The sequence below is a fragment of the Callionymus lyra genome, chromosome 15 (genome assembly GCF_982586985.1).
Source record: "Callionymus lyra chromosome 15, fCalLyr1.hap1.1, whole genome shotgun sequence".
Taxonomy (NCBI): domain Eukaryota; kingdom Metazoa; phylum Chordata; class Actinopteri; order Syngnathiformes; family Callionymidae; genus Callionymus; species Callionymus lyra.
Window position 1 is genome coordinate 18,806,548 of NC_141832.1, and position 72,089 is coordinate 18,878,636.

General features: G+C 38.1%; 1 protein-coding gene across 1 annotated transcript; it reads left to right on the forward strand.

Moving 5' to 3' along the window:
* The first annotated feature begins 5,375 nt into the window (after positions 1–5,375).
* Positions 5,376–34,559, forward strand: c1ql1l2 (complement component 1, q subcomponent-like 1-like 2). The gene is made up of 2 exons (XM_087809527.1): positions 5,376–6,237; positions 31,875–34,559. Exons 1-2 carry the CDS (start codon positions 5,623–5,625, stop codon positions 32,052–32,054), a joined length of 795 nt encoding a protein of 264 aa, XP_087665653.1. The 5' UTR covers positions 5,376–5,622; the 3' UTR covers positions 32,055–34,559.
* The last annotated feature ends 37,530 nt before the right edge of the window (positions 34,560–72,089 follow it).

A 72,089-nucleotide genomic window follows, 5' to 3' on the forward strand; every position in this document is an offset into this window, starting at 1 on the left:
AAAGAGCAAACGTCTTACTTGAACATGAATTGTACAACAGTTACAGCAGCATACTGAAAAGTTTGAACAAGTTTTTCCCGGCCCCCTCCACTGTTAACACAGTGTAATAGCATTGTTGTGAAAACGGAAGTGTCTCCAGCCGTCCCAGTCAGATCAAGCTCTTGTTTACAAAATAAGAAAAATGCTGACGTTGGGTCAGTTTTTTGATCATCTTTTGATGTTTCAAAAAGTGCACCCTCTACTTTACCTACGTTACCCATGTTATCAAATTAATGCAACTGCCGTGTCCGAGACAAATTGCTAAAAAAAAACCTTGGTGGTCCCTTGTTCATTGGGTGGGTCGTGCAGGTAAAGTTGTGTTGTAAAGAAAATGAAAATCTATTGTTTGTGCTACACCAAATCATCTAAAAAAAAGAATGTTAAAATATTAGATGGCGCATCTTTTGGGAAATAAATCAATGGATAATATGATGTGTTTTGTTATTTTATGAAGGTCCTTGAAAAGTGATATCTATTATATACTGTATATATATATATATATATATATATAAAAAAATGTCTTTTACCACTTCCTTTATTTCATACAAACAGGCCACTGTAAAGACTACATTTAACAACGTTTAAAATCATAAAACTCTAATGTGATTTTGAATTGAATTTGAGCAACAGGGTGGTAAGTAAGTCTGTGGTTGTGTGACCTTGGATAAGCATCAAAGTAATGCAAAGATGGATGATTGACAGGTTTTGAAGTGAAATAATGAACGTGTGTTTTGAGTGTATAGCATCCTTTGTCCGTCTCAAAAACAACTGATATATATTTGGAGCCGTTAGATGTTTGCAAAGGATTGAACTCTGGCAGCTCATTTCTGAAGTTAAATTCACTGCAATTGAATTGAACGTCATGATGAGCTTGATTCGACTTTAATGTATCCGTGTCGTGTCATTGCTCATCTATTGCCGAGTTATACTTCTGGGATTCGGGAACATTAATTTCCCTTGCATCTTCGTGTTACGTAAACTGAAGGGAAATCCCGAGATGCGTCAAAAGTGTCCGGAATGCTTCAGAATATGCAGATTAACGGCGAGTAATTAAACAGTCGATGCTGGAGGTGAGAAGAGAGAAGACGTGTCGCTACAAATCACTCAAACAGCTGTCGGTTTACTTGAAGATGGGAAACAGGATTTTGACAAACACTCCGGCGTCTCTGTCGAACACCAAAATCAAGTCTTTATCTTGTGATTTCCTATTCAACTTGTCACTCATTAACCGATTCAAAGATTCTCTGTGTTCTGGGCGCTTCAAGAAAAACACGGCAGCGCCAGGTTTTTTTTTTCTCTTTTCTTTTGAACGACTCAGCTGTCTCGTGGCGAACCACCGTCTCCTCACCTTGAGTTATATTACTTGTCTCCTCCTCATCTCTCTTTCATTGCAATCACTCAGTGTTTGTCTTGTTCACAGGGAACGCTGTGGATCCCGGATACAGCGATTTGGGAGCGAGCGCTGTGATCTGACTGGCAGGTACAGCCGGCAGGTGCGCAGAGTAAACAGCAACACCCACCGAAAGCAATCCGCGGAAACCAATTTATGGCTTGTGTGCGTTCTTCTATAAGTAAACGTCCGAGGAGAAGAAAAAAAAAACAAGGGTGAATTGCTGGCACACCTGGTGCGTTGTCTATTTGGGAATATCTCGCAGGCTGCTGAGCAATAAATCTGGCGACCAACTGGTGATGCCACAAGTATGCAACTACACTTAAATCAAGACGAGCGACAAATGGAGCAAAAGAGTCGGTCGTATTTCAGGATAGTGGTGACAAATAGTCGGACATCTTGCTCGCCGATGCATCACCCGCAGAGTCGCCTCTCATGCAGGATGGTTGATCGTGACACTTGGTGATGGCTGCAGTTTAGGATCTATCTAAAATGAATAAGCAAACTACATGTTTGTCTTAATATGATTGATTTGATAATAATTCATTGTATAATATTGGATTTTTAATTCAATTAAAATTTTGAATAACAGCTACAAGAATAATCCTGCCAGTCTCACACTGCTAAAGGGGGTTTAGCACCATAAACAAAACATTTTTAAATAATATATATATATATACAACTGGGAGACAGTTTATCTGTAGTTAATTATACTTTTTCACCTCTATCACCCAAAGGAGAGAACACATTACAGTCATAGAGTCTGAACAAACCTCAGAGGAAATTTGTAAATGTTTTAAGTTTATTAAATTTGCTTTTAGCGAACTACTTAAGAGTCATACTTTAACAAAGGATTTAGACTTATATATTATATTTGACTTAAAATAATAAACATGATGTTGATAAGCTTGATGGAGTCTACTGACTCTTTCAAGAAACATCTTAAGATGTTTTTATTTGTTCAGGATTTTCCTTGATTTTCTGGAACTCCTGTTGTGTTCTCAGTTTTATCTTGATCTTTAAAGTATGTACTTTATTGAATATTGTTTTGATTGTTTAAGCGCTTTGTGACCCTGGTCTGGAAAAGTGCTATATAAATACAAATGACTTACTTATATTCAGACGGTAATGTAAATCACAAGTTTAGAACTATATACTGTACTTACAAATATACTCTTAGTTTGGTCAACATTTACATTTTTCCTCCTTCATCAACAAAATGAAATGGTTTGAAACTGTGTTTTGGAGACACAAGCAGTTGAAGCCAGCGTGGCAAGTCAGATTCAGGACCCTGGACAGCTCTTCAGAACAATACTGTTGTAGCGTTCTGTTTAAGTCTTGTGAAACTATGAATGTTTACATAAATAACACTTGTGTTAAGGTTTATTTTGAACCTTCTTAGCACTCCTGGAGCTCAGAACCAGTAGGAGGAATCTACCCTTAACTCTGGACCAATCACGGAAGAGTGAGCATGGATTGGTTTCAGCCGTCACTAAATAAAGAGTTTAAGATTGTCTGTGCTTTTTATTTATTTTTTTATTTTTTTACCATATTTCTTTTAATAGAAGGAGTGTTGTTCAAAAAACAACAAAGGGCAGTTTTTCTATGCATACAATTCAACTCATGTTTCATGAATACATCCCAGTATTCATTTTATGGCCTCAAAAATCTGTATTGATCATCTGTTACCATATTTCATAATCGTGAGCTTTAGAATCTACATTTAACAATGAGAATCTACTTTATTCTCAATCAATGCTTCAAATTAGTAAATTTTGAGTTCTAAACCTCCAAAAATCTCTCGTAGCTTTTGTAGCATTTCCTCATTCAAAGTACTTGACAGTGTTAGGTCTGAGCAGATATTAGTTTTTGTTTTCTAGTGATTGGCTCATGAAGCTTCATCATTTTCCAACTAAGTTGATGATGCCTTTGTCTTAGAAATTATGAAATGATAGGAAGTTTCATTTAAACAGTTGCTCAAACCAAAACCCTTTACAACAAAGTCTGTCATCTAGTTGGATTTGAAAATGAGGCTTCACGAAGCTTCATCAGCCCACCATTAGTGAATGGGAATAATTTAACTGCAGGAAGGGCAAATCATTTTTTCTTGTTAAAGTGATAGTTCACCCTAAATTCAAACACTCATTTTCTACACACCCTCATGTCGACTAAGGAATGGGAATATTTTCAGATTTATCTGTTCCGTTTTGGAGTTACAGACAAAACTGTATGTCAAAAAATGTATTTTAACTTAGTGACTAGTGCTCAGTTTACTTAAGAACATCCAACTACCTCCAAGGTGCTTGTCAGTAACGCCCATCTTGTATTAAAGCCTCGACATGAGGAACTGTTCCGAAAAATCTCAAATAAGTCTGTATTTTAAGATTGTTTAAAGCAGAAGCTACAAGGCTATCAGTGTAAATCTTGTGCACTGACACAGTCACATCATGATTGTTGTTGCCAATATTACTACCATAAACAATCTCAAAAATAAGGCATTAGGACTAAAAGTGAACCAACAGTCTGAACATGGTCTCGAAAAATTGTAAAACATTTTCAAGAACCGTCATGGAGTTGCTGATACAGACAGGAAGCAGAAACATCCAACTGTGGATTGTTAAAGGATGTTGGAGCTGGACTTAAGGAATTAAATTTGACAAATCATGAACAAACTGAACAGAAGTGGATGTTTTAACGGATAATGTGGGAAAATTCATTATAATTATGAAGTAATAAAGAAGGATAAAAAGGTAAAATGGTCTTTAACATGTCTGCCGGTTTCGCCAGAAGATCTTTCATCAACCTGGACTGGATTTTTTACATTCAATAAACCATGGCCTCTGACTTAAGAGAGCTTATTTTCATCTACATCGCACACTCTAAAATATATGACTTAACTTTATTTAACACTTTATATTGTATATACATATATACATTTCATTTCCTACTTCCCCATCCATCACTCAAGCGACGGAAATGTCAAACGTTGACATCGTGCTGCATATGGATTTTTCTCCTTTGGGGGACTTAATTTGATAAAAACACTGGAATCGATAGCTAAAAAAAGAAAGCGGTAAGAAATGGTTTCAGCACATTCCCGGGGTTATCGACACGGAGAGGAACAAGCGAAGAGGGAGAATAAAACAACGGGAGAAGCACAACGTCGATGTGGGTCGTCCCAGCGGAGGTCGGCTGCGGCCGAGGACGGATGATGCTGAAAGTTTTGATGTAAACTTCAGGCTGTTGGAGTCGTTTCCTGGTGTAAGCTTTTCGTAATTAGCACCTTTTTTTTCCTCAAAGCGTGTGATTTTATTGGTGCACATTTGTCTGCAACACACATTGGAACGACTCTCTAGGAAGAAGAAAAAAAAAAGTATTTCCACAGCTCTGTCTTTATTTTTAGAGGGTGGATGAGGGAGACGAGCAGAGGAAGGCGGCGAGAAAACAGGAGGGGATCGCAGGGAGAGGGGGGGGCGCGAAGTGAAGGGTGGAAAAGGGGGTCAAGGGGGGTGAGGTGGGTCTTCGGAGGGAAAAAGTAGAGTCCTTCCTTTGAGTGAGTCGCAGGGAGAGAGAGACGAGGATGTGACCACACCAACCTCTCACTCGATAGGGGAGCGCGAGAGGGAGGGAGGGGGGGAGGAGAAGGAGGGAGGGAGGGAGGGATGGATGGGGGGGGTCCTACTTCCACTGCTGTATAAAAAGCCAAGCCTGGGAAACCAGCAACTCAACACATGCACACGCACACACACGCACATGTAGTGGCTGCTCTCACCCACTCTCACCATCCTCTCTCTCTCTCTCTCCATCCTCTCTCTCTCTCCGTCTCTCACTCTCTCCTCTGGGCTCTGCATCTTTTCTTCACACAAGTCAGATTGTGTTTGTAAGTAGTGCCGGATGTCTCCTCCTCCATGTTTGGACTCTTTGACTCATCCGTGTGAGTGACTGCTCGTCTACTCCAGAGCGGGCGAGGGGAGTTTTCAAGTGTATGTGGGTCTCACCCTCACGCACTCGCCGCCGCCGCCGCTCGCCCTGCAACTTCTCCTCTCGGGATCCCTGGATCCCTTTCCTCGGCGACAGGCTCCCCACACCAACCAGTCACCATTTCCGCCCCCGGGAGACCCACGCTGGCAGCGCAGCCCCTTCCCCGACTCAGCATCGGGAGGAAGACCCTGGTGGCGGCTGCTGTGGGGGTGATGCTGGTCCTGGTGCTGGTGGTCCTCATCCCAGTGCTGGTCAGCTCCGTGGGCTCCGACGCCAGCCACTACGAGATGCTGGGCACCTGTCGTATGGTCTGTGACCCCTACCTGAACAAGGGGACCCCGGCCAGCAGCACCACCTCCACCGGCCTGCTAGCCGAAGCGGAGGCGCTCAGCGACCACAGCAACGTTCTTCCTCCGTCCACTCTTCTTCAAGGCCCGCAGGGGAAACCGGGAAGGCCCGGGAAACCCGGACCGCCGGGGCCGCCCGGAGAGCCGGGGCCACCCGGACCCATGGGGCCTCCCGGCGACAGAGGGGATCAGGGAAGTAGGACTGGGGTTTTGGGACTCGGTAACGGGAACGGAGCTATCAGCACGGCCACCTACAACACGGTGCCGCGGGTCGCCTTCTACGCTGGTCTTAAGAACCCCCACGAGGGCTACGAGATCCTCAAGTTCGACGACGTGGTCACGAACCTGGGGAACAACTACGACGGCATCTCCGGCAAGTTCATCTGCAGCATCCCCGGCACGTATTACTTCATCTACCACGTGCTGATGAGAGGAGGCGACGGCACCAGCATGTGGGCAGACCTTTGTAAAAATGGTCAGGTAGGTGCTCCAAACTTTTTTTCTCCCCCCCCAAGAGTTTTAAAAAAGTACTCCACTTTGTCTAGAACTTTTTTTTTTTTTTTCCGAGAGTATTAGAGATGATGCGTTAGAGGAGCACATCTGCTGCTGCTCCCCGGACCCTCGGGGCGCTCAGCTGCGGCTGCAGACGCGCGACTTGGAGCGATCCAAAATCCAAAACACATTCGAAAACCACCGTGGAAATAATTCATATTGTATATCTCGAGTATTTAAACTGATTTTGAGCAAGAAACGACGCGAGGATTTCCTCACATAATGGTGCGTAAAACGCGCGTTTAAAGTCACGGACGCGTGTTTTTGTTGCGCAACACCTGCGCGTTTATATATATATATATAAAAAAAGTGGGTTTAAACTTGATAAATCGGATCACACTTATGGATCCTGTCGCTTTCGATCCTGCTGTCACACTTGATGCGTCTGAACTTTGTGTGGGATCCGTTCGCCGGGTGTGTGTTTGATGCATCGCTTTAATGGGGCTGAAATGTTATCGTCGATCCCCTCGAGGATCCTCTCAGGTTCGGTAATGTGTTGGTAATGTTGGCCGCGGAGTTTCGCTCCTTCCGATCATCTGTCAGATCGCGTATCTGATAAAAGCGCGTCCGAAAAAAGAAAGAGAAAAACGTGTTCCCCTGTTGAGGAGACACCCTCTTCTGTCTCTCTCTCTTTTTTTTTAAACTTCTAAACATGTTTATAACGGATTTAAACCAGAGAATTGCGCCTGGAATGTATGGTATATTCAGGGCGTGTTTCTCGGGTGTATTTAAAATAATAATAAAAAAACAAAGGTTCAGTTATATATTAAATTAAACCCATATTATTCATCAGCTTAATCTTTTTTTTGTTGTTTAAAGGGGTTCGTGAAATAGAGAAATCTGATATCTGAAATCCAAGATCACTCGCAGAGATGGGCCATAGAATGTTTTATTCAAAGCATAATGGAAGTTTCAGCTCTAGAGACTTGGAATAAAAAAGATATAAATAATAAAAAGATCTGACTCAAACTGACTGAAAATTCCCCCCAAATACATGGAAAATCATTTTAAATTATACTTATTATTAAACAACTGATTTATATGTTGTATTATTGTTGTTTTTGATGATTTAACCACAGGTGGGAAGTGTGTGGAGTATTTGGTTCGGTCACTGGATCAACAGGTTGTTTTACACTTGACCTTAAATGGCGGGATGATCGTACTTCAACTTCAAGATGAGGCAGAAAAGTGAAATGAATGCCTGAAAAGGTCACTTTGCTCTCGGTCAGAGTTCAGAGCGTCCTCCCAGGATTAACCCACAGATGAGCACAATAAGTAAATATAGCCCGAGGAGTTTCAACACAACTTCAAAAAAAATGAAAGAGAAAAAAAAAGAAGCTTATTCGTCATATCTGGCCACTGGAGATAACAGCTGTTGTTTCAGTAACATTGACATCACATTGATACACTTCTCTGGCATCTTGACTTAAGCTCAGGTCCACACTGATAATATCACGGTCTGTAAAGGTTTAAGCCTTTAAGCTGGTTACAAACATTGACTTCACAATGAATTAAACAAATAGTTTGAGGCCAATCAGTTATACTATCAGTAATATACACTTTTAAAATCCAACATGCTAACTTGACTTACAGAACTAGCTAACAAAAGGAAGGTGTCACTTTTTGAATGATATATGGTACCATTTGAGTTCTACTCTGATCAACACTGCTTTGGCCAAACTTTTACCGTAGTTCTAAACATGCAACCATCTTATTTAAGACGCATATCATTTATTGTTTTGTCCAATAGTATTCATAAAATCAGTGTACTTGTACGTTTTAATTACTTACATCACATAATATATATTCCTAATCATTTGAAGTTTTTTTTTTCCTACTAGTTCAGATGTAAAAGAAATATATAAATATATATATAAAGAGTATATATCATCTTCTAATGTATACACAAGCCCTGACTAATAAATGAATGTTTAAATAATAACGATCCTAAAATTAAATACAATCAAATAAGCTTTCCAACATTTGTAGCATTTTGGTGACTTTAAATAAACATTTATTTTATTTTTTCAATATTTATCCATATCTTTGGACAAGTTGTATTGCATGTTAACACAGAGTTTCTACATTTCTCACTGTTGGTATGTCATAATCCACATCATTCAATACTATTAGTTACTTCTTACTGTACTTCCTTCTTAACATTCAAATGTAGGGAATGTTATGTTATGAAAGAAAAAAAACAATAATCTTGATTTAATAAATGGAAAAAAATGAATCCTTTTAGGAATGTAGAACACATGATGGAACCTCTCACTTATTTCTTATTAAAATAAATGAATATCAACATACGATTTCTGGATTCTTCATGCTTTTGAATCACATTCTTGACGCACAAATGGGCGAGGAAAACATATTTGTTCAGACGTCAAGACAAATGATGAAAAAGTTGATTTCAGTGACTAGTTTCTCGTGGAGGCGCAGCTAAAAGGTTCATTTACATCATCCCGTTAATGTCACCGAGAGTTTAATATCTAAATGAGCTGGTAATATGCAGCTATTATACAAGTAATCCGCAGTCGTCTCACTCAGAGGTTAATTCTTTTGCCCTCGTCAAGTTCAGCAAAAAAAAAAGAAAAAAAGACACGACCGTGATTGCTGTCTGTATAGAATGTCTCACTCACCAGTAATGTTTATGGGTGGGCGTGAAAGCGAAGATATATAATAGGGTAAGAGGAACATATGTTTCAATAAAACGCCTTCTGTTCCTGCTTCATTTGGCTCCCCAGAGGAGGCAGCGAGGGTACTTAAGTTAGACGCACACAGCGTTCATCTCCAGAGACCCACACAACGTTAATAAAGCGGTAAGTGTTTCTCTCGGCCCGACACCGTCCTCTACCAGCTTATACACAAGCGGGTGACCGCCCCATGTTAAAAGACCCCCCGAGCTTTCCTTCTGAATGGTTATAAATGTTGGACCAACTTTATGCTACATCATTGATGAAGTGCCCGGAGTCGGACCGACGCCCCCGCGGCCTTGCCGCTGCTCTCCTCAGCTCATTAAGGCTGCATAAAGCTGCGGTGTGAGTTGGGACGGAGGAGGCCGGGGAGCCGCAGACACCACCAGTATTTTATCATCTTTGCCAAGTGTTTCCAGGCCCTGCAGTGATGCTTCACCTCGGCGTGTGCTGCCGCTCCTTCTACCCGGGTGCCCACGAGCAATACCGTGGGAATTAGTGCCAGTGTTGGATTTTAACATCCACGCAAAGAAAGAAAAATAATAAATCCAGGATAGTCTTTGTTCTCTAGTTTAGATCCGTCTCCAACTAGGATGTTTTGTCAATAAAGTTTTGAAGCAATAATCCTTATTATATACATATAATTAATGATCAGATATATAGATATTCAGAAAATATTAAACATTCTATGGCACTGACCAAAAGAAATGCTCTGAGAAAAAGGTATATATATATATATATATAAATTAATATATATAAAATTGAAGAAAAAAAACACTGGAAAAAGATTTCAAGACTTTAGAAATAGTCCAACTTAACTTATTTAAACATATTATTTACTAACAAACAAGTTTCCGTTTCATGTTAAAATCAATTTTCAAAACCAGGACGTTTTTTTTAGGGGGTGTCAAATATCATTAATAATTAATGACAATCCTAATAAGACCCCCCCCCTTTTAATAACATGAATCGAGCCTTTAATCTAGTTACTAATAACTATTTAACTGTCTCTTTGTTTTATTTATTTTTAATTATTTCTGGAAAACAATGCTAAGTCACATTTGATTGATCTTTCGAATCATATTTGTTTTATTTATTTATTTAAAAGTAGTTTTGTTTTTCAATGATTTGGCCAAAAAGTGTCAAACTCAAGGCATTTTCTGTGGCCAGCCAGATGTTTTTTCTCAAAGAAGACCAATGTACAAACTTTTCTGAAAGACTTTTAAGACAAGTTAAGGAAGAGATATTCATGAATACCACAATTCTCCAAGGATGTATCAGTAACAGTAAGACTGAGGTTGTAGGAAAGACATTGTTTGGGAAAGTATTTAAGAAAAATCCAGCCTTCAAAACATTATGAGTCATGCTTCCTTTTTTCAGAAACTTTGGTAAATATTCATTTTGTTCTGCCGGCATCTTTCATTTTTTAAATATTTCGGCAGCTTGTGTGACACATTTAGCAACAACCAGCCCTGCTGGTGGAAAACAAACTTGCAAGGCACTTGAAGAAGAATGTAAGTGACTAGAACTCTCTGATCAAAATAACTTCATCAACCGTTTAATCTGCCACAATCATGAATTAAAAAAGGTTTAATTGGATGAATTAATAAAAGAGAATTAGTAATTAATCTCTTGGATTTTTTTTTTAGTTTATAACACTTGACTTTGTAGCTCAAACTTTGAAAAATATAATTTCATAATTCCTACATTATGATTCCATGGGTTTAAATCCCATTAACCCTATATATATATAACAAATAATTGTGTAAAAACATGAAAATAATGAGTCATTAAAGCAGCTTTGTTGAGTTGCTTTGTATATTTTCTGTGCTGCTAAGAAGTAAAGTGGAGATTAACAATAATCTAATCTGACATTATCTCAGTTCTTCACAGGATTTCCCCGCATGTAGAGTTCCAGATGCAGATGTGCTTTATCATTATTTAGTGATAATGCCGAGTGTGACTCGACTCTGAGGTCAAGCCAACTGCTGTGTATATGAATATAATAAAACAGGGAACAAAGTCAATGTTTTGTAAACATTTTCCCCCATATTTTACAGCGTAACTCCAGAGTAACTTCAGGTTTGTGTTGGACCCTTTCCTGGGTCCAAGATGACCTTGAATCTAGATGCTAGGATGGGCTCCAGAACCATATGACCCTAAAGTACTGGGATCAGCCAATATAAAAGTGGGGGAAAAAAAGCATATTGAACATCTTTTAGTTTCTTCCTGCCTCATTCTTACCACAGATGTTGTAGTTGTGTATTAACAATTCTCTAGTAAGGAAATGCTTAATATTAAGAACATTCTAAAGCATTAACCAACATTTGTTTTAGGCTTTTATCTCATAATATTAGTGCTAAATGATTTAAGGTTAAATGTTTGTAAACTTTTATTTATTTTGAAAGTTATTTTATTCATGTTGAGTTTATTGTAAGGATAACAGTCTTTATTTTCAGAAGAATTGAAGGCCAAACATACGTCTTGATTTATATTAAATAAATAAATATATTCATTATTTATCCAACAGTTGAGATGGAATTATGTTGCTGGTGATGAGATTAATACAATCATTTACAACTGAAATCCAGTATCCAGTTTATGATTCTATAATATTCAGACACATTTTTATTATTTATAATTAAACCCCTTTTATGGAACAGGAAATAAATGAAACAATTAAGTGTCTTGTAAAGAGGAAAGAATGGAGGGAGGAAGGAAATCAGCTTCAATGTGATGGGACAATTTTCAAGGTAAGAAAAAGTAGAAATAAGTGAGAAAGGAAAAAGACTAACCATCTTTTTTTAAATAGAATTTCCTACAAAAATATATATTTATTATTTTAATTATTTAAAAAGAAAGAATATCACAAAAACAACAAAATAAAAGAAAAATTACCAAAAAATACATTTTTTTTTCTTCAGTTGAATGACTAATGAGTCGTAACAAATACAATTGTTAGTTAAAGTCATAGAGCTGCCTGTGGCCCCGGAGTAAAACCTTTATAGAAGCAGTTTTCTGCATCTTAATAATTTATCTATCTGTATTATTACACCTTTTTTCTTAGTGTAAAGAGAAACTGACACCTTCCCTGATGACTCACAATTCTTTAACTCGTCCAACGCTCCTCCAGTTAAAGCAGGATCATACTTCATATTAAAATAAAACTATCGTCAGCGTCGACAGCGACGGGGAGCAGCAAAGAAAAGGACATCATTGTTGCTGTTGTGTCTCCGGGTCTATTTAATTGTAATTAAAAAAAATAGAAAAAAAAGGCTTGAACCGGATCCAGGATGTAACTCCTCTCTTCGCTCCCTTTTTTAATATTGTTATTAATCCACCAAAAGCTTTTCACAGTTAATTAAAAGCAACGAGTTGAGCGTCGGCCCCTCAAGAGGACCATCGTGAATAATCGCTCGGTCTCCTCCTTTAATAAGCTCCGACGTCCTCCGTGCACGTGGCTGCCGCCCAGCAATTACACATGCTGACGCGCACATATGTATACGTGCACGCTCCCACCCTCGCAGCCCACCTCCACCAACCTGCCGCTGAGCGCTGCCCTTCATCTCTCCTCCACTCGCCGTTTTTTCTGCGAGAGCAGAAAAGTTTCACGAACAATCCTCTCATGCTAACACCGCTAGCATAGCATTCGTCGTCTCTCACGTTTAATCAAAAACTTGCACCTGAGGCTCCGAGGAGTTTTTCCCTGACTCGTCTTTCAGGGAGTGAAGGATGGAGGGTCGAGGCGCTCGCCATCTGGACGCCGCGCCGCCGCTGTGTTTATTCAAATCTCCAGTGGAAGAGTGTCAAAGAGGAATTAACACGGTTCAGTGGCGAGGATGTGAAGAAGTCACACCCGCGGTGTCTTTCGCATCCTGTCAAGGAAGAAGGGAGGAGAAATAAATTAAGCGAAAGAAACACCATTTTTAATTGACGTTTGAAAACACAAGAACCCAAGATGTATGTATAAAATGTGGAAAGCTTGACTTAGTCTAATGTTCAAGATATTTTTATCAACCTTTTTGAATTCTACATTATTGATTGAATCAGGAAGTATTTTAGTCATAGTAAGAATACTCCCGCCACTGCCGGCAAAACTTTTTTTTTTTTCTGGTTCTGTAGCCAAGTCTGACACTGACCAGTAAGAGGTACCAGCAGTTGCTTGAATAGTGACTTATTATACATGTATTTAACTTTAAATGGGGGTAAAAAAAAACAGAGAAAAACACAATAATGTTTGAGCAAAAGCTAGTCAAGTACTATAGCTAGCAGCTAGCTATTAAAAAAACATCATATTTTATGTTTGGAACACGTAGAAATGTTTCAAAAATACATTTAAAAGAGTTAATTAAATGAGTTAACCCATCTTTCATTGACATTGTTAAAATAAATTCTAATTTCTTTTTTCACAAAAGATGTGGATTATTTGCAGAATTTCAGTTCCTTTCACAAATTGTAAGAGCAACGATCTGCCTGATCTTATTCTCTTTTACTTCTGACCCATTATTGTGACACTTTCTTTGGATTATTTTGTTCTCCAATTAAATTTTCATTTATTTGAATTAAAATGCATTTTCGCTTAATTTAGTTATTTTTTTAATGTCTTCATTGTGCTGACATATTGAGAAAGACTCATCACTTAACCATGTTATTTCTTCTCAGTTATAAAGTTATAAAGTACGTTATAAAATCTACAGTGTGTAGAGATTACCAAAAATGACCATTCCACAGTACATCTGTGTGTTCATCTCATATTTTGTGAATGTCATTAAAAAAACAGATATTTCTAGATTCCCAGATATTTTAATCAAACATTCTAATCAATAAAAACTGACCTTTGCGACATGTGAGGTTTTGACAAATTAAATAAAAGCTGCCAATTGACTTGACAATGGTTTAAAATCCTTATCTCTACTGGTCAGGTTCAAACTGTCATGAGCGCCACATTAATGTATTTTTTCATACTTACAAATGAAAACAAAAGCCTGAACACAAAAAAAAACAACCTTACAACTCAGATTTACTCCTGAAAGTTCTACACATTAGTTATACTAGCTAGAATATTCATTCACAAATTTTAGAAAACATAAAATATTATCCATCAAACAACATTATCATTATAAACATTGATGTTGTGTATTTATTTAGTTTTGTACATAAAAGCAAATGACACTTGTTACTTAAATGACTTCACCTACTACAGATGACATCACTCAAACTTTGTATCTTTTGGTTTGTTTTTGTCGTTCGATTCAGTCTTTACTTTAAAGTTGGAGAAAGTGAAGCAAAGAATATTGACTCAAAAGGAATGCTATACTAGCTAGCATAGCTAATTGTATGGCGGCCCTATTATGAGGAGAATTTTCATGAGCTAATGGCTACAGAAAAAAATAGAGTGTATTTAAGGTAAGGTAAGGTAAAACTTTATTGATCCCTCAGTAAAGTTTTACCTTACCTTACCTTAAATACACTATTTTTTTCTGTAGCCATTAGCTCATGATACTTAAAGCATAAAAAAAATTCTCCTCATAATAAGCTATATAGAAGATATCATTGGGAGTTTTATCAAACGTTTTTGGGTAGTTTCAGAGTTGATAAGATGCGTGACTGGCTACAGAAGATGTGTAGAAGCGTTTATCTTGTATTTTTTTGTGCGTTTCCTTTTAATCCTCAGATGTTTCATCGCCACAAACAGACTTTGCATCATCAAAAGTCTATACAACTTCGACTTGATCTACTTTTCCTTTTTTTTTTCTCGCTTAGTTTAAAATTCCAAAAACGGTTTATTTCCTAAATGTAAAAAAAACAATGTTTGTTTTTTGAGAAAAGGAAAGAAAAGGGTGAACACAGCATTGACCCCGTCCATCAGCATCAGCGTATGTTAATATTCTGGTAATGTTTGTGCTTTATTGTGCGACGCTTCCAGCACTGAGAGGCCTCTGTATGTACGTGTGCGAGTGTGTGTGTGTGTGTGTGTGTGTGTGTGTGTGTGTCTGCCATCACGGCCGACTCACACAGAGCAGGTCTGTGTGTGAGACGGGCAGTGAAGGATTTAAAGAGCCCCCTCAGACCTCCCTCCGGCGTCAGTCATGTGTACGCTCATCTGCAATCCACGTCTTCTCCTTATTTTTTGACAAACGCATTTCTGCTTCTGGGAGGACCGGTCCTCAATAATCAGCCGGCGGAGGCGGACCACCTTTGGCCTTGATCTGCCGTGTAATTGGACATCGGACTCGACACTCGGCCCCGACTGGAACATTAGAACGAGCCTAATTAGGTGCGAAAAGGCTATTAAATGAAGATTGGCCCGTGTTGTTAGGAAATACCACACAGACTGTAAATGTCAGGATGACATCGAGCCGTCATCTGCGAGAAGACGAGAGGGAGCGAAAGAAGAAGAAGAAGAAAAAATCCATCATTTATTGGTGAAGTTTCAAAACTCGCTGCCCACGGCTCATCTGTAGTACGTCTTAAAAACTGATATGTATCAGATCTTGGCGCTCGCCACTCTCTCCGTCCTGGCGAAGAAGTGATATTCCATGTGTGTCCAGGGACCGAAAAACACACAAGATATTAATAGTTTATGAATCGTCTCCGGTGGACGGCCGAAGTCAAGCGTGCCGTGGTGTTGACTCACGCGGCGGCGCCTTCGTTATAATGAGAACCATACAGGAGCGAGACAAGTGCCCCTCGTCCTCTTACGCAAACAATCTCTCCCCCACGCCCCTGACATTTCGTCGTCGCCGTCCCCCTCGATTCCCACTCCTCAGCGATACCCACAATTATCCACTCGGTCGACAGCGGGGAAGCGATGACTCACCGTCTGAAACAAGTGGCTCCTGACAGTTTAACCGAGAGCACGCTAGCAGCGTGTGCGACTGCGAGGAAAGAAATCACTTAGATTCATTTCAGCCGTTGTGGAATGACTGAAGAAAACTTCAAGCTTCGTGCCGAGCTTCAGGGTTAATAGGAAGCACGCCGTTGAGTTTTTTTTTTTTTCCTCCAGCGAATGTCTTGTTCAGAAGACGCTCCGAGCACTGATTGAGGCTTTTTTTTTTTCTGTCGGGGGGCCGGGAAGCTAGACGGCGGCGGCGTATCTAAGTAATTAAGCGAGCGTGATGAGACAGACCCCCCGGAAGAAAGCAGTGGCTGGATAAAAGGTCAAAGTTGAAGCCTCTTTCTCCCCCCCGCCGACAATAGAAAGAGAAGTCACTTTTTATTTTTTTAACGTTTCATTTCTTCCTACCAAAAAATTAAGTATAATCTCACTTATTAAACGACTTAAAGGAAGAACGTTGAATCACTCGGAGAGATGATGATGAAAGAAAATGGGATGAAAGGAAATGACTATGATTTATAGTGCAAGACATTATGCTTATGAACTTTCATTTTATAATTTTGGAGTAAAATCTTTTTTTTAAACTGATAATGGTACATATCTTATCAGTTACTATTTGATTATTTTTAAAGGGCAACTAATGAAAAAAACCCAACTCTCCTGACTCACTCATATGTTTCAAATGTTGAAGTCTTTCTCTCCAAGATGCAGTAAGTCTCTCATCATAAACATTTTTTGAACTTATTACTTTATAAAGTTCTCCCCCCTCTGAAATTTTGGCGAACGAGAGGTTACAAGAGCGGAGTCCATTTTGACGTAATAATGGCTTCACTGCTCCTCCAGCCAGCTGTAATTACGCCCCGCTTTGTTAATACAATGAGTCCCTTGGAGGTGGAGTGTTTGAGGATTCATGACGCACAGTGACAAGCCTCGGTGTTTGACCAATCACAGCGGAGTGGGTGTGGTTATGGTAAACAAGATGTCAAGAAGAACAAAGAGTTTTCAGTGGGCGGGGCTTAAGCACATTTTCTAATGTAAATATTTTAATGAAAATAGAGTTTGTACAAACAAACATATTGATGAGTACAATAGAGTCTATTGCAGACACATTTAAATCAACACATTAGTTGACATTTAAATGAAAATATGCTGTGATTTTATTTTATTTTTTAATAAGAAGTATATAGCACATTTCAAACAGTTGAAAATAGGGTTGTGTTGACTAAATTGTTATAACGCTACAATTTGGATTCGTTTTCCTTATTTTAATAATAATAACAGACTACTATCTTCATTTTGTGAATGAAATATGTGTTTCCTCTGAGCCTGTAACATAGCAGTAAAACGGCTAGATTAAAAAGAAATATATATAATAATTAGATCAAAATAGTTTACAAACACTTTCCTATTACGCTAGTTTCCACGGCCCTACCCGATTCAACCTGGCACTTTTCTGTTGCGTTTTCACTGGCCCTGATTCCTACTGGCAGTTGGCAGGTTTGACATAACACGGCCCCGAAAAACCTGGAGGCAATATTGTTCTTACCAGAGACAAAAAGGTCAGACCTTGTCCACGGACCCTGGAATTACTCTTAAATACAATACTTCTTCTCATGTTTTTCTTCATGCCAGGTTACTTTATTGTGTTGGGAGTCACTGGGAGTTCAGTGACGTGTCTCTCTTAGCGGTGAAAAAACGCGGGTCAAGTTCGGGTCATCTGCTCTCACTTGTCTATTTGCATCAATTGAGTCATTTACGCTGCCGTCTCCAATGTCTCACTGCCGATTTATTGATGCCATGTTTATCTCCTGTCTATCTCGCTTATGTGCTTCCTGATAGAGCGCCTCCTGGAGGACGATTAGCCACATCGTTGTTACCACTAGAGGGTTCAAAGTGAGTGAAAAGGTTGCAGATAATAATTTGGAAAATGCGACAGAGACACACACACACAAACATTGTATGATGGGAAATCAGAGTGCCAAGATGCATGGTCCATGGTTCTCTCTGCTCTGTAATCTGCTTTGAACAAAAACTATTTTGATCGGTTGCTAATCCTTTTCCTGAGAGACTACAAAACTCAACAAAAAGGTATACGTTTTTTAGTCTTAAATAAATCCAGTACAATCAATTAATTGATAAAGTGGAAAAAAGTAAGCAGTCTATGTCTAGAGTTTGAAAATGACCTTTCAAAAATCCGATCTTTTAGAGAAAAAGTAAGCTGGAGACTTGCTTCAAAATTATCCTACATACAACAAATTCTGAAGAAGTTGACAAACGATCTGAAGGTATAGGCTTACCCAGGAGCAGTCACCTTGTCAATCACGCAAACACAGCAGAGTTGCACAAAGAAATAACCTTGACGTCAATCGTTCCTGGTGTGGGGATGGCAAAGCGTTGCATTCACTGCCTGTGTTCCACCAACAGTACATACTTTCATTTGTGTCGACCTTTAGTCGAAAGAGAAGCAGCGTGTACTGATTATTGACTTTTACACAATAAACCAACTTTCCTCAGATTCTCCATCAACATCGTAAACTTTTAGATACCTTTTGAATGTTGCATTAGAAGTACAATCACTATACTATCTATGACGCATAAGGAAGTAGAGGGACCTGGATGAGCCTGCTGTAATAGTCTGATACATTTTAATTAGTGTCCTAGTATGTAACATTTTAGGAGTTATGGTTGCGTTACTTGGACTAGCGTCTGCAGCTGAAGATTGGATCTTCAAGGTCCCAGTCTTCTGGAGGAGTGTGGGCAGTTCTTTTCAATACAAGATGGACATTACAGACGAGTAGTATGGAGATATTTGGATGTTTTTTCGGAGCGAAAAAAAAAAGTGAGCCCTGTTCGTGACCGTCATATGAACATACATTTCTGCCTGGACCCCATGAAGACTCTGAAAACTTCTTCCAACCCTTTGTCGACTTTGGATTTTGGGTGAAATTTCAATTCCGGTACAATTTTAAATGTATCCTCAGTGTGTGTGGGCGTGGCCATGCTGAAGATACTTGGATGACTCACTGTACTTTCTTGTCAAGAGGAGTTCATTGATACATCTGACTGATGTCTCCTGAAAGCTTCGCTTATGTGGTTTAAACTTTCATGTCTTACGGATAAAGCTGATGCTAGTTTGTATGCAAGATGTATTTGAAAACCTTGGTTTTTAGGGTTTTGTTTGTACAGCTTTGAAAATGACAACATCATAGTCTCGTCCCTCTAGTTTCCGTGAATCCTTCACAGCCTGTAAAGTACACAATTTTGACAAAAAATATTTTGCTAGTTGTTCATTATAATGAGCAACAAACCAGAACGGAGAAGAAAACAGTTTAAACAATTATTTTCTTAGACCAGACTCAAAGTCAGATTGAAAAAGAATCATAAGATGTACGTCTTGGGCGATCTAAAAAGATAAGAAACATCAATTTCTATGTATGTACTTTGTTGTTGTCCTGTGAACAGCTATCAAGCTCCTTTATGTACTTTCTTTCATGTGTACTTCATAATTGTCAGTGAAACATATGGGCCAGATACCCCCGGTATGTTTTCTTTGGAGTTTTTTCAAATATATATATATATTAAAATATTATTTATTATATTATAATAATACAAATATTTTATATACTATATATACTAGCTGAAATACATGGCATTGCCTGAGTAACCCAGGTGTGTATGTTTGCTCTAGTTACAGTCTAAATAAAAGGAGGAATAAAATAGATGGAGATAATTAAATAGATAATAAAAACATATATGACTTATGATGAGATACAATTTTAATTCGAAAACCATATTGTCTGAAGAGAGAGAGGGGAATGATTGATTAAAGTCTTACAAGGAGCTGTCTTGCCTGCAGTTAATACAAAACCCCGACCGGCTCTAGTAGAAGAACTCACATTTCTCTAATCCTTAAAATTCTGCATTGGCTGCCAGTTTCTTTCAGGATCAATTTTAAAATTCTGGTTCTTACTTTCAGAACTATTCATGGTCAGACTCCTCCTTACATCAGTGATCTGATTCAGCATTACACCCCAGCTCGGGCTCTGAGGTCTGTGGATCAGAATCTACTGATGGTTCCTGAACATGTTTCCGGACCAGAGGAGAGAAATCCTTCAAGGCTGTTGCTCTTAAGCTTTGGAACGATCTTCCTCTCCCTCTGTGTTTGATGATCTACTGACTCCTTCAAAAAACATCTTGAGACCTTTTTATTTGTTCAGGCTTTTCCTTGATTTTCTGGGACTCCTGTGTTTGTCTTATGTGTCTTGAACTTTTAAAGTATATAAAGTATTAACTGTGTATTGCTTTTGATTGTTCAAGCGCTTTGTGACCCTGGTCTAGAAAGGCGCTTTAAAAATAACTATTACTAACTTACAAAAAAGACCTTGAAAAATATGGAAACTTTTCTTATTTAATATGTATTAAATATTGTGTGAACTTTATTGGAATACTTGAATGTCAAGGGGGTCCTTTTGCCTTCCTTTCTGCCCACTAACAATTAACAATGATATTTATTTATTATTTCAAAATTCTTTCAAGAATATTTTAAGTTAACAAAAAAAAAAAAGACAAGTATTAATCTAAAATATAAACAAATTGTCATTTTGAACAGTATAACTCAGTGTAACAAAAGTTTTGACCTCAACAGTTAAAAAAGATTTGTCTTCATTTGTCGGTACTTTATCATTCAAGTGTTGACTTATTTTGACCGAGACATGATCGAGAAGGAAACAGATCTGACACTTCCGTGAACAGAGGAAGGTGCTGAACTTCTCTGCTCCTGAACCGACGCCATCAGCATTTACGATGAGCGTCTCTGGCTACAGATGTAAAGCAACGGCGTTACTGTAAGAGGCCTTGAGAGAAACTCAAATAAGTGATTCTGTTTCAGAAGCAGGTATAAAGAAGACAGCTGGGGAAATTAATTCGAGAGGCCTCTCTCTGACAGATGGCAAGTTTTCTTGTTAGCACTACATTCCTCTTATCGTGATTTTACTTGGATTCCTGCGATAAATAAACTTGTAACACATGGGAGAGCGAATGAAATCTGACAAGAGCATTCTCTCCTCTCATAGATCCTTCCATTATCTGAGCTAAATTGCAGTATCTGTGTCGTCGAGTGTGTGTGTGTGTGTGTGTGTGTGTGTGTGTGCGGAGGAATGTTGGACCAGGATCAAGAGCGCGGTGGCAAACCATCTAAGCTGCTATTAAGCATGCAGTTCACGGCTGGGATGTTCAAACACAATTAGACGGCGGTACACTTTGATTTAAGGAGGACCAATAGACTGTTGATCCCAAAATGGAGGCTCAGCGTCGAGTCAACAAATCCCCGTCAGCCGCCGCCGCCACGAGACGTGTCATTGTCACTCCGACCGAGACTCTTGTGAGATTATTGTCCCGCGGAGACATTCCCGGGCGTCTCTTCGAGCACTTGGAGAAAGTTGGAGCTAAAGTTCGACGAGCGAGTCGCTCAAGAGCCTCACGGCGTCGTCTCGCTGTGCGTTTCTATTAGAGGTTCTGACAGTGATGTGAGATTTTTAATTTACACTTTAGATCTCTGCATGTATTGTGTCTTCACAGATGTAGAAAGAAAAATGTGTTTTTCGTATGTGTAAACTGTTCAAATATTCTTTTCATTTTTTGAATTTTACAAGTTTGACTTGTGTTTTGCAATATCCTCACATTTTACACTCGACTATTTTGTATTATTATTATTACTTATTACTTAAATATCATTAATTAAAAAAACTAATTACTGAAAAAAGTGTTCCATGTAAAATATTACTTTATTATTATTATTATTATTATTATTATTATTATGTTTTTTGGATATAATGTAATAAATGTTGCCGTGTTTTCAGATTGTACTTTCTGCTTTAATAATAATAATAAAACACATTAAATTACATACATAAGGTATATAAGGGTAATAGAATGGCCGTGACCAGTTTTTTGGTAAAACAAAAGTGTTTTTTCTAATATTTCAACAGGGATTTATCGTATGTTGTTTCCATTTAATTATGTTTTTAGCCAGAATACTTGAGCAAAATGGTTTAATGTTAGAATATAGAATAATGTCTTCTTGTAGTACGCTGGTCATGTCTCATGTTAAGTGTTTTTTATAGAATTGTTTTCTTGGATTCTGCGATAAATTCGAATTTAAACACCTTTTTATTTAGATTTAAAAGTTATATTGTGAAATGTTTGGAAACTTAACGTATGTCCATTAACACATCCTTATAGATATTTAAGTTTTAGCATTTGGATTTTTAATTAATACCCTACCAATAATTCTGAAAATATTCTTACGTTGCTAAAAAATATATATATTACAACGTAATACAATGTTTTAACTCACACTGATACTGGATCAGTAGTCGCTCAAACTTTACACCAGGTTTAACCAATGCTAGTCCGAAATAATACAAAGTATATAAGGGCCAGCCAACAACTTTTATTTGTTGAGGCACAGGGGCCATTTGTCGTCGGTGAGATAATGTTACACGGTCCTGTATTTGATGGAAGATCACCACTTTAAATGTTATCACTAACATATTTTTGATTATAGAGTTAACATGAAACTAATTCACAAAATAACCAATTAAAAATTATACAAAAAATTCACAAATTTAAAGAGAAAACGAAAAAAAGCAAAAATGATTTAAATTTAGATACTATGGATGGTCTGATGAAGCTTCATGAAGCAGTGGTATTATTTTCAGAGTCCACTAGATGGCGGTCTCCTCGCTATTTTCCTTTGTTTTAAACAACTTTTCTAATGAAACATAACATCATTTTTAAACTGAGGGCGCCACCTACTGACCTCTAAACAACATCACACTGTTTCACGAAGCTTCATCAACACATCACTTAATAAAAACATCCGACCCAGTCAAAAATAGAATGAATCTGTGGTTAAAAAACAAAAGTTACACATGATTTTACTAACTTTGTGATGGATTATGAACTGTATTGCGACACTATTTGGATCAGTGACTCACAGTGATACAAAAAACAAAAACATGGTTGAAGAATGAGAAGCAGCAAACATTTCAAGACGCGCCATGAATGATTCTTTTTGAAGGATTTCTACTCACACAAAACACCGTCATTATTGATCAGCCTCCACTCGACGCTAAAACAACTCCGCGCTCTCTGTATCTATTATCACGACGCGATCCCAGCCTGCTAGTTGACGACATGATGGATGCGGACACGCACGAGCGGCGGCGAGGAAGTCGACGCGGCCTGACGCCTCATTTAACATCGCCCGACGCTCGCGGCCTCGCGCCTTGTTTGTCTTGGCGATGGTTCCTCTACGTTCCCTGTGCCAAGGTCATGTTCTGCCAGTTCGGTCTTGGGTTTCACGTCTGCCACACTTCCATTTGTTGTGGATTTAAAACCCGGTCGGGCGGAAACAGTCGGTTTGTTTACAGAGAAAATAAATGTATTATGTCAGCAAAACAACTACCTCTAATGAGATTTATTGACTCAGAGAAATTCTTTAAATGATTTTTTTTTTTTTTTCTCGCAACATTGTTACTTTTGTGTAGTTGTGTGCGAGTGTGAGAAAATGAATTAGTGTCGAACACAGAAGTCAAATGAGTGAGAGCATGTTACTAAAGGTGTGTGAAGGTTGTTTCTTTATTTTGGCATTCTTTTGATAAAGGAATGTGCCTCACATATAAACACACATTTTTTATTTTTTTAATTTCCAATGTGAAGTTGTTGATGGAAACATGATGCAGTGAATTAAAAATGATACTATTTTGAATTATGAGACATTTTATAGGTGCCTTCTTTCATCTCATCTTGATGAACCCGGTTAAGCAAAATGTTTAAATGCAGTCAGTCATAAAAAAAAAAACTGAGTCAAATATATTTAAACTATTTTTTTTTTAAATAATAATAATAATAATAAGAAGAAGAAAATTGGCCCTTAGCCTTAGTCTGACACAAACTGAACAGGTAGAAAAAAATACTTGAATAAGTGCTTTAACAAAAGAGAGATATTTGATTAAAAAAAATTGGAATATAGTACAAAAAAGATTCAAATTATAATAATTATAACATATTATCAATATTGTTGTTTTATGATTATAGCATCAATGTCCCAATAATTTGAACCAAGCCATTATCTTTGGTGAATAACATTTGTTTACAATTATTGTCATTATTATTATTATTTGTTTTAATTATTTATTTATGTATTATATTTATTTATATATCTTTCTTTTCCATCTTTAAAAAAAAATCTGCATTACAAAAATACAGCTTCAAAGAAGGAATACGAAAATGATATATTTGATAAAAAATTTTTTTTTAGAATAAGTAGAAATAGATTAAAATTATATTAATAACTACATGTTTTATTGTTGTTAATGCTGTTGTTATTTATGTCAATATCATTTGTTGGATTTGAACCAAGCAGTATTGTTAGTGAGTAAAACATTTACAAAACAGAGAGAGAAATGATAGTTCTACAAATACAAGCTATATATATATATATATTTATATTTTCCCCTCAACTGTATTTGAATAACACAAATACTGCTTAAAAAAATAAGAATACAAAAAACAAAAACAAATAAAATAAAAAAGAGGGGTGATTAACTTAAACACTTCAAAAATGTGAAACAGAATAAAGAGGTATTTTAAACATCACTCTTTACAACACCAAAATATCATTTAACGGCTCAAACCGATGCTCACTCATCTCTACCCCGAGGACAACATCTCTCCTCCAGACGAGTCCAAATCATCGCTGCCATCACCATAAAACATTCAGAAAAAAAAGCTGAACCTGAGCGAGGGAAGTGATGGAAGTTTACTTCCACGACTGCTCTCATTACATCTGTGCTGACGCTAATGTGGTGTTTGCATCGGCGGCGTCGCGAATTTATCTTCTTAAAGAGCAAACGAGGGGAGCAATTTAAGAAAGATTACACATCTGTGACATTGCCAGAGGTTGCCAGGTTCTGTGTGAACACCCGCACAGTCAATATTTTCGTCAAATTTCATTAAAATAAAACCCCGGCTGACAAATCCTCCCGAGCTCATCATCACCCTCCCTTCCCCTAGCCCTACCCCCTTCCCCTACCCCTACCCCTCCCCCCTGTCAGCACCACCCACCTGCAGCCGTAACCTTTCTAATAAGAGGGTGTTGACTTTGCATGCTCAGGGCGCATCACATCATATTAATATGCAGTGGACGGCGGCATCATGGCATCTTTGTTTGCTCGTCGATATGAGCTGAGAGCGATTTAATCAAGAGGACAAACATTGATGAACAGAAAGTAAAACATTATAGACTCCGGATTCGTCTCCTTGAAAATATCCTCCTCCGCTGTTTTAGCCTTTAGCAACGAGCGTCGACTCCAACCTACAGACGAGTGACGGCGCCCGGAAGCACACGTGCAGGTTAAATGCCGAGACTAATCCGTCGGCACTTGGCATCTTGACTTGTTCTTTTTCCGATTTGAACACGTGTGTGAAAACAAGGGGAAGAAAAATATGTCTATCAATTGTGGTTTGCTTGTAAAGAAGCTTCAAAATGCAATCCATTTTAAGTTTAATTTCAGTTCATTTCGACGGTTAAATTAAGGTTTTTAACTTCAACTTCAAATGATATTGTTAATATTTTTGCACATAATTGTTGATTCTTTACTTTTAGACCAACTCGCAATTTTCTCGATCAACCCTTAAACAACAACTTATTTCGGCAAAGTTTCATGGAGATTTATTTTTATTTCAGTGGTCAATTTACATTGGAATTTGAAAAAAAATAGATAAATAAGTTTTATCTATTTAATTTTGTCTTCATTAGAACCAGACAGGTTTAATAGCTTCCAGTTCGGGTGTGTATTGGCAAGAGTCTGGCGGTAAGATCCGTATCACGATACAGGATCAATACAATATATTGAGATACTGTAGTAACAAGGTTATATTTGTAATATTGTTGAGTACTTACAGATTTTATAGATGGTATTTATAGACAACATGACTCTTGCCAAAGTTTTAACTGCTTTCATTTGTTTTCAAATCAAAATATGTCCAAACCTCAGCTTTAAAAGTTGACTGTATCCTCTCGTCCTCAGTCACCACTCGTATTTCACAGGATTTTCAATATGAAAAAGTCTTGAGTTTAATTGCAACACAAACATGAATAAATGTGTGAATATTTGCTGTTTTTGTAAATAATAATACACAAATCAAGTCATATTTAAAATATAAATCATGAACTATGATAAAAAAACAAAACAAAATACAATTTGAAAGCAATGATTGAAATAATGATACAGTACCAAGTAAAAACACTGTTCTTAAATTATCGTCTCCTTCATCAAAATTTATTTATAAATGTATCTTAATTTCTTAAGGAAAAGCTCACAAGGACTTTAAAGTCTTGTCTAGTAAAAACTATAATATGTTTATACATCGACAGTGACTCTCTTAAGCTCAAAAATAGTCTCTTGAGACAAAGACACTACTAAGACCCGAGATTCTCAAGACCATACAAGCAACTGAGTCAAGACAACTATTCTGACCTGAGACCTAAACAAGACTATAGAGACCATCAAGACCAAGACCACGGGTAAACGGTCTCAGAAGATGTCTTCAACCCTAGAGGATAATCTTATAGCAATAATACAATTTAGCACAACACTATTGTGAGCATAATCTCTATGATAACGAGAAAGCACTTAAACAGCATAAACCTCCCCCAAGGGCCTTCGTTCACTTGTCTCTGTAAAAACACAGTATACAAGTGAGAATGTGAAAAATGTCCATAAATAAAGAATAAATGAAGCTTCAGTGCAACTCAAACAAGACCCAGTTTTATTTATTACCCGCAGTACTGCATAGAACACATAAAAGTGAAAAGTTTTACTTTTTTTTCGACACAGATAAACAGCAAAATATGAGATCTGTACATATTTTAGGATATGAAGAACGTGATTGCTATTGAAAATGTTTTTAACTTTTGAACTTTTAGGATTGTATAACTAAAAAAAACAACTACATCGCAAAAATGTAAGTTCTCCCTTTATAACAATACTGTACAACATTTCCTGAAAATCTTGCTCCTATTTTCATAGTAGTAGAACTATGATTTAATTTTTCGGAAAATTAAATAGTATACGCTGAGTCATCCGTTTTCGGTTTTGACTAACAGATTCTGATGCAAGACCAAGATAAAAAATATGTTCCTGCGCTCGTGGCAGCACCTGAATGCACCATTCATCCCACCTTCTGGTCCAATCTGATCTGGAACCAGCATCACCGAAACCGTCCATCTGTCATCTAACGTCCTAACAACACAATCCACCTTTAACCCAGTTCCCTGTGACTTCCTTCACTGGTTTAGACAAGAAAAAAAAAATAACACAACCACCTGATTCTAACCTGACCCGACCTCAGTGAACTCATCACAACTAAACTTGAACTTCTAACATCTTCTTAACGAAGCATCTCCGGAGTTCCTGCCCTGAGATCGGTGCTCGTATTGTTAGGCCTGCGTGTGTCTGTCAGCGGCCACATAGCAACATGAAATTACTCGCCTCCCTCACATGTTTTCTTCACTTCATGTTAAATGTTTCTGCTCCTCATACGCCGGCACTTGATGTAGTAAATGTACCGGCGCTCACTTCTTTTCAATCGGCTTTTCAATCACACTGCTTCGTAACGTAAATAAAAACATTCAATTTCTGTAGAGAAAAGCCTTGGTTCTGTTCCCTCCATCAATCTGTGAGAGTTGAGGACGGATGAAAGGAAGGGTTCACATCCCTTTGAAAACAGACCTAAAAAAAACCAAAACAACAAGCGCGAGGACAGGAGACGACCCTCGTCCCTGGAAACACTCGTGTTAGCCGCGAGTAATTAGAATTCAAGAGGCTCCTTGTTATACAATTGCCACCATTGGAGATGATTTAAGAGAAGTGTGTGTAGGAGCTGCAAGAATAATAGACTGTGATCACACTTCTATCATCCAGAGCCTCAATGTCGCAGCTCTGGGTGCAAAGATTTACAAATATAATGTAGAGACCTGCATGTTGTTTTTATAATATTTTATGTTTTTTTCTCTTTTGCATGTTCAAGTAGGTTCAAACATTTCTGTAGAAATCTGATTATTTCTTACTACTTCAGGTATTTATTGATCTTCCGCTCATTGTAAACAAGTTATTTTTCTTCTCTATACATTTTGAAAAACACTTGTCAAACTAACTCCGAGACTTGTTACGATGAAATGGAAAGCACAAGGGTGTGAGGATGAGTTCACAGAGGAGGAGTGAGACATCCAGTGACAAGGCCAGCTGGGAAGTGTGAGTCTCAAGGACTACCATAGCTGCCAAAAAAAACAAAAACTCCTGGACATTGTGGTTGTAAAACTGAAATGTAAGAAAGACTGAATAATAAAAGTCCAGTAGAGAAAGTTTTTATTCATGTAATGTCATGCTATACTTTTATTTGTTTATTGTTTTAGCTAATAAAGCTAGCTTGTTTTTTTAATCGTGGGAAAAGGGACAAGATCACCCACTCAAAAAGTACATTAATAGCAAGTTTGCAGCCAGAAAAAAAGTATTTAAATTGTATATTATAGTCATAAATACACTTATATTTAAATTCTGCTTCATTTAGTTTCTACTCGATTGACTGTTTTAAGCTGTAATTTGAGGTTTTTGATATATTTTTTTTAAGAATGGAAAAAGAAACAAATCTCAAATCTCAGAGTAATATTTTTTTTATTTTGCTTATACCGCAGTTTGTGTCGATTAATTTACCTAGAATAGTTTTGTGTTTCATAATATATTTATATTTGACAATACATTTTATTTCATTTTCTTCTGAAGAAAATGCTAAATTACTTACGTTAAAGAATGGATCTGAGTAATATTAAGTAATAGAAGTTAGTTAGTAATAGCTAATATGGGGTTAGTATTGTAAGTGTTTTTTATACATTTTTATTGGGAATAATTGAATAGTTTCAACTGAATGTCACTGTATTCCTTTTTAACTAACACGAGCCTGTTAAAATTGTGTGTTTCATCGGTGATTGTAATCGACCACTTGTAATACTTTACAAACATGGTAATACGCTGCCATATATGATCATAAACTGTCACAACGTCTTCTATAAAGTCTTAAAGTAAATTATAAAGTAATTACAATGTCTTATTAACCTTCATAGAAAGTGGTACCGCAGTAATTTTTAAAATTTTAGCCCAACAAAGCTTTACAAATATGATCTCAGCTACGACACAGAGCCAAAAGCTACTTTGAAAACAAAAGCAAGATTAAAGAAGTCTCATATATTGCAATAGCTTTTACTTTTGATTTGTGGGCAAATCCATACAGCTCTGGGATATACAAGGAAATATTAAAAAGTGTCTGCGTCTAAAAGGTCATCCCTTTAGTCTTCTGAAAAAAAAGTTCACTTTCTCATTTCGTCTTTTCTTCAACAAGAAAATAAAGTGAAAAATATCACATGGGAGCCGTGTCGTTGAGTTTTTGAGCCTCTTTCTGTTGAGCTTCTCGTCCCAGAGTTCACCACGAGGTCTTCAGTGAGCGACCGCTGATTGAAGCCATAAATCTGCTTGACAGAACGACTGGAAGTTTGACTGAGCTGGAACTGCTGCAGGATGTTTCATATCCAAAGGGAAGGAAAAAGTCTGGCTTTGCTTCTGGACAGTTTTTGTAAAGCTTTTTTTTTGTGTAATTGTTTTTTTGTTGTGTCACAAATTTTTAAACAAAGATAGTTTTTTTCAAAGTCACCCTCGTGCTACAATGACTTGACTGATCATATTAACGAAGAGTAAACTTGTGTATTCGATTCAACACAACTCTTGTGTTAAATCTCGTGCATTTCTCGCCAAGACTCACACAAATTGCACAAACATTTGATAATTTGCACTTTATAACTGCCGAAAACAATAGATATTTAACACATTACTTGATAAGAAAGTGGATGTGTCAGCTGTTTTTTTCAGGTAAAATACAGGTTAACGAATGCAGTTGTATTTATGCTAATGATGAAACATTTTAGTTAAGAGCCTGTTTAAGATTAGTCAATCTTTTTGTTGATTAAAAACATTATTATTACACCAACTGCTGTATATTTGCAAACTTGCTGTTCTTGAGAGTAAATAGAAACACACACAAAAATGACATTCACACCATGAAGTAAAAACACACAGACTTATTAAAACACAATCAAAATCAAATCAATCAATTGCAGAAACAAAAAGAGTTTCCTTCAGTAGGACTTTAACTCTTGTTACTAAATTAAACTGGCATTTGATCACCAAGATCTGGGGGCGTGGCTTCAGAAGGAGAGTACGAAATAAGGGGGTTAGTCTTTTATATTCAAAACGGAGCACGCTCAAACCAATCACTTACCACACCTTTAACTAAACACAATGTACTCCGTAACAAATATGACTAAGAACATTTTGTTATAAACACTGAAGGCAGCATGCAATATTAACCAATAAGAAGCAAGAACGGAGACAACAGTTTGGGTCATCCTGACTTCACGACACGCTAACACAAGAGCCCCGACTGCGGTCAAACCATTCATCGTTGACATTTTTTTTCCCCCAGTAATTGAGCCGCACTTGCCGAATCTGTAGTGCTCCTACTCACCTAACTTTACGGTAAAAACCACAAACATCATTGAGAAGGAGGAAATAAACTGGCTTTCAAATGAAGAGCATCGACGTTCCTCCTTTATCACGGCCATACTCTGCATTTATTATGTTGTTGTTATTAATCATTATTTTCTGCCATATCTATGTATTGTTTAAAACATATATACAGTTGTATTTTCACACAGTTAGTAGATTTCAGATCAATTTAAATGCCACCTTTAAGATAAGATAAATCAATACTTTTACTGAGTTAGATTCATCGACTGCCGTAGATATCCTCTAACCCATGCGTTATATCTGGGTCAAGGTGACTGGACACCTCTTGCCTCTGGGTCACCTTGACCCTGAGATAACAAGGGTTAAAGGATGTGATATTTCACACAATATCAGAATATTTGAAGTTAAAATTTTAGAGGAGTTGATCATTAAAAAATGCTCTTTTACAGTATATATGTTACACATATAGCATTGTCAAAGACGACAGGTTTATGATGCTTTAAAAAATATAGCTTACGTTGTTGCCTCAGCCCTCTTCTGGACTACTGTCCTGCAGTATATCATAATAGTCAATGAGATTTATTTTGGATAAATGTATAATGAATTCATTAAAACATTTAAAACAACAACTTTTGTCCATGTTGCATATATATCATTGTCAAAGATGACAGGTTTATGATGCTATATGTTAGTGATGTGTTGATGAAGCTTCATGAAACAGTACCATGTTGTTTAGAGGTCAGTAGGTGGCGCCATCGGTTTAAAAATGATGTGATGTTTCGTTAGAAGAGTCGGGCAAATAGTGCAGAGACCGCCATCTATTGGGCTCTGAACATAATGACACTGCTTCATGAAGCTTCATCAGACCAACACTAGCTATATGGAGGCGTGGAAGTGAAGAAATCAGTCTTTTGGTGTAAATCAACATTAAAAAATGGCAATTATTTTTTCACTCTTTGGAGCCGTGTGTGTGTGTGTATATATATATATATATATATATATATATACTGTATATATACACACACACACTTTTTTTTTAAAATCAAGATCATTTACCTGGGAATCAAATCATGAGATCCAACGTCAATATCTCAGAAGTTAAATATCTTAAGGGAGAAAGACACCTTAAGATTAATCTTGAAAACGAACTTGTTTTTCAAAGTATTCTATATTGAAATCAAGCTCCTAAAAGAAAAGGTTAAATTAGGCCACCAGGTTAGATCACTTGACATAAATAAAAGGAATTTGCACCGTTGTTTTAGGCTCTCGCAGTATATCCCGAATAGAAAGTTGTAGTTTATTTTATATCAGGTTTACCGCTTTAAATGTCGAATTCGAGTTCCAGAGTTTAAGCTAACCATCTCTTCCCATTCCTGTTCCTCCGCCCAGGTCCGGGCCAGCGCCATCGCCCAAGACGCCGACCAGAACTACGACTACGCCTCCAACAGCGTCATCCTCCACCTGGACGCCGGGGACGAGGTCTACATCAAGCTGGACGGAGGCAAAGCCCACGGCGGCAACAACAACAAGTACAGCACCTTCAACGGCTTCATCCTCTACGCCGACTGAGAGCGAAACACACACTCGAGGACAGCGAGAGGTCGAGCGAGAGAGAGAGACGGACGATGGTAGGAGGGAGTGTGTGTCGAAAAATAAAGCCGAAAAGATGCTCTCTGGTTTTTCCTAAATTCTCTCCATCATCACGGACACCTCTGCTTCGTATCCATCAGCCAAGATGTCCCGGTTCTGTAGCCGAGCCGGGACGCTCTCGAGGACACGTCGAGACGGGCTGAGTGGGGGGTTTGTGGGTGGAGTGGAGGTCTCTCCTCCTCAGCCCTGCTCCGTCGCACAGACAAGCAAAACCCCGTGTGGATGATCTCTTCTCTGCACAACAGTGCTGTCAGTGCAGGACTCGACTGACTCGTAGTGTTGTTGTGTGCGACTGTTCCTTAGATTGTGCTCTTATTTGTAAACATGCATACTATTCTACACAAATTAAATAAAGCAAAAGAGAATCTATTTGTCCCAAGTGAAAATAAAAGAAATCTTATTTGTGACGAGCAACGATCCCGTCCATACCTTCACAACGACATCCGTCATCGCCTTTTTAGCGACATATAGTCCACGTGAAAAGTGTTGCAAGGAAGGACTCGTTTCACTCCTCACTCCGTTCACACAAGTGTGTCCCGCTGCTGTTTAGATCGTCTCCTCGATGTTCTAGTTTCATGTAGAAGTGAAGAAAAGTCAGATGAAAAAAAAAAAAGTCATTGTTGTTTGTGTAGAGTCTCGGTTTTCCAGGTCATCATCCAAAGTGGAAACTAATTGGACTTGAAATATGTCTCGCCTTTAATCCAGGAAGTTGGTGGTCGTAGCAGATGAGTAGAGGATGTGGACGCTACGTTTAACAGTTGCATGGAATTCATAGGCCATAGTTCCTCCGACCAAAAGCATCTTAACTAAACTGGTCAAAAGATGGTTAAAATTATGGTTAACTTAAAAAAGAAAACATGCCGTTTATTTCCAGTCTCAACCTCATGTAGCTTTTGTCTCTCAAAGAAGAAAGTGAGACAAAAAAACAAACAAGAATATTAAGAGGTCGGAACTAAAGTAAATTGAGAATCCTACTGCAACCAACACATGAATTATTCCGACTTCACTAATGAAAGATTTGAATAAACTTGCAGTAATTGTTGGGCTTTTTATTTCTGCTGCATCCTTACAGGATTAGCTGTTGGGTCAAAGAAACAATACAATTAAAAATGGTAAGATTGTGCAAGAAAAGATCCAGGTTTAAGGAGTTTTCTTCCAACTATAAGCTTTATTTCAACCAATTACGTAAAAAAATAAACATTATCATCACACGTGGAGCATATGGAATTGCATCCTGATCGCTGAGCTCTGTAGGCGTGGCTTCAGGGGAGAGTCTGAAGAAAGTGGGCTGGATTTTGACCATTAAATGGAGCATGCTCAAATCAATTTTTAAATCACCTTTAATTACAGTTTTTATTGACAATATTGTTAAGAGAATAAAAAGGAAAGCATATTCTTTATCTGGGTTATTTGATCTTCTCAAATATCTAATTAAAATACACAATTAAAAATAACAGACTTTTATCCATCAGTGTTATTCTGCCAGTTTTTTTGTTCTTTTTCTTCAGTGCATTATTTAAATAAACATAAATTTCAAAAACCTAAACTTACATTTCCCAAATGTGTTGAAAATAAAGGTATATTAAAAATCAAGTGTTTATTTGCACTTTTACGATACATCAAAAAGTTTTAACCCTTTTGTTGCCTCTGGGGGCATTTGTTTTTGGGCCTCCGGGTCACATTGACCCGGGGATAGTATTGAGGATCGAGAACCTCATGATAGTTTCACCATTTAGATTTTTGCAACATCTCAACTGTCATACAAAACCAAGCAGGTAAGTATGAAACTGAAAAATAGTTAACAACAACTTTGGAATAAAGGTGAAACATTTTCAAGAAAGCGTTTGTTCATATATTTCAAAAGTGATACCCATTTTCCGACCCATGATCAAGGATAAAAAAAATCAGGAACAATCCAGACGTGGGGATGGACTGGGTGCTGGTATAACACCGAGTTAGTGATTGGATAAATTCCGTTTCGCCGTCTGAGCTTCACTGGCTGTCATCCATTCATTAGCGGCATTCCCACTGACAAAGGCATTATGGTAATATTTACTCGACATGGCCGCCTGACAGCTTGCTTCAGACCAATTTGGTGAGTGACACGGTGTATTACGATGACTGCACGCTGGTGCGTGACAGTCTGTGTGGTTGTATGTGTGTGAAAAAAAAACAAAACAAAGCATTGTCAACATTACAGCATGTGGCGCGCCATCGCGACATCCTTCTATTCCAAGTCCCTCCGCACTCGAGCCAATTGATGGAATATTCTATTCAGCCGCCGAAGAGATTGTAGTGCGAGGAGCTTCTATGGTGGAGACGAGAAGAACAAACAAGCTTGTAAATGAAATCTATAACGTTTGTCGACCTTATCTTTTGAAATTGTTGAATACATTTAAATAATAAATGGGATTTTTTTGATGACGCTGTTTCGGAAATTTATTGTAGCCTTATTAAATACATTTAAAAAGTTGGATTCCAGAGCTAGAGGTCAATACTGACCACGCCTACTTTTTTGTGATTGGTCAGGGATCAACAATCTGGCTTTTCTCCTTAAGTTTAAATAAAATAATGACAATAGTATTACATCACATGACCAGTGAGAACGATTAATCCACTTTTTTTGTGTTTTTTTTTAAACTTTATTAACATCAAAAAATGCACGTTAGATGTGGGTAACTGTCATGTGTTCAGTTGTTTGCAGTAAAGTCTCACACACACACATGCACAGTTATAACAACAATATAAAACACTATTGCTATCAATTAAAACAAAAAAAAAGAGAAATATCAACATAAATCAACAATAAGTAACTTAAGTCAAATACTGATACTTTTCCAAAGATTTTCTTGATGGAGAAAAATATTAAGTCTTATAATAAAGGCTTAAAATAATAAGATATACTGTATATATAAATTAAAAAAGTTTCATACAGAGCAACACAATTACAATTATTAAGATACACATCAAGAAACACATGTCCTGACATTTAAAAATAATATATGTCAACCATAATACAATGTCTTTAACGAGACAAATTTATTTTTTTGCTGCACATAACTGAAGTTGCACCAATTACCACTTTAACATGCATCAGAAGAATGAATCACATTTAATTAATAAAATTAAACTATTCTTGGAGACTAAGCACCGGTAAATGTAGTAGAAAACCTCAAAAACACTACAAAAAACTACAAAAAAATGAGCAGTTTAAGCATTACTTAATTGATACACAGTTACATATAACCTACACTAGATAAAAAATATAAATGAATCAAAACAATTGGACTGAGTTTTCCAATAAAACAAAAGTCCCAAAATGTTTTATTAAAACTATTGTGTTTTAATGGAAAAGGTTCCATTTTTTATTATGTGGAACTAAATGCGCTCATAAAAAAAAATGTAATACCAACATTTTCAACATCTGATTTAATTAAATTAAAACGTTTTATACAACAATCAATTGTCTGATGGTATTACACAGGAGTGGGCAAATAAATTTCCTCAGGGGCCACAAACTGTGGCTGTTGTGAGGGGCTGTCAAGCCAAAAGCAAAATAAAAAATAAAATAACTTCAAAGAAATATATATGATCTAAATATTCACTGAAATTATTTAAACAATCAAAAAATATTCAACAAAAAAGACAAAGATCTAAAAAAAAGTTAGTTGATACAATAATAAATAAACAATTGTTAGTTGTTTAACAACTCAGGGGGCCGCATAAATGCAATGAAAAGGCCACATGTTAGCCCAAGTCTGGTTTAACATGATGATAAGTTTTCCCCAAAAATAGTTGTTCAGTTTTGGGATCAGGACATTTTAAATCACCAGCATCACGGCCCGTAACTATAAGTGGACGCCGAAAGTAAACAGAAAAAAGCTATGCACTGCTTCTGCAGCATTAAATATGAGCAAGTCCCAGTTTGCTCTTTAACACTGAAAATGTCAAACCTAGAAAGCACACGTTCAGGCTGATGGGTGTCGAGGGAACAATGTCTTTGTTTATTTTCCCTCCGACCCGTCTTTAAGAGCGCTTCCCTTGATCTGTAAAGGTGCGCCGCGAGATAGACACTCTAGCAGGAGCCCAATGTTGGGTTTTTTTGAATGCAGATGAGTCCTCGGGGAAATACAGACTATTCCTCATCCAACAATCACGGCATCTTCTCGCTGGATTCTCATCAGGAAACGCCGCGATATATACCCGGGGAGGAGGCGAGGGAGGAGAAAGGGAAGACGGCGCGAGGAAAGATTGAGGAAGATGGAAGAGAAGCAGGATATGGTTTGACAAAGACAGATGGAGGGACAAGACAAAAGGGCGGAGCGGGCCGAGAGGTAATGGAGAAGGGAGAGGTGGCAAAGAATATAAGGAGGAACGGCAGAAGCTGAAACCGATTTAAGGATGAAGAGGAGGACGGGGTGGATTGTTTTCAGGGTAGAGTGATTCCCTGTCAGGCCAGTGCGAGGTGTCAGGAGGGATTAGCGGCCGAGGAGCCGGAGGAGCCGGCCTGAGATGGCTCGGATTGGACAAGTGTCAGGGATGGACATTCTTTCGGACCTGGCAGGAATAGGAAGTGACACCGGCTGCTCTTGTTGGCCCACACTAGTTTGCACTGAGAGAGGGACGGGTGGCACCGACCCGTCACTGTATCATTTCACCCGCTTCCCTCCAGGGGTGTGACAAGACGGTCGCACAACTCAGATGTGCCCGACAAACTTCTGCTAATAGCTCTGAAGATGCTTGGCAACATCGAGCAAATTAATCTCCTGAAGGTTGCTTGTTTACTTATACCCCTTAAAGCAGGGTCCCCCAAACCTTTTCCTGTGAGGGCCACATAACTCTGGACCACTTTGCTTTACAGTCCAGTGTCAGGAGATTTCAGAAAACTTCATGGTTCCTTTAACAGACAAGCTGTACGGAGATGCTGACTTCATTTTCCTACAGGATATGGTACCTGCCCACACTGCCAAAACTACCAAAACCTGGGTAAACAACCATCAGATAACAATGGTGACTGACAAGCAATAGAGAATTTATGAGGCATTGCCAAGAGAAAGATGAGAGCCATGAGACCAAAAAATGAGGCAGAGCTGAAGATATCAAAGTATCCTGGTCTTCCAAAACACCTGAGCAGCTCCACAGACTGATGGGACCCATTCCAGGCCACAGTGTCAGTAGAGTTCATGCAAAAGGGGCCAAAACCAAGTACATATACAAGATTAAACCCATCAGAGGGACAATATTTCTCAGTTTAAAATCCCCTTTCTCTTAATTATATTATCAGAATATTTTCAACTTGAGGTTTTCTTGGGATTTTAGCCAAAATCATCAAAATTGTACCAAATATAGGCTTGAAATATCATGAGTTGCATGTCATGAACCCATATCATACATTAGTTTCACCTTGTCAATCTAATTGCTGGACTAAACAAACCTTAGTTTTAGTATCACCTGTATTTACCAAAATGTAAGGCCCCAAGAAATGTAGGTAGGTGTAGAAAATAACAAAAAACATTGGTCTTGATTTTTATTTTGCTATTCTAAAAGATAATTTTGTTCTAAATTTTTTGTCACTCAATGTATATGAAAAAATGCCTTTAAGGTTGATTGGAACCCCCCCCAAAAAAATGTATTCCACCAAAAGCCAACACAAGAAGGTGTTTTTCGGTCAAGGAACCAACACAGGGATATCCGGGTATAGAGAATCCACAAACCATTGAGAGACATAGATTTCTTTCATGATAAGAAAAAGAACCACATCACACAAGGCTAGTAGAGTAAGGGCAAAGAACGAGTTGTGCTGCAACAGCGAGGATTGTATCTGTTGTAAAGTTGTAGGTCTTTCAGAGTTTAACACAGAAGAAAATACTGTAAATATACATTCTTGCAGCCTTGACACTGGGAAAGGCTGTTATACAATCTTCACGGTTTAAAGTTTAACTACAAAAGTTTAAAAAGCAGAAACTTAACATTGTGTTGCTTGCATTTTAATATTGTATTGTTGTTTTATTTAAAGTTTTAATTATTATTTCCATTCGAGATCTCAAACAACTTACAGAAAACCTGCATAAAATGATTGAAGATTCGTAGAAGACAACCAGAGCCATTTCCTCTCCATTAATTACTGCAATCATTTTTTTTTTCTTCTCTAGCCAAACCTTTTTTTTTTTCCTCCCATCCATTTTCCACCTTGCACTCTTCACCTCCAGTTGGCCTCTCGCTAACCCGCCCTGACAAACACAGGCATGAGGAAGGCGGACAGCTGTTGGCGCGACGACCTCTTCTCCTCCATTCTACATGCACACAAACGCACAGATGCAGACACACAAACCTCTGCATGATAGCCCCGTCACGCCGTCAACTCTGCTCCGCTCGCCGCCACCAGCGCACATAATTCCTGGTGTCACTTTGGGTCGACGCCAAGACACAAATGCTTCCGCGGTTTTGGACTTTGGAAGGTGCGAGGGTGGAGGTGCAGAGCCAAAGTACGCTTTTGTAGTTCTTTTCTATATGGTTCATGGTAATAAACCTTCATATATGACTTAATATAGGACATTTAAAGTACATATGACACTCCAAGACAACATAGTTTTATTATATGTGACAATATTATTATTATTCAAAACCCCTGTACGTTTATGGAATAGAGATTATTTCCCACTAAAAACACATTTTGAGCGCCCTCCGGCCCCTCGCCGCTTGACTAGCTTTTCCGATAAGCACTCGTTTCTGCCTCCACGCCTGTTTAGCCTGGGTCAACAGAGTCAGAAAAGTTTGTTAAACACATTTCTCAGGGATTTCATTGTGGACATTGTCGTATAGGTGTATAATGAGGTATAGTTTGTAGTCGGCTGAGAGTGTGGGGGGATCCCGGGCATGTTGTAAGTAAGTAATAACTTCCACGCCTACCGATAGTTCACTTTTGTGTTGTGCACATTTTGAAGAGGATTGTTTCGACCCATCCACAAAGTTGCAGGAAGACTTTGGGCTCAAGGTACGTTAAAAGAAGTTTCCTCTGCCCCGTTCCAACCATCTTTCGCCGAGCAAGCACAGCGAAACCTCCCGCGAAGCGTAGGAAATCTGAGGCGACATGAAATGCGTGATGCCATTCTGTACGAACAATCTTCAAGCTGCAAACATAACGGTGTTAGCGACTTTATTCTTTTGTTAGATTAAAATTGTGATATACATATACGCCATATTTAAGTTAATACTGAAAGATAATCAAATATAAATTAAGAGAATAATAAAATATACTCTGTTTGATGCTAAAGGGGGGGGGACTTTGGACCCCCTCACACACACACAAACAATCAACATCCATGCAAACTGATTACTGGTTAGAGTCAAGCCACCTGTTGAATAAACATTTCTGTCTGCCTGGCAACCACACCTGAAGATGTGCACAAAAGGACAAACGGAGCCGGCTAGACGGGGGAAGTGGAAGACAGGAACCAACGCCCATAACTCCACAAATCGAAGGATAAGGCCCGGTGTCTGGTGGCAGAAGTCATGTTTGACTTAAATACTTTTAAAACAAAACGTAATTGGGAATTGGGCTCATCCGACTGCTGGTCCGACAGGTATGGTTTAAATCTGCACGGCAAAAGGCCTCCTACGGCATCCTAAAGTCCCTCCTCAGAGGGGCAGTCCACACTGGTAGAGGAGTCCGAAAAGGTTTCAAGATTGTCACGGTCCATGCTGTTGGAACTGCCGCACGAATAATGGGCCCTACTTTTTGACTGAGTGACTCTTTGTCACAGCATCACGTCAAGACTGATGGAATGTTTGCATCGCGCTCTCTCAAACGACAACTTTGAAAGGCGTATAAACGTTATACCTCGCTCAAAGTGATCACAAAAACGACTGAACAATAGGTATATTTTTGATGTTTATATCTGTTTTAACTTCTTTTCCAAATTTCATATGCACTTTAAGTCAACATACTTCTCAATAAAACCAGCTTTCTTCCTTCAGACTAAAGTCAAGGGACAAATTCATCCTCCAATTTTAAAATGGGCAAATAATTAGTTAACGGTTATAACAATCTGTTTGGACAAGTGTTTCACGATTAAACTTTTTTTTTTTTTTTTAATTGTGGACATGTGGAGAAGCTGATCTGACAGCTGCACTATTTTACTATATGAAGTAAAAATTGGTATATAACATCATATTGTCATCAAAATGTTTGATGAAATAATTTTCTCAAGAATTCCACAAAACTTTATTCCTTTGAAAGGTATTTTGACAAGAATTCAGTCCAACAACTGAATGAATCTGAAACAAAAATAGAATATAATGCTTTTATTTTGAAGCAGGCAAAGTGGGGTACTGTAGTGTGAGGAAATATCATGAAACTAAAAAGTACAATTAACATACGAAGAAAAATCTGGAATAAATGTATTTTATTTAAAATATATTAAAAAAAATGTTATGTTGAATTCACTCCTGTGGCTCTGCTTAGGTGTTTTCTTGCAGCTATCAGAGCCTTTGAAAAATGTATTAATTTCAGTATTTTTAAATACAATTACATAAAAAAGCACTTACGTTGTTCTGCTGAATGTTATTATACAATATTCTCAGAATCTTTATCCGATATATAAAACCAGTCCGTGTTCATAAAGGTAAACGTGGAACTACAGTTGTAGGACACAATAAAGTATGACTCAGAAACAAAACGTTACCGACTACATATTCAATTTGTCAACATAGAATAGGATACACCACCTGATGATGTCTCATTACACAAGCTCTAACAAACTCTTGTGGGTTCTAGTCGTGCGACAATTTTTTTGTCACCGTGCATCATCAATCCTTGAAGTCTCCACCCCCAGGAGACTCATTGTATAAACAAGGCGGGGCGTGATTACAGCTGGCCGGCAGGCGGAGTGAAGCCATTATAAAGTCATAATGGACTCCGCTCCCGTAACCTCTTGTTGACTGAGATTTCAGGACTTTATAAAGTAATAACTTCAAAACATGGTCATTATGAGGGTCTTACTGCCTCTTGAGAGTGAGTCAGGTAAGTTGGGTTTTCATTAGTTGCCCTCTAAAGAACAAGATCACTGGTAAGAGACTGCCAAAGTCTAACTTTCAAACATCAATATTGACTCATTAACTAAAACAACATGCAGTACATGTTCCCCACATTTCTCCCTCAACTCCACCATCGCGGTGAAAAACACGGCGGCCAGCCTTCATGCTAGTGTTCTGCGTCTCTGGAGATCTCACTGTAATGGGAGATGAAAAGCCCCCCAAAAAAACTAACATTCAACATGTCTTTTTCCCCTTCAGCAGGCTGAGTGCATTGCTGACCTTTTAAAGCGCCAACTCCCTCATGGTTTGCACACACCCAACAGACGAACACGCTGCTAATCGAGCTAAAAAGCTGACACACTTTCAGGAAAAAGATCAAAAAACGCTGCTTGGCTTTGAGGCAACACTTGCTGCATTAATGAAGCTCAGTTATGCAAGCAGGACAAACAAATATCTTTGTGGGCAAACAGCAGCTGGGAATGTTTGACTCTAACGACAAACATAAGCTGGAAAAAAAAAAGTGTTAAAAATCGAAATTGGAGAGATAAGACACTAACACAATGAACACAATGAGGGGAAATAAATTGAAATCACAGGGTTGTGGAGTGCATTGGAAAAATGTGCGGCAACTGTTTTCTTAAGTGGACTGACCTCTTTGGTTCTGATCGTAGGAGGCAGCGTGATGCATCGCGTAACTCTAATTGCAGAAAATCTGTTTGTTTGTCCCTGCCTGTGTGTGTGCTCGAGTAGATATCACACAAAGTTTTTGGGCATAAAGAAGGTAACAGTGGCAGGATGGAGAAGCTCCACGTCAATCCTACCCCAGTTACACATGCAGAAGCCTCAGCATGGAGGTCCAAACCTTCCTCACCCTAGCTACTTCGTCCAGCTTTTCACTGGGAGATCCAGAGGCGGGCCCGCCGAAAGACTTCCCAGGGGGGCCCCAGGTTCATGACCTGAACATCTCACCAAAAAGTCATCTGACTTACCTTAAAAAATAATCCTTAAGATGACCTCGCGTCTTATCCTATCTCCAAGGGAGAGACACACAGAAAACTGAACCATGATATTGTTCTTTTGGTCATTACCCACTGTTCATGGCCACAGGGTAGGAACGTCAATGACCAGAACATGGAGTGCTTTCCCCTTCAGGTTAACTCTCTCAGGTGACGGTCTAATAGAGCCAACAGGATTGGGAGAAAGCAGTCACCCAATCCTAAGTTAGGGTGACTCCCCAAATCAGATCCCCCTCAATGACCTGGCTGTCCCTAGAATTTCTGTCCATAAAACATTATAATGCCTTTGTATTTATGTGGTCGGAGGTGGGCCACAAAGGTTTTTGGGACTTAAAACTGGGCCCTGAGTTGAAAAAGGTTGGGGACCACTGCGATACCCTATTCTGCCAGAGACCACCATAGGGTTCACCATGTGTAGGACTTCGTATCCCATCAATTTAATGGTAGTTTGCCTTTTTTTTGTCAATGCGTCTTGTATAAAATGGCTTTGATTGTCTCGAATAATTACAAACAGATAACAAATCTGTTTCCTAAAATGCTATTTTATATAATGGTAGAGCAAACTAACTTAATTTGCGTGCTGATATCTGATGCATATATCGGGGGTTCATGCTGAGATTGTGTGAACAAATCTTAACATCGCATTTATATGAAAAAATTCTGAAACAACTTTCTGCCTTTTTGGCAACAACACTTTAGGCCTCACCCTGTACATCCCACAGCTCGGAAGATGATTATTATAAAATGATGACGTCTTTGAGTTTTGAAAATGTGCCAGATTTTAGATAAAAATTGGTCACTTTTACCACATTAAATGATGCAACAAATCACAGCCATTTGTCCATCCTCACCACAACATACGTCACTGGGTAAACGATTTGAACAGGATCACACTGACCCCAATTCAAGGATGACAAATGCTTCTTTGTGTGTTCTTTCGTTGTTGTGATGTTGTGCAACACACGCCGCACATGTATTTTAAGTGCAGTGTTTCATCAGATGACCGACTTTTTTGAATTACACATACAAGAACCTGACGACGCCACGAATAAACACATAAAATGTTGAATATTTAGATAAATACTACTACTTTTTTTTTCCAAATTCACAAAAGCAAAAAAAAAAAAGTTTAATTATCACTTCACATCTGAACTGAAACTCACAGATTTAGCCTGGTTTGCTCTCTCCTGCTGCTCCTCGCAGTCGAGTGGATGTGCGGCAGGCGCGTCACGCCGCCTCTTGTCACCTGTGCTGTTCTTGCTCCAGGCGGGGAGACGAGGAGAGCCACGGGAGGTCTGGAGGAGGCCAGGATGCGGGAGGAATAGGCATCTGTGATTAACACATTCAGACACGTGTCAGTGTGGAGCATTTGCTGGGAGGCGCCCTGGGAGACGCTCACACACACACTCACACACACACACTCACACACAACCTGCTCGAGAAGTTTGCCTTTTATATTGATGCAGATGAAAGCAAGAGATATTCTGGGGCAAGGATGAGGGGAAAAAAAAAAAAGAGATGGAAAATAATTGTTTTTTCAAATTTAACTGGGGCTATTGATATACACCCGTTTCATCTGAAACTGTTAGAAACTGTTTGTGAGCCAAGCAGAAACCGTTAGCCCATTAGCTTGTTGGACCGTTATAGCCGCTACAATTTTTTTAACAGATATTCGGTTCTCGGTTCTATCTGTTAGTGTAAAAGGACATGGAATGTTAAAACATTCAAACATTGATATCTTATTTTAAATTTCTTATATTGAAGATGAAAGTATTTTCTTCTAATGTTGGAGGAAGATCGTTTAAAGTATTCAAGAATTTCTCAGGTTAAATTAAAAAATATAAATAAACTCTGATTTTTAATTTCCCAATTGTTTTTATGATGAAGAGTGTTACCAAAGGGCATTAGTCCAATACATGGGGGGGTCCATTTTTTTCTTCTATCAGAGGACTACATTTGATAAAGTGAAAAATAGCAGTGGCCAAATGGGAATAGTGACATCATTCCTGGTAATATCTAATTAAAAGGTTCTTTATCTTCATCCAGGTCAACATATAATTGAGTGCTTCTTCAGTGATAGGAAAAATGTTTTCTGTATTTGGGAGTTACCCTCTACACGAATCTTACAAATGTTGTGTATTTATATTTTTTTATGCTCTGGTTAAATAATGTAGTTTATATCAGGCCACATTAAGTCTGCTAAATGGCCCCAATTCCTGATCTATAAAGGAAAATACATTGTTAAAAATATATTTGATGTTAAGTAAGTAAGTAATTTATATTTATAGAGCACTTTCCCAGACCAGGGTCACAAAGCGCTTAAAAAATCAAAAACAATACTCAAAAGGTCAAGATAATACTGAGAACAACACAGGAAGATGCAGTTATTTAGTTAAAATTGTTGTAAGGAAATGACAAATTTACTGTAATCAATCATCTAGATTTAACACACATTTCAAATAGTCACTTGATTAACTGACAATCATTCATATTTAATTCATATTAAATAATCCTTTTCTTGCATTGCATCCATTCACTGAAACAACTGAGGTTCACATCCACTTGTCAAACAAAGCCTTGCACACACAGAAAGATTAAACAATCCCAAACTCCCAGCAAGTCTGTGTGAACCTGTTTGAGAACGCACACTGAAAGACACAACAGGCCAGCAAGTCGCTGGGAACAGATTCTCCCTCTAGAAGACAACAACCTTTGGTAAGTTTCCACAACGATCACGTGCGACGGCCATCTTAGAATCAAGTGTTTAGAGTTACTGACCAATCCTACATGTACATTTGACTAGAGGCGTTAACCTGAATATTCTACTATAAAGATCCATCTGCGATAGATCTCTCTGCTTGCTAGCGCCAGTGTTCACGTAAGTTTGTCTCTGACTTTTGCATAATTCACTAAACGAGCATTTTTCTTATCCATGTGTCTGTCCTTCATTTCCCACCACCACGTACGAGGCTGGGGAGGGGTCGGTTCATCGGAACACAAAATCCCCACATTGTTCATAGCTGTGGTGTAGTTGTGAGGATTGTACCAAAGATAACAAGACACGGTTGAGGCTTTAAGGCAAACCTGTGACTTTACCATGAAACCTTTTATTTAATGCGATACATTCATGGTTTTCTTCACATAATTCCTCCTACATTCCAAAAAAAAAGTGGATCGATGACTCATTGTGTTTGGTACCGGGCCTTTGCAACCTATCCAGTGTGTACTTTGTCTCCCACCCATCGTAGCAGTGATGGATGTCAAACTGCCCGTTCTAGACGTTACTCTCCGATGATGAAGGTGACAGGAGCAAAGACGATGAAAGACACTGCAAGACCCAACAACAGCCTTCACTGCTCATCCAGACTTTAATCACTAAGAGGACACGTTTCCTCAGGGGAGTCACACCAGCAAATAAACTTACTCACACGCAATTGAGTGGATGGTTCCGCAGAGGAGTCACTCAGCCATCTGCTGAAATGGGCCGAGAGCCCAAAACTTCACTGTTCTAGTCAATATCCTAATAGTGGCCTTGAGGAAGAAGCACGAGGTGAGTTTACCGAGCGTAGAACACAGTCTTGCCTTTCATCTTTCAACACCTGGTGGAAAGAGCTTGACTTGATGGACATTAGATGATAAGAAAACGTCCGCATGCAAACGTACCTGAGCAAACACACGAGTTATTGACAAACACGGGGGAAAAAGTTCCGACTGCAGCTGGACCCAAAGTTGATTCCAGCCAAACCCCCGACCCGTGATGTCAGCGGCTTAGATGGCAGAGAGGGTGCTAGCTGATAAATGCAACCAACTGGAAATGTCAGAGTGCTACCCGTCGCCATGGCAGCCGCCAAAGTTTGGCAAATATGAGAATGCAACAGCCAAAGGGCAGATTATTTGCTATAGCTAATTGCGCCTGCGGAGTGGTGTGACAGTACACAAATAGAGCCGCGAGGAAGGTGCCGTTGGATCTGCCGGGCTGGAAGAATCAAAGGCCACGAAAACTAAATATCACAATAAAAATCTTTATTGGTACCTTTGCTTGAGTGACAGGTGAGAAAAGCATAGGTGGCTGGAAATAAGATCTATTCTTTTTGGCCATAAAAAATGATTACAGGGACAGCTATACATAGAAAAGTAATTATACAACGCAGACCACTGCCAAGGAGACTCCTATTGTAATTTCGATATTATTGTCCTCGATATTTAATTTAGATATCCTTATATTATTAAATTAAACATTGTTCGATCTATCTCAGCAGGTGGCGCTAACATCTTGGAACTCATTCGCACGAGTCAGTTGACAGGGAGCAGAAAGGATCATGAGCTCAACCGGAGGGGTCTTCAAATAAAATCACGAGGGGTCTAGTAATTAAACATTTTTTTAGGTCTCAATCTTAAAGTGTTTGATAAGATGACCTGTCAAAAAATAAAAAATAAAAATCAAAGCTTGTTTATCTAGGAAGCTCATGCGTGCAGGTTTCAGTCGTTGGTCGTGAAAAATACGTGTTTGCTTCAGAATTGCCGCTAAATATTCCTCCTCTTTACTGAAGCCAGGTTATACAACATATACAGACACAATAGATTTTTGCTAGCTTGCAGAAGAATAAAAACGACTGATCCATCCATTCTGCATTTCTTTGCTCCATATTGAGACATGTATGATTAAATTAAAGATAATAATATTCTAATATTAATCTATTCTACTTCATGTAAAAAAAAAAGAAGAATATCCAATGACCAAAATCTAAACACAAGTTACTTCATTCATTCATTCATTCATTTTCTATACCGCTCAATCCCTTATGAGGGTTGCAGTCCATCTCAGGTCACATAATGTCAGAAAACCATTCACACACAAATACGTGCACTTTTTTGGACTGTGGGAGGAAACTGGAGTAAACCCACCCAATACAGGGAGAACATGTCCACACAGAAAGGTCAAAAGTTGGTAACAACTATGTGACCCCCCCCCCCCCGACCTGGAAGTGAACCAGCAACCTTCTTGCTGTGAGTGGATTGTGCGGTGTGCTATGTGTTACTTTTCAACATTTTTTTGCGTTTTACTTAGGATCTTTAGCGGAAATTTAAAGACTTCTAAATGATGGCCGAAGTAGCAACTAGATTGAGTTCAGACGGGCTGAATAATGGCCACTTGTCAGTCAGGTCAACCCCTTATTAGGCAAACTCGGGAAAATTCATCAATGGGAATATTATCAATTATTTAAGAATTGTTTAATATCGAAGCTCTTTTTTATTAAACAGGATGTAAGTATGTTTTTTTAATGCCGTGAATTCCTTCTTTTTTTTTGGCTGGGTGTGAACGTGACTCGCGTTTTTGCAGCTAGCCTCCAATACTTAAACATTTGTGCCTCAGCATTGGCTTCACTTTTTAAAACCAGATGTTGCCCCTAGAGATGCATATTGAAGTAGTAATGTGTCCAATATTTGATGTCCGTTAGAAGCATTGGCAACTTTCAATTCTCACAGGCAATAATGCCAATGACGTCTATACTATTCGGCTTAGCCAAGTGCGGAAGCCATTTGCTGTTTGAACTAATTGATAAAGTTTTAAAACCATTCAAGAGACTTTCCAAATCAACTTTTTGAGAGTAACACTAAATGGAAGGCAAAATAAAGTCGTCTCCTGCGGCTTAAATGATGTTTTGCACCTACATGACAACATGCAAATAGAACCTTTATAATCACTTAACTTAATATTGGATCACAATGCATTTCTTATTTGCTCTGTATGATAGTGCTATAAATATACTACTACTATAAATACTCTGTGCCTCTGTCTGTAATGAACATGAAAAAATATATAATTTTGACTATAGCAAAATATTATATATACAATATGATACCAAAAAAAATGTAACTTGACACATAAAAAAGTAGTTTGAGTTTTGTTTTGAGGCGAGTAGATTTCTTATGCTGACATACGTGAGTTTTGGTGGAGGTGAATTAAATAATAAGTTAAGAAACGTATGAGATTTTACTAGAACTGAGGTCCAAGCTGGAATTTGGGGAGTTTAAGAAAAGAATCAGAGAGAGACAAAGAGAAGAAAAATAAATAGCATTTGCTAAAAAGGTTAAAAAAAGAAAAATATATTGTTGACTGTTAAAAAGTGACTTCCAAACATAAATTATATCAAGGTCGTTCAAACATCTTAAAAAATGAGAAGGATTTCATTCATGTCTACAGATTAAATAAGATGAGTTGAGTCTGTCTGTCCCAAATCCAATCTGCCATCTTTGTTTGTTCTTTCCATCAGCAAATGTGGGTCAGTGTTAGCATAACGACCGAATAAATCCACAGGTTATCTAAATCTTCACACACTCTTAGGCAAACAGGAGAACGTGTACTTGCGTGTTTCGTAAACATGTTAACAACACACGACCGTGTGCAGAGCAATCACCTGAGTACCAAAGGCCAACTGTTGACTTTGACAAAGGGCAAATCCCTCTTCAGTGAATTCCGGTCCCTCTTCGCCGTCCTGCTCTCTCCCAGAGAAACACAACTCGCACACGGATCTCTTCATACTGGTTTGTGTTTGCACAGCGACGACTTGGACACAAACTCAAACACAGGTAATAAGAGGTTGCCCTTGACAGTACAAGCTGACATTCTGTGTCCCTGCAACTCCCTAGATAACGTGACGCATCAGTTCTGACTTGTATTAGATGGAAAAGAAAAACTATTTAACATTAACAGCAGCACATTTTGTCTTTAACTCAAGAATTAAATCACTTTACAACAAGGGTCTAAAACATGTCATTGGGAGCCACCAGAGATACGAGATTTGTTAATTATTTATTTTTTTGTGCCACTGCAAAATGTGTCCTTTTTCGAAAGTATTTAAGTTGTTTTCTGTATTGGGATCTGTTCCATCTTAAATGGTGACTAATATGAAACCCAACTCATCCAACCTGATTCACATGTTTCAAATGTTGAAGTCTTCCTCTCCAAGATGCAGTAAGTAAGTTATAAATTTATGAAGTTCTCCTCCATCTGAACTCACAAACAAGAGGTTACAAGAGCATTATGACGTGTCGATGGCTTCACTCCTCCTCCAGCCATCTGTAATCACACCTCGCTTTGTTTATACAACAAGTCCTGTGGGGTTGGAGACTACCAGGATTGATGACCACATGGTGACAAACGTTGATGTTTGACCAATCACAGCAGAGTGAGTGTGGTTATGGGAAACAACAGTTAATCTCCAGAAACAAGTATTATAAGTGGGCGGGGCTTATGAAGATCTATTTAAGACACACTTAAATCAACACATAAGTTGCACTTTAACTTTAAGAATATAATCTCAAAGGCCTGTAATGGCCCGCAGTTTTGAGGCCACTTCTTTAAAGCAATATGTGCTGAAGTACAAAACAAGAAAACAATTATATTTATATATTTATACATTTGATTTTTGGCTTTAAGAAACATTAGAACCCCTCATAGTTCAGATTCAACTTCATTTGACGCACTTTACTTTTAGTACTGGTTTCCTGCCAGAATTAGTATTGTCAGTACGATGTAACAAAGCTAAAATAACATTTTCCCACCTAAAAAACACCAATAGATTTAGGTGTGAGGTTGAGGTTAGTCCGAAAATACAAACAATACAGAGTTCCCATTGGATGATTCACTTCATTTGATAATCTTTTTTAGGACGTTACCAATAAGAGTAGGCCCTCCCTACTTAAAAAAAAAAAAACATTACCCAATATTTTCTTGCTAATAGATTTAATTCCTGTAGAATTGTTTGTGTATATCAACATTTTCTTAACAATCAGACCCCAGGAGATGAAGGTACCTTGACAATTTTCATTTAGAGTTCGGTACGGTATCTTACTTTTCAAAGTTGCCCAAAAGTGTTACTTGTAACAATAAGAAGTGGGAAGAACAACAAGGTCCACATCAGTCTTACATTGACCATTCTGAGAGCAGCGGTGTCAGTCCGGGAGACGGACCTGACTGAACCTGCAATCAATTGTCTGGAGCGTGTCTCTGCAACATACCGGGGTATTTGTTTCTGGAGCGAGTCCTTGAATCAAAATGGCCAGTACAGGTAAAGGATGGACACTCACGGTGAGATATGGATACGTCAATGCCTAAGACGCCTGCTTAGAATCGACCATTCAGGATTAAAATATTTTTTCTTTTATCTATTAAAGCATGTCAATGCATGACGCCGTTTTTTTTAAATGGATAATCTTTTTAAGACCTTAATTGTGATGCTCAATAATAATCCTGCATGGATTTTATCAGAAAATCGTGGTGAAAAATCCATAAGAAATTCCACTTTGCTCTTCTTAAGTTAAAAAATCCATAAAAGAGACCAGATAAAAATATATGGCGGAGAAGAGGAGGAGGAGTCCCCGGGGGGATGGATATCCAGTGTACCTGAAGCTCCCACCGTGTCCGGTTTTAACCGGCATTTCTGTCCAGGCCACTCTATTGTTCCGGGGATGAAATCTCTTTTCTCTTGGGCCCGTTTCTCCGCGCCACAGGAGAGCACCGAGACCAAAAGCAAGCCTCCGAGAGCAAATTATGTACATTTAAATGAACCGTTTCCTTGAGTCTCCTCGGCTCAGCGCTTAGAAGGAGCTCAGATGGAACGGAGCAGAAAGGAGGTGGAGTGTGTGTGTGTGTGTGTGTGTGTGTGTGTGTGTGTGTGTGTGTGTGTGTGTGTGTGGATGAGAGAAACATGGTGCAGCCCTGAGTAGGAATGTAAAACTTGAGTGGACCCCAGGCCCTCGCTTAGCCTTAATAGCTTTCCTGTCCACCTCCTCCTGCCACATAAGAGTTACCCTTCCACTCCGGGGACACACAGTTCATTTATACATTCTTTTACATTCTCTTTCTGTCCCTTAATGAATCCCCCTTATCCCCACAAAACGTTACAGGGGTGTCGCTTGAAATGCCGTCTTTTAAAGTTTGTCGAGACCGTCCCGGTAAGGATTTTTTACTGTCACACTTGTGGCTTCATACGATATATCAGGAGTCGCTGGTCCGACTGTTGCATTATTTACCGCTTTCCCTTCTTTTTTCCCGGGGTCCTCGGATGTCGTTCATCATCCTTGAGAATGCATCTGTTAAAACATGATGAATAAGTGAAGAAGCTGCCACATGTATCCTGTTCGTGTTTACAGGAACAAACGGCTGAAGGTCTTCGGCCCTTGAGTCGACTTCACTCTGAAGCTCCCGACCTTGTCAGTCCTACTGTACTTTTGCTGCCTGAAGATGTTGCATTTCTATAATTTGAAATGTTTGCAATACGACTTTCCAAAAAGTGTTTACAATGAAGGTAATATTCCTTGATGCTTTTTCAATCCAATGAGACATCTTTACTGTGTGCTACCTTGTCTAAATGAAATGATTATATCCTTTAAAGGTGTGGAAGGTGCTTGTTACAGAGGCGTGAGCATGCCACAGTTTTTTTACACAAAAGTTTGACCCCCCTATGTTCAAATGTTCCCGCAAAAACACAACTCGATAAGATGCATCGACGTGCTAACTTTTTCCAAGTACAAAAGAAAATGGGGGGCAGGGTGGGAAAATGCATTTAATTTTACCGACATACAACTCTCCATATACTCCACCTTTAAAGAGTAATGTAAAAACCCAACTTTCCAGACTCACTCACTTTTAAATGTTAAATTCCTCCTCTCCAAGATGCAGAAAGTCTCTCATCATGATGATGTTTAAAAGTTATTACTTTATAAAGTTCTTCCCCGTCTAAAATCTCCACAAAAAAAGGTTACGAGAGCGTAGTTCATCATGACGTAATGTCTTTACTCTTCCTCCAGCCAGCTGTAGTCACGCCCTGCTTTGTTTAAACAATGAGTCCCTTGGAGGTGCAGACTTCCAGATTGATGACATGCAGTGACAATCTTTGATGCTTGACCAATCACAGCAGAGTGGGCGTGGTTATGGTAAACAAGATTGTAGCTTGAGAAAAACTAAACATTTTCAGTGGGCGTGGCTTAAACAGATTTTTATAATGTCAATATTTCATTGAAGAGAGAGTTTTGTACAAACAGACACATACTGATGAGTACTCTAGAGGTTTACGATCTATTTAAGACACACTTTAATCAACACATCAATTCCTTAAAGCTCTTAAAGGTTCATCCAATAGTTAATTGTCTGGGATCAACTATGGGAGTGTCGAGGAGCTGGAAAGCAAGTCCAAATTTACAGCTTCTACTGGCACAAGGTAACCATCGTTTAGCCAGTGTGTATCAACAGGAAAAGACATTCATAGCAAGGGAATAACAGATGTGTCTTCTGGAAATATTAACTACTTATACTACTTATAGTACGTAGGAATTTAAGGAACTAGCTTAAAGTGCTTCTTCTTTGCTTGACAGCCTTGGGTATATCTTGATAGGGTGACTTCAGGACATGTCCCTGTTGTGTAGCCAAGCTGGGAAGAGAGGCAAGGACACTCTGGAGAGTTGGCCGAGTGCCTGGACAAAGGGCAAGGTTGAACGGTGTAGTAGTTAAGACAGATGGATACTTACGACAACTGCAGGACATGTAGCTAAAGAATCTTGCTGCATTGTGCCAGATGTGGGGTAAGATATAACTTATGTCAAACCAAACTTAACACGTTATCGTCACATTACATTGATGAGGAGAACATGTGTGTTCTACGTTTGAATGTATAATATTTGTTGATTTTCTCATTTATTTGCACGTTTATGAGACAAATTCTTCAATTCTCAGTTTATTATACTTTTTGGAATGTTTAATAGTTGTTGGTTCTGTTTATTTTTGCATCTATAAGGAATAATACCATCACCAATATTTGAATATGACATGATCGGCTGATGGTTTTGTTAATTTAATAAAGTTGTGTAAAAGAGAGGGAATGTTGTGTATGGTAAGTTGTTTGAGTGATTGGGGAACATTTTATTCTTCACAATGATTTAATGAATAAACAAACATAGTACAGAAGCAAAGTACAGGTTTGTGTTGAAGTGCTGATTCATCTAAATTTCCCTCATTTTCTATCCGTCCTCATGTCGACTAAGGGTTAGGATTACTTTGAGTTTAAGGCAAAAATGTTTGTTCATTTTAAAGTAGCCACTGGAGCTCAGTGGTCTTCATCTTCATTCTTAGACTTAATACCTCCATGGCGCTCGTCTGTAACGTCCATCTTGTATTGAAGCCTTGACATGAGGAAATATTCAGAAACATAAGTTTGTTTGTTTTTAAATAAGTTTGTATTTTAAATTTCGTTTGAAGCAGAAGATCCCAGTCTCTAAGCTCCAACCTGAAGTCTTTCTTTATTGAAAATAGTTCTATTGAGTCAGGTTCATGCTGATGGTCTAGTCTCTTCTGCTTAAAAAATAAACTTAATTTTTGTCGAGGCTTCAACACAAAATGGACGTGAAAGACGAGCAGTATGGAGGTATTTGCATGTTTTTGAATTTGTCTTTTTGGGCGAAGATGAAGACAAAGACAATTTAAAGAAAGTATCTTCATAAAATTGACTTTAACTCTAAAAACAAACAGATTAAAAAACTGATGAAAATAATCCAAACCCTTAGTCAACATGAGAGTGAGTAGAAAATGAGTGAATTTGAATCTTGGGTGAACTCAAAAGTCAAGGCACTGGCGAGGTTTTAACAGATCTCTGGGGTAACTGTTAACTCCAAGAAGATCCACACTGTAAATGACATTCCACAATGTTGTAGGAGAGATAAGAAACATTTCTTCTACAACTGGCTTCACTGGTCAGTGAAAAGCACCAAGTTGAGAATTTCAATGTCCTCCAGTTCAACAGCCTCCCAGCTGCGCGACGGCCATTTCACACCATCAGTGAGCAGAACGAGTGCAAATTCAGCCAATTAAAAACAAAAATAAAACATTAGCAGCCGTGTCGTTTTTCCCCCTAATGCCACCAGGCCTGTGCTTCTGGTTCATTCACGAGATGTTTAAAAGTGTGTGAAAATCCCCGTGAGCTCCAGAGTGTGTTTGAAGTAATTGATATCGTGAAAGTATCCCCATGTGGACTGTAAAGCTCCCGACAACTTTTAGGCACACTAATACCAACAAGGCTGTAAGCCGCAGGCATACCCGGGATGAAACATTCTCCGTGTCTGCCAGGAGACAAATCTATTCCGCGCTTTCAGTAAAATACTGTCTATGCGGCAATATCTTATTTGTAGGCAGAGACCGGAGTCTCACAGGGACCAATTGAGCTCGCTGTTCCCATCCCTTTGCTTTGTGTGCTAATTACAAGGGTCAGAAAGACTGATGGTGGTACAGAGAGGGCTATCAGACCCGACGCTAACAGTGTCAAACTATCGCTGCTTTCCTTATACAACACTTTTTGTGGAGAGTTTATGAGGATTCTGTCTTTTTAAAGCCTTGCTCGTGGATAAAAAGAGCATCTTAAGGTAACAGAAGAATCTCTGTATTAGCAATAATGGGTTTGAACTTTGAATTTTGGTTCTTGTCCACACTTGTGAAATACTGTAGTGTAGAAACATAATGAAGCAGAAAAGAACTTAAGAGAAGGCACAGCGTCATTTGAACGGCTAAATTATCATCTGTGGCTTGCATCACAGTAGGCGAAGAAGAGTTGTTTGGGGCTACGCCGCAATGTTCTATTTAAATAGTGTAAGCAAGCAAGTTAAGGTTATTTGTAAAGACCTTTATAGACCAGGGTCACAAAGCACTTTAACAATGAACAACAATACACAGTTAAAATATACATTTTAAAAGATCAAGACACATAAGACAAACACACAGAGTCCCAGAAAACCAGGGGAAAACTTCAAGTACAACTAATGTGTTGGTTTAAGTGTGTCTTAAATATATCTTAGACCTCTATTGTACTCATCAATACGTGTGTTTGTACAAAACTATTTTTCTTTGAAATATTTACATTAGAAAATGTTCTTAAGCCCCGCCCACTGAAAACACTTTGTTCTTCTGATGATTAATATCTCGTTTTCCATAACCGCACCCACTCTGCTGTGATTGCCCAAGCATCAAGGTTTGTCACCTCACGTCATCAATCCTGGAAGCCTCCACCTCCGAGTGACTTGTTGTACAAACAAAGTGGCTGTGATTACAGCTGGCTGGAGGACGAGTAAAGAAGATTATTACGTCATAATGGACTGCGCTCTCGTAGCCTCTTGTTTTCCGAGATTTCAGACGGAGGAGAACTTTATAAAGTAATAAGTTCAAAATCTGGTCATGATGAGGGACTTACTGCCTCTTGGAGAGGAAGACTTCAACATTTGAAACATGCAAGTCATGGGAGTTGGGTTTTCTCATTAGTTGCCCTTTAAAAACGTGATAAAATACGATATTAACCATTAACAAATGTTTGACAAAGTAAACCTTTAAAAAATTCTTAAATATAAATGTTTATTTTTGTTAATCAGCAGTCAAGATGCACCATCTAAAAGGGGATTCCAGTTGTGTAAGATGTACATTCATAGAAAACTACTGAAAAGGCGGATTCTCCTGATTGTACCATTACAATATCACCTGAAAACCTCTCTTCAAAATCTACCAGGATTACATCAAATACAAACATAAGGTGAACATTAAATGCCTCGAATATTATTCCAAGTTCAACAATTTATTCACAGCCCAGATTCAGTTTGACGAGCTAATACATTTCCGATTGTAGGTAGTTTCAGATCTCAGGGAAATGGTTCAATGTTGCATAAGTAAACCAATCAGGCTTAAGTATCCAAACAGGTGAAAAAGCGAAGATGAGGACAAAGATTTAAGAATCAGTCGCTCAGGCATATACGACAGATAACTTGAAACTAGAATCCGGAAAGATTGTGATTGGATCAGGTTGCCGTGAAGTCCCTCTTTCACATGGGCTTCCAAATTAGCATGCTAGGAAGCTAAATTGCTACATAATATTAGGTCATAGATCACCAAACTTTATGATACAAGCTTCTTCGCTAACAGACCCAAAGGCACTTGCTTGGGAAGCAACAGGACCCTTGGGCTTCTGTCATGGCTCATTAGAGTCAATGTTACGGGGCACGAAAAGTGTCAAGTAAATGTATTACATGTTACTTTCATGTAGATTCTGACACTGAAGTCTTAAAGAAAAACCCTTGTTTCACTGACTTTTCATCGCATCTTCTGCCCTCACCGTCGAAATTCATTTCCCTTATTTGGAAAACCATTTTGGCAAACCAACCATGTGTCATCAACCACCATCGCACACTCCCTTTCACCGATTATACTACGAAAATCGTGCGGCTAAGATATGTAGATTGGCTCCACCAGGAACTCAATGGTACATTTACCCTCCACACACACACACACAATTATGCACTTGCACTCATGCATGGCACTGGAATGTGACTCAGGATTCATCATCTCAAAGTGCACATATTAAACCATTAATGCAACGCACGCCCTTGCCTGCCCCCCGAATAACCTAATTAGTCTTCAAATGAGATGTCGGCTGGTCTTCGTATTGTCTCGTTGCACAGAAATCATGGAGGGGGGACGGGGGGGTCTCCGCTGAGACCGAAACACAGCTGTCTTATGTACTTAAACTAGACTCCACACAAGGGGACATGCATGCGAGACAGGCTGCGTTGATGTGTATGCGTTGTGATGAAATGTACACACACATAGAATCATATCAATATATATATAAGACCGTATACACGCTTCAGCCTCAGGTCCTCCACGTGTGTCGCCTCGATTGGACGACATGCTTCTCAAGAAAAGGATTCTCACAGGATTTATGTTTGAGTTACTGAACAAATAACTTGAAAAAATGTAAGCTAGTTCATTGATGAAATACAGTATAATTTAAACTTGCTTTTGCTTTTCCAACTACATACTTTTATTTTCTGAACCAATATTAAGTTATTTGTACAGCATATTAATGCGTATTGCCCCAAATTATTATTAGTTATTATTATTAAAACTATAATAAATAATCAAGTAATTGATTGACAGAGGTTCGTCCCTTAACGAATGCCATATGTTGATGTTTTTGAGTTTACTATTAAAGATGTGTACCATATAGCATTTACCAAAATGGCAAATAAACGGACGTAAATGGTTTACATTTCCCTGATGAAAAATGTAACAAAAATTGTCCAAAGCAATTTAGCCCCAAAATAATGCTGACAGAGTCAGATATGTGTTGCGAAAAATTAAACCCAAAATAATACCTTCAGAAAATGACAAAATTAATTTTACAATTTAAAAAAATGTGTAAAAACCTCCACATAATACTGACAGAACGTTACAGAAGTATTTTTCCATGTACAAAAATTGACCCTCAAAATAATTCTGACCAAAAAAAAAAAGGATTTTAAAATGGAGAACCATATTACTGATCTTATGTATAAACAACCTTTTTTAAATGGGTAAAATGCCTTAAAATATTACTTACAGAACAGAATGGGCCGACACAATTCCCAAAAGCGCATTCAAAAATGTTTTTGGGGGAATTCTAACAAATATAATTCTTCTTTTTTTTAAGTAATAATACATTAAACGGAGTGTATTGAGACGAAAACAGATCCCAGTTTAATTCCAGTAAAAGTGAAACAATTCAAAATTAAAATTATATGAATTTTACTAAATACTTAAGGTAACAATTGTATAGTTCATATCAGAAACAGCAAATTGATGATAAAGTTACCTTTTCTTTCAATTTATTAAAAGTTAAGTACTTGTTGACATGGAAAAATGCAAATTTTGCTGGTAAGTAAGAGGTAAAACAGATGGTTGGATGCAGTCGCACAGATGTCCATGTACAGATGTGGCGAAATAAGATGTAAAATCAACATTTGTTAACTCATTTAAGGATATAATTAGCGCATATGCTGCAGCAAACCCTTCACAACGCTCTCGCCTCATGCGTTAACTAAATAAAAACCTGCCGTAGCGAAGGCTAACGTACACCTGGGTACCCGACGGTGACCTTCACCCTCTTCCTCCCCAACTCCTGCCAAAGAAGTGTCCATTTTTCCGCTCAACGGCTGACCTTGAACGACCTTAGATTCCGCCCTCTGATACAAAAAAAAAAACGTGGTCAGCTGTGGAATCTCAAATGAGCGCCTGAAAACTAGACCTCCAGGTCGGAGGAAAGGTCACGGGGGTCGTCTGGCCAAACCTATATTTAGGTGGAGGTGTTTTTTTAAAAAAACGATTTGGTTTTGATCTTCAGCGTCGGATGTGACGCTGAGAGACACCTACAGATCTCAACCTTAACGGGCGGATAATTGCGGCGTGAGGGATGGTCGAGGGGGGAGCGTGGGATAAGGAACAGAGAGAGCGAGGCGGCGCCATGATTCATCGCTACAACACATACCTCTTCCCTGGCAACATGCCAGCTCCAGCCCCCCTGCCAACAGCCTGGCAGAACGCCCGAGAGTGACAAGGTGACACCGGCTCTTTTTTTTCATTTTTTTTTTCATATTCCTTCATGTGCCGCAGCTCCACAGCGCTCCAAACGAACCGCGAGCTGCACCTCAGCCGCCCGCTGACAGACAGGTGGATGCATAAACCTAAGAAACAATCCAACATAAATCATTCCTGGGTTGACAAGCTGCTGCCAAATGTTGATTACTTCCCAGTTATCTTCAAACACCTCATTTCATTGTCGCTGCCTCCCCGACATATGTCTCCCCATATGTCGGAAAGACGTATATATGTATAAATAGGAGCGTGTTTTTAAAAAAAAAAAAAACACTTCATTGATAAGCGGAGAAAAAAAAAAAGATATTTCCATGTAGAAATGTGTATTTAGTGGTAAAATATTCTAAAATTGCAGGAGTAATTCCTCAGTGAGGTCTTCAAATATTTAACAATGGCCGATGTTGACAAATATTTGCCTCCTCAATTCAACGCGAAGGAACTCGAGAAGAAAGCTGGCCTCATTTTAGGAAAGCAAATATATTCACGGGGGACAACTGGGCAGTCCTCGGCACAAATGTGCCAGTTTTAGAGCGACACGCTGTTTTTCAACCAAGTTTCTTTGTTTACACAAAAGGTGGAAGTGACTGAAGGAATGCATATCATGCAGCTTTTGAGTTAAAGTCGATCGATCTGGAGGTTGAAGAAGCAAATACAGATGCTGCACGTAAAACTGGGCATCAGTCATGCTGAGATGTTGGAGACGGCAGCGTAAAAGACTGAATCAATGGAAAAAGACAGAAATAAAACAAGAAAATATTGAAGCAGAACTTTTAGGCTAGTTATCCAGCTGTTTTACTGCCATGATACAAACACCGTTCTTAAAAAATATGTATCTTAGAAAAACATGTATTAAGATTTAAAAAAAACATTATATAGATACATATTCATCTCATGATACAACTTAGGCTTAAAGGCAGGTGCGTCCTGTACAAAATTACTGTTACAGGTACAAAAATGACTTCTTCTTCTTACTTCAACAACTACTAATATTACTCATATTACTTTTGAAAATATATAATAAACCTAAAAAAAAAGACCTAGAACCTAAAAAAAATACAACTTTTAGAAATTCTACTACACTACTACTTTTGCAACTGCAACCACTACCACTGTTCCATCATAATGCAAGTGTTATAATGTATAGTATAATTATAACTACTTCTATTATTCAGTTACAACTGGTACTTCTAAAACAACTACTACTAGAAGTACCCCAACAACTAAAGCTACTTCTATTACAAATACTAATAAAACTACTAGTATTACAACAATTGCTACCACTACTGTTACAACATTTACATGTAGAACAACTTATATCACTATTACTACAACAACATCAACTTCAAAAAATAATACAAAAACAGCTATATTACCACTGCTACTGAAAATACAGCTACTCATACTAGAGTACTCACTCAGCAGCAAAAATTACACTTACAAAAACATACTTTTTTCTCACCATTTGTCACTATTATGTCAAATTTGAAGTAACAGTAAAGTCCCTCACCACCAGTGAGAACGTTGCACACATCAAAGACATGAGAGGTGTTATGGTTAATGTCGTACTAATATCCTTAATTACCATAACTCTCTAACGACTGCCTCTAATGTGTCTTTGAGCCGAGGCTAATGATGACAAGAGCATGAATTGTGCCACGGTTGACCTCACCGCAACCTTTGCTTTTCCATCTGACCTTTTTTTAATTTACTTTACTGCCTCTTCCCAACTGATAGAAATATCTGTCATTTATCAAAACATTTAACTTTAGTTCATGTTTGTGTTAGAATTATATATTTTTAAGGTATGAAGGTCCTTAAAAAAATGACAATCGTTTTTTTTAGTATAATGTAGTTAAGTTTTAATGAAAGTTTTCCTATTTTAACGCTAAAATATGATACACTGGTTAAAAAATAGTTTGATGACATTTTTATTATTTAAGTATTGAAGGAAATTAAAATAGCGCTGTCCATGGTGCTGAAATTAAAGCATCAATAAACCTCCATAACTCTAAATACTATACATTTTTCTATGATTCCTACATGTTTTCTGTATAATAAAATATTTTTATGAGCGTTGTTAAAAGAGACACACTACAGTATGTATGTAAATTAGAGGCATATGACCAAAGAAAAACACTTTACCAATAAATTACTGCTCGCTAATGATGTGATCTTGTGTTAAACAAAGCACTGAAGGTTCAATTCCACTTGCTGCTATCAGATTCCTCACTTCTACCTCATCATAGACGGACGCTGCTGTAATGCAGGACAAATTGATTTCTACAAGACAAACACCGTTATCTTTAGGGATTCATTTTTTTTTTCCTTCTTCTTTTTCCGGCTGATGTTGATTAAAAAGCGGAGGAAAAGCAAAGATCAATTTGCATCTGACAAGCGGGAGGTAAGCAGAAATGGATAATGAAGGATCTAATTGAACTCGTGTTCATGGAGAGGAAATAGATAAGGGCGAAGGGGAAACAAGAGGCTTAGAGCGACGTGGCAGAAGATCATATTCGTAATTAATACAGGAGATGTAAAGGGTTATAATCTACAGAGGCAGTTAGGAGTTCTTGGAATGGTGTTGCAGGTGTGTTGAGAAAACTAACACGTTTTTATCTTAAATATGTTTATATATGGGTATAAAATAAACATACTACTCAATAAAAAATGGACGTATTGATATATCAAAACACAGTGTTTTCTTTAGTTTTCACAATAAGGCTCATTTTCTACATATCTTACTTCCTGTGGCCCTTGAGCAAAATGTATTGAATACCATAGGTATAGAGGAATATTCCCTCAGTATCAAAGTGGACACAAAACTTATTTCACTTCTGATTTATGACTGTATGATAAATTAAAATCTGATAGAAATAAAATCCAAGAAATAAAACAACACTTTCCATATTTACTTTTGTCTACTTTCAAATAAAGGACTAAAGACCCATACTGTTGAATGGACATCACGTAAACTTTTAATTTTTTTTTAAATATTACTATTAACCATTGTGTTATCTCAGGGTCAAGGTGACCCAAAGGCCCGAAAACAATGGTGTTCGAGGTCAACAACCTCCACCGATGCATTTGTATGTAGGGATGGATTTTAAATGCAATGAAATCATAAATCAATCATAAATTGATTGATTGACACAACTTTATTCTTGCCACAATGGGGAAATCTGAGTTGTCAAAGCAGTTAAACATAGATACACGTTACATTAAGACATACACTTATTGAAAATAAAAAATAAAAAATATGAACATTAGTAATCATTTAAAAAAATCATTTAATGGGCACCCAAAGCAAAGTGTTACTCATTCTAGGATTTATCAATTGCGTTGGAATCTTTTTTCAGTACTTTTGACTACACAAGGCCTGGTTGAAGGGAAATAGTAGTTACAACACACAGAGAGATTGAACTCTCATTAACCTACAAGCCGCAATCAAATCTTCAAAGGAATATCACAGGTAAAATAGACGGGAAGATATTTTGTTAGACCAATAGGTTGAATGATTGCAATTTTCATGTCAGAGAACAATCTCCTTATGTTTCTCAGTTTGGAGTTTGTCTTCTTAAATATAATCAATTATCATGAAGTCCAGGAAATGTTCTACCTCTTTTATCCCTTGTGTCGTCTCAGGGTCAAGGTGACCCGAAGCCCGTGAAAACAATTGTGTTTGTGGTATCCCTTGTGTTGTTTTTGGTTGAACGACCTCCCTGGCTTCCAGAAATACATATGCAGTGGTGGCAGCCGTTCACCTTGACCCAGAGACAACACAAGGGATACCACAAACACAATTGCTTTCACGGACTTCGGGTCACCTTGACCCTGAGATAACACAAGGGTTAATATTATTAAGTACGTATTATATATATCTTTCATCCGCCTTCTTAAGTGAAGGCTACTATCAATAAATTGGTCTGACGATTCTATTTTTTAGAGCGAGACACAAACCAACAACACGGGCCACAGTCTTCCTGAAGTCCGATCAACATCACCACCACCGAGTGGTTAGAGGGGGAGATTTAAATGGCAGCTAACAAGAGTTACGGTGTGGCTAGAGTTGTGGCATTGACTTTTTTAAAAGGGGGCATTTCGCTGATGATAATGATAGACTATCTACAGAAATAGAGTTAAAGAAAAAGTTTTTTTTAAAGTAGAAAAGCTTTTTAGGGAGGTGAAGAAGGAAATACGTTTCTTCAGAAATAGAAGTACAGCTCTACTCTAGAGCCAGACTAAAGTTCTAAAATTCCCATTGAAATGAGGACTTATACTGAACAATCAGACGTGTGTTTTTCAAAATAAGAGATGTCAAGCAGGCAGGCAGTGTGAGATTAATCAGCACAGAGAGTGGGAGGTGTCATTACAGTTTCATCGCAGGAGTTCATCACACAACCCGGTGCAAGCTAGCATCGATGACTCCTTATCCCAACAAAGAATCGTCAATGACTTTGTTCGTCATTAGACATTCGCACACGCCGGGCGTCCCTGCATGCGCTACTTTCCCCCCCGCCGAGATCTCCTCCGTCTTCAGTCTACACTCACACATTGACACTTCACCCCCTACCAGAACCCCCACGCGATGACACAGTGTGTGACCACATGACATGTCATCTGCCGATATACCTCTGTTGTCACGGGCAGCAGGTGCTGATTACTAAGGATGTCACCCATTGTGAACCGCAGAGTCGCACAAAGGTTGGCGAGCGTGATGAGAACAGTGTGCGTTCAATCCAGGCTGAGGAGCATCTCTAAGGTTCTCTCCTGGTTTTGTCGACCACTAACCAATAGTTTTGTAAATGAGGTAGGTTTATAGCAGGATAAAAAGCTAATTTTGATCTGATGATTTATTACATCATTTTGGCTTTAATTTGAAAAATCCAGCAGAACTCAAAATCTAAGCATGGAATTGAATTTGTTTGTAAAAAGAAATGAGACATTTTTCACGTGGAAGGATTAAAGTACCACAGATAGTCACTTGCACTACAATAAACATGGCGGCCTACATGGCACTGTGTGGTACAAACGCAGGTAAACTTTGTTTGATTCCGTCTCATTAGAAGCTTTTTGCGATGGTCAACAGACGTCAGTTATATGATTGGACTTTGACGTCTATTAATAAATGGACATTTAAAACTTTATCGACACGATCCAAGTAGCGATATACGTCGATGATCTTCGACCACTTCGATTGGACCAGACCTAGACAATTTTTTTTGTGTAAAATATCCTCAAATTGATTCAGGGATTAGATAACCAGGTGTTAGATGTCGCTGCATTAAATTAATGAAACGTTGTGATCGCAATGAACCAAATGTGCAACGGCCCACCGGAAAAAACGCAGTATTCCCAGTCCAGGTCTGGTGTCAATGCAAATTGGAAATCCAAAATGAAATTCTTTATGGAGTCAAGTGAGTGAAGAGAGACCACAGGGATGCGTTTGGTTTATGTATTATGTTTTGGAGCTTAACATTAAATAAATAAAACAAATAATGTTGTAGATTGACTGAATGTACTTTGTTTTTTTTCCTGCATTCATGATCTTCTCAGCTCCCACGAGACACAGAACCTTAAATTAATCTTTACATAATAGAATCCAATTCTGTTTTAGCACTCAGGTCTGACTGAACTGTTCCAGAATTTGGATACTAGAGAAGTGGATACTACTCTTCCACGGATTATAAGGAATGAGTTAAGCTTAGGGTTTAACTCAACCCAAAACTTAAATGAGGCATTAAAATATGTTTATGTTAGAAATCCAGAACTTTCTTCACAGTGCAGAATCGCTTGAAAATAATATTTAAAAATGTATTTTTAAAAGCATTGACTTTTTTTTAATATTGAATTTAAAAATTGTGTATTGTCTCGTGGCACTAGAACATTTTTATGTTTGAATGTAAACGGATACAAGTTTAAAAATATTAAATTTAGGAAATGGATATTCTTATACCAATAATTACAAAATACAAGTGTAAAAAGAAAGAAGAGTAAATTCATTTTGAAGTACTCAGAAGTATCAAATTAAGTTATTCAACAAAACAAATAAACTTTTGAATGTATCAATTATGAAATAATCGAGTGCATTTAAACATTTAAAAAAAAGGGAAATGTTAAACAAACGGTACTGATCTTCATCCATATGACTTGTTACCATTTCACACATCATAGTTGAAGACAAGTCTATTTTAGAAAAAAAAAGTGATAAAATAATCACTCACCAATTAAACCGAAGAAGCAGATTTCTAGCAGGATCGAGACATGAAGTAATTGTGGAACAAACTGTGACAGATGGTGGTTATTGCTTCGCTGAAAGAAAAAAACAAATTAAAAAAATAACTTTGTGGAGTTTAAGGAAGCAGCTACTTTCATATTGGTAAGATTTATTAGATCCATGTTGCACTCACGAATGTCAATAAAACACCGTCTACCTCCTGAATCGATAATTAATAAAGGCGGAAAATGCACAAGTTGAACTAGAAGTTTATCCAAGTGGGTCTGAAACTACACTGAAGCCGGAAGTGCAGAAGTTGTGGTTACCTAACTCAATATTGGCTGCTTTCATTTTTAAAACAAGGAAACAATCGCTCATTGTTTTGTAGCATCTACAGAACATTTTTTTACCCAAAATAATTTTATCAGTATAAACCAGTAATTTACGGATGTATTTAGTAAGACAAAAAAAAAAAATTAACATTACTGGACCACGTCCGGTTGGAAAAGAGGAAATCTTGAGGGGAAAAAATCTCAAGTAAAGATAAAAAATGCTTCTAATTATTGCATGTTCTCTGTTTCTCTGAACAGGGAACACTAAAAATCTTTTTTGGTTTGTTCGTAGGCTGCAGTTGTAGGTTTGTAACATCCCCTGATGTCCATCCTCTATGGGGGGAAAGTCTGGATAGGTTAGGACATATTTATGGAAATTAAAAAATAACCTTTCTTACAGAGAAAAATCCTGGGAGATCAAGGCTTTATCAAGTGGCTCTTCAACAATAATTAAATAAATTATTATCAATACCTTTGGCTGTTAATGGTCATGGTTTCGTGGCAGTGATGAGGATCAGCACAGATAATCTTGAGCCCTGTTAATAGAAATGAAAATGATGCTTAGTTCAATATTTGTACTTATGTGAGATAATTAGTTATAGATCTAAATGCAAGAAGGGAAACTATTTTCTACAACCACATACAATAACCAGACAGTGGTGATGGACAGAAATATTAAATATGTACTGTGGTGAGTCTTTTACTGTCCAACATACATTTTTTTGTTTGAGAAAGGGCTCAGACACAGTTATTGTTCTTGAGCAGCATATACTATTACTGCATAGACAATACCAGAACTGCACAACTGATTTTCCTACATTACTACATGTTTAGGTCAAGAATCATTGCAATACATTAAAATTTGCTTTTTAAATTAAAACATTGTATGCTAGTGGTGCGGCTCTTTATAATACCTTGCCTAGAACACATGTTGCAAATATGGCCATCAAAAACGGCCTCTAGCAGGCAGAAACCTTGAAAGAACCAGGCTCCAGGCCGAGTGTTTCCTCCCTTACAATTGAAGGCCAACTGAAAACGTTTATAACACACAGAAAAACAATTTCTACAAAATGTCCAGTGCACTCATTAGAGATTGAGAAGTTATCACACAACTCTTTAATTTAGGTATAGCTAAATAAAACCTGTCGCTTTCACCTTCCTGTCAGTTCAAAGATGTATGTTTTTACTCAGAACTATTAAGGGCAGATTAAAAAAAAAAAAGAAGCTTATTGGTTACTCCTCAGACAGTGATGAGTTCAATGTTTCGGCAGAGATCCGCGATAACGTCTCGTCTCTCAAGGAAAGTGGGCGACTATGGTGAAGAGCGACCCCTGCAGGTTCGAGAGGCTCGCTCACCTCGTCTGAGCGCCAGTCGGCCAATCGAGCGCCATCAGCGACGGCTACTTGAGCGAAAATGGAAAATATAGATTCAAAACGTGTGCCTCTTCATCACACTTTTCCCTGCCCGATTGTTGCCAACGTGTCCCTCCGTCAATGATGCAGACGCTCCAGTCGATGACGGGGAAGACTAATGGACACTGACGTGGAAATATTGCTTTTTGTTTTGCATCAGCAGGAGGAGATAAAGTCTGACATCGTTCATCGAGTTCAAGATGCATGATTGTAGTACAGGCTTTTGCCAACTGAAGGCCCTGTTTCTAGAGTTTGACTCATTGAGTTTCAAAAGAAATTCTGGTGAAACATGCTGTCAGCAAGTCGGCGGTGAGTCACGCGTTGTAGCTTTGCCAGTTTTCAACCTACGTTTCAAGTGTGGAGACGGCATGTGAAGATTTGCCACATGATGTTCCACCCATTAGACTTTAGTGTCGGAAGACGACCCAGTTAACGCCTCCTTTCCATCCTGCGAGTCTGAAGGGAAATATAACTCATCTAAATGGCCAGCAGAGTAAGTATCCTGAAATGTATCATCTCATGTGGGAAATGTTTTTCCCACCGCAGAACCACAGAAGCATGTAGACACTGATGTAACTTTTCTTCTGCTCACTGTCGAGTCTCTGGAACTGTAATGTATATATCAAGCATCTTTCAACACTAGTCTCATGTTTTGATCTCCTGAACCTTCGCTAAATGCAGGTTCGATTTATCAAGGGTCTTTCCTAAATCCCCTTCAATGGTTTAGGCTCCACCTAAACTTATGTCCACTTCAATGCTACACAATAAATGTATTTAATTTAATTTATAAAAATTAGATTTAGGTTAAAACAGTTCTGCATTTTAAGCTGAAACAAACCAAACATTGTATCCCGTCTTTCCATATGTGGTACAATTTGTTCTGTCACTTCCTGGTCTGACGACGGAATATGCGGAGCTAAATGTGATGACGCCCCTGATTGTCTGAAATGTGTTTAAGTAAAAAATAATCCAGTGCCTTCAAATTGTTCAGTTGAAGTATCATTCATCCATAAAAAAAAGAAGCTTTGAACCTTTACGTCATCTCTGGGGTCAAGGCGACCCGGTGTCCGAAAACAAATGCGTTTGTGGTATCCCTTGTGTTGTCTCTGGGTCAAGGTGAACGACCTCCCTGGCTTCCATAAATACATATGCAGGGGTTGGGTTGTTCACAAGGGATACCACAAACTCATTTGATTTTGGGCCACTGAGATTACACAAGGGTTAAAAACTTGTGTCATTGTGTAGGAAGCGCTCGGAACTCAATGGTAAGGTGGACCAAAATGGTACCTACACCGCGTTATTATCTCCGTTTAAACAGACGACAATGTTGCAATTCGATTGTGATCAAGTGAGAACTGGATAAACAAGTTGTCTGGTAGGGGAAGACGAAAGTGATGCTTTACTTACGGAAGCGTTTCAAGATCCACTGAAAACCAAGGTTCAGTACCACTCCTGATATCAAAGTATTAGTAGTTGCATTAACTTATGTCCCCGGCCAATAGAAAAGCTTCATCAATCTCAGATTTCTGGTACATAGGACGTTTTATTATCCGCAAACCATTTCAATTTTTGCTGACATAATCACTCAAAATATTTAAAAACTACTCCACTAAGAGGGGGTAGATGATCTTCAAGGCAGTGTGAGCAAGTATATTCTAAATACTAGTAATAATGAAGCTTCACGATACCATTGACCACTAAATGACACCCTATGGTGTATAATCGTTTAATAATTGCAACAATTTTAATTAAAATAATTACACTGCGTCATGAAGCTTCATGTTTGCCATAAAACAATTCTGTTCATTAGGGTTTTTAAATGACTTGATTCTATGAATCTAGAATTAAAGAAGCAACAAGTCGTTACTGATATTCGATAATCAAACCGTTGTAGAAACAGACTTTTCATTATTTATTTGAAATTATTATACGGTATATTTTACGGCAAAAATTATTTTAATTATCTACAGGAAAAATGCATTTTTTTTGTATCTGAAGCAAAGACTTAACCTTCTGTGTCACATTTTTAATCATTTAAAAACATTTTTAATTTTCTTTTAATATAGTTTTCTTTCATCTTGTACAGACAATCAAGTCTCTGACATGTTGAAATGAACAAGTTTAATTTTTTAAACGCTGACACAACGGAAGCAGAACCAAATATGAATCCTTTGATCAAATGACTCGCAACTTGAGAACCGAACTACGGAATGACTGCATAATTAAACACGAGCGTTCTATTTTTTTTTTACGATAAAAAGAGGGACCTTTGCAGCAGAAATCCCTGGAGTCAAGTGCACTCACTCTCCGTTGTGATCTTCCATGTTATTACTATGTGTTGATATTGAGGTTTATGATTGTTATTCATGGGAGGAGGGTTCGGTGGAGACAACAAGAGCCAGAAATAGAGAGGATTTTAATCAGTGTGCTTGTTGGTTCAGTTGGCTATGAGCACTCGACAAACAACGCCAAATGGCAGTTTGTTTCGCTGGCGGTGGCTGTGAGGAGAGAGAGATGACAGAAGGAACACTGAGAGAGAGAGAGGGGGAGTTTGGGAAATCAGGGTTTCATTAAAGTGGCCAAACAGGAGGACTCCGATGCGAGTCGCCACTTTTAATGAAGACTGTCCGACAGCGAAGGACTTTATAAAAAAAAGTGTAAAAAAGTCTGATCGCTAACCTCCGCTGAAAATAATAAGACAAAGCAAAACAATCCAATGAATGACAAGTTTTGGTGTCACGGTGAAGATAAATGGAGTCCTTGAGAGCCCCTTATGTCTGCTAACATCCAGTATTGATATCAGCTCCATTACAGCCGCGCTTGCTCTCCATCTTCATTTTAAAACACACTCGCTTGAAGCGGATAATGATCAAGTGTCCACTCTACAGCCGGCCGGGGATCGGCGCAGACGTGCTGCTGTTGGCCCTTCAATACGTGTTACAGCGTCACACGGCAGGTCGGGTTCTCGCACGTTTCTTAATTGGGAAAGTTAACGACGTGATGGCCTGACGTGTAACACGGAACCACGTCTCGCCGCCGGCGTGAGGAGATGCAGGGGTGATGGTTGAGATCGCGATGACAGGGTTGACGGAATAAATACATGGATTTACATGACAGGTAAGTGGTCGAGAGAATTGTACTGCGAGTTATGCATCTTGGCCATTTGGATTAAATATGGCCGCCCAATTATAAATGCATCTTCACACGTTCAGATCAGGCCTTGAACCTCACATGACACCTCGACTTGGAGTGACGTACTGAGGCAGTAGTTAAACTTTTGATTTAATGAGAAAACTTTACCATAATGCATTCTGGGAATGCCTTCCCTGAGATTGATACCCAACCTTTATTTCAGTGTTTTCCAAACCTTTTTGGGTTACATATTTTAAGTTAACGTTATACTTTACATAAGCATTCTCAGTACTCGTTCAACTATACATACATTTGCAATATCCTGTCTTTCTTAGTTAACCAGGTCACTTCATAGTTAATCGTTTGAAATATTTAAAAAAAGTCAAAGCTCCAAAAAACACTTCATTGTTCTTTTTTCCATTTGTTTCTGTGAGGAAGAGTTTTTTTTATGTATTGTCACATTATATGAATTCAAATATTTTGTATGAATTAAAACTGACATATATACAGGCAATAAATCAACATGTTTAAAGTTATAATGCATTAAACTTCCAACTTATAGTGCAAACATTTAGGAAAATGGAGTGCCGTATTGTAGAATGACCATGGTTTTATCTAATATTTAATATCAGTGTCCTGTTTGCCCCTGTATTTCTTTTTTTTTAATTATTATTTGATTGATTTTCTTCCTATATCAGGGGGATTTTAGTTGTTTGAGCAGCACATACACATACAGTTTTATCTTGAACTTTAAAGTATATATTTTAGTGAGTATTGTTTTGATTGTTTAAGCGCTTTGTGACCCTGGTCTGAGAAAGCACTATATAAATACAAATTACTTACTTACTAACTTACATATAAAAATTATTAAAAAAAAGAATATTAATCAAAAATAATAATAAAAAAATATATATATATATACACACACATGTTAATAACATCTAAATAATATATACATTTAAAAGTAATCCCAATTATATCAACAAAAGTGAACATTTATAACAAGATTAGAACTACTAGATTATTTAAATGCACACCCTACAATTTAGAAAATATGTATAAATATCCAATCATAAACATATAAAACTAATCAGAGAAATAAATATGTTGTTTTTTTCCTCCGTTTAGAGTCCTCAAGTTGCCGACACGTCTGCAGTTTCTCGGGACTTTAGCAGAACCTACTTAATCATTTTTAAATTATGATGAATAAATATAAAGTTTGTGTGACCAAAAACTTATTAAAAAAAGGAACTCGTAGATATCTTGCCTCTAGATTTTTCTCCAGAGGTGTAACAGATTTTATTTAACATTAAAATGATAAATCAGATTTAATTGTCATATGTAACCTTTGTTTAGATGATTAAAGGACAAATCCGTGCTGCTTTGTACGACACAATTATCACAACTCAACAATCACTATTAAGAAGTATGTCATATTCATTTAAGGTTGAGCAGCGACTTGTGTTAAAACAAAACAAAAGGTTGAATAAATACATTTTAAGAATATCGATAGAGCTTGTCGATAAAGTTTAGAGTGACAAAAGTCCGGATGTTGCCCTCGAGCCACTGTTGAACTCACTAAACAATTCATCGCCTAAAGTTTTTATTGACTTGACACTTTGAAGGGAGGAGATATATTTGAGAGAGTGGAGACCAGACAGTTGACGGACACTTGTACATCCCTCTCTGGGGAGGCGGGCTACATTTGTTGACATCGGCTCAGGCAAGTTTGTTTTGCTTTTTCCCCCTTCAAGTCTCAACTAATGACCAAACTTTTGATTGAAGGCGACAAAAAAACCTTGAGCAAAACTATTGCCAAGAAGCCATTTGATAACGATCTAAATTCAAATGATTAAATCCATCATAATGTTATACACTTGAAAGTTAAATAAAACCTGAGAGAGGGAATGAAGGTATTTTAATTTAGTTCGTTTTCTTTCATCGTCTGATGGTTTGCATCGTCGCTTGTGAGACGAGGGTCATTCGAGTCTGAGTTCTCACCAAGAGAGAAAGTTTCAATAAAAACACATGTAGAGCCACCTCAAGGCATAAAAGCACGGCGGCCTCCACGGCGAGAACTCAAAGCCGGTTCAATATTTGTGCGAGACTTAAAGCGGTCTGACACACTGGCTCATTGCTCACATCCTCATTATGCTTGGCTATTCATCACATCTTAACTAAGCTCTGAGCTTAAGTGGCTCTTTATTCTCAAATTAACATATTCGTTTAAATATTTTCAGACCGATTTAATTCTCAGACACTTTGTTTCAGCCGACTATTCAAACACAGAAGATCGAGGGCGAGGCTTTGTGGGGTTTATGAGGGAACATCTGAGATCCAAAATAAAATAAAAATTAAATAAAGAGTTTC

What these genes read in the sequence shown, in the direction of transcription:
- c1ql1l2 (XM_087809527.1), top strand. Translation starts at nt 5,623, where the DNA reads ATGCTGGTCCTGGTGCTGGTGGTCCTCATCCCAGTGCTGGTCAGCTCC. An exon ending in ACCTTTGTAAAAATGGTCAG is followed by an intron (nt 6,238 to 31,874) that starts GTAGGTGCTCCA and finishes TCCTCCGCCCAG; the next exon opens with GTCCGGGCCAGCGCCATCGC.